Source organism: Glycine max, chromosome 4 (assembly GCF_000004515.6).
Source record: "Glycine max cultivar Williams 82 chromosome 4, Glycine_max_v4.0, whole genome shotgun sequence".
NCBI classification, from domain to species: Eukaryota; Viridiplantae; Streptophyta; class Magnoliopsida; order Fabales; family Fabaceae; genus Glycine; species Glycine max.
In genome coordinates this window covers 43,423,624-43,495,712 of record NC_016091.4, presented here as the reverse complement: position 1 = coordinate 43,495,712, position 72,089 = coordinate 43,423,624, and the positions used below count along the sequence as shown (strand labels likewise).

Here is a 72,089-nt window from a genome sequence, read left to right as displayed (position 1 = left end):
TTTCTCTTTTTCACCTTAAGATAAAGAAATATATTAGATAAGATAAACGTTTAAAGATAAAAATAAAAAATTTAAATTAAAAGATGATAAAGATAAAAAAGATAAGATAAAATAAATAAAAGATTAAGATAAAAAAGGATGAGTGATAACATGCTAAAAATCTTTTTTTTTTTTATATTTTCTCGATCTTTTTCTCTTTTAATCTATCATTTTCATATCTGCAAGTCATAAATAATAAAAATATCAATTCTTATCATTTAAGCCAAAAATAATTGTTAAATAAATATTTTTAAAGTTTTCAATATATTTTTATTATAAAAAATAGCTTATATTAGAGATGGAGAAGGCTCAAGCTACTTCAAATATGGAATCATTTGTTGTTGGAGATGTTTAAATTTCATATTTTAAATTTATTGTTTGAATTTTCTTTTGTTAAGACATTATTTATTTTATTGATGTAATTGATTAATTATTAAGATTTTATTTACATTTGTATTGAACTTAATTTCATTGTATTGTATTTTTATTAAAATTGAAATTCTTTTAAAATTAGGCCCGCGAACCGGCCCGTTTGACTCGTGGGGTCCGCGGGGCGGGGACGGACCAATTTATTTGGTCCGTATAAGAAGCGGGGCGAACTAACCCGGTCCGCTGCCAATGCGGGCTTATGTGAGTGGACCTTACGTGGGACGGACCGACCCGCTTAACCACCTCTATAAACTACCGGGTCCTAAGATTATCCTTAAAAATAATATTTTTTGTAAAGATTAAAGTGAGAAATTATAATTATAAATTAAAAAAATAGTAATCTAAAGTTAAACAACTTCTTAATTAATCATATAATCCCAGTCCTTAAATTATCGAGCAATGGTTTTTATTTCTGATTTTATTCTTTAAGGTAGTAAATCTCTAGCTTTAAAAGACCCTGTTAAATAAAATGTGTTTCAACCGGTCATATAAACATACAACAATTAATAACCATTGATACAAAAATCAATTAAAAAGTGACACATAATTAACATAAAATGTCCGTCCGTACAAAAACATTTATGTACTAATTTAATGTGCCTAATGCATGGAGCAGCACACATCATTGTATTAAAAAAAAATCATAGCAGCACACATTATATAATATTCCTCAAAGATTTTTTCTGTACTTAGATTAGAATATATTGAAAAACCATCCATTTTGATAGATTTTATTTTTATTTAATATAAATAAATCAGGATAAATAATTATTAATGAAAAGTAAAAATTTTAAAAATAATAATTTTTAATAAATTCTAAATAATCGTAAAAAATCTTAAAAAGAAAATGTAAGATGAAGTGCTGCTGTGCTGCTATCATCTCAATATTTATTCAAGAATTTCTCCCAATGAACAATTACAATTAATAGCTGCCACATGAAAATGCATTGAAAAATGGATGGAGTACAAGGGCAGTTTGGGCTGCAAAAGTCTCGAGGATCATAGTGCCAGCGTAAGACCACCTAGATTTTGCAATATCCAACTGTGATGGTTTCTCTCTCCATATTAAGAATTATAAATTATAAAAATGTGTAAACTATGTTTGCTTCTCTTTTCTGACTTTCTTTCTAATCCGTGCCTCCGACAGCATCCTTTGTTGAACGAAAACACCTTTTCATTTTCTAGTTTGACATAAACCTCGGATACAAAATTACAGCATATTTGTTTTTCTTCATTTTTTTTCACCTTAATAATAATAATAATAATAATAATAATAATAATAATAATAATAATAGCTCCTATTGTTATTATAATTAATTATTTTTCTTTTTGGATTAGTTTAGATTTTAGAACCCATGAAGTGATAAAAACTCCTACAAAATCGCACCAGTTTCGAACCTAACACACTTATGACTTATCCCGTATTTCGTATTTATCTTGAAACAATCTTTCTTATTTTCTTTTTGCTAACAATTCTTTTCATTCATTGCAAGTTCTTTTCAACAATTCGAGTTCACACCTGTATATTCTTGCTTTTGTTGTTTCAGTAGTACATATCATCGAAAAGGTCTTGTTGGTTGTTGAGATAGTGAAGAAGGTAAACTGACTTATTTCATTGACTTGTTCTGTTTTTTGGTTTGAATTATCTTCTCCTAGATTAGAACTTTTTGTTTTGTTCTTTTCATTTTAATTGTTTCCTCAGGGATTATAGGAGCCTTAATTAGTTCTTTTGAATCTTTCTTCTCTCTCTCTCTCTCTCTCTCTCTGTTTTTTTTGTGTACAACTTCTGGGTGTTAATCCTGTGTTGTTTGGAAAAGGTAAATGCATGTTCTTCTCTGTGTTTCTTGATTTTGTTGTTGTTTGCATTTGAAGCTGTTTGCTTGGGGCGAAAGTATTTTGCCCCGAGACAAATGAAAAAAATGTAAAACCAGAATTGTTACATGCATGTGAATGTAAAAATGCTACTACATATTGCTTAGAATTTTATAAGGATACAAAAAAGTTTGAAATGCAATATGTAAAAATAAAATCTTTTATACCGTCAGTGATTATTGACGAATAAAGCCTGCTAAATAATTTAATTTTTGTGTAGATGTGGTCCTTTGGTGTTCTGATTAACTTCACACATTTTTATTCCCATTTATAGGAATTGGGTGAATTTATTTGGTTTCCTAATTGAGAAAAGCTTATAAAGGGTTTTGCTGAATTTGAGTGTTATATATTTGAATTGAAGTGAAGGAGTTGTTGTCTGCTTAGAAGTATTATTCCTAGCCGTCCAAACGATTCTAGTTTTCACAGGCTTCATACGACAGGCAAAGTTCAATCGCTTGAAAGCCTAGTGATTGAAAAGTGATGCTCATGTGTGAAAGTCTAATCTAGATATACTTGTGGAGGTTTCTTATATGCTTGTTGATTGCGAGTAGCTTCTTGTTTTTAAGATTTTGATTCTGTGTTTCTGATTAAATCTAAATGTGCTTCTGTAGAATTGGGCTATCAAAGATCATATAAGAACAGACATTCATGTGATTAACTGCATGAGTCTGAGATAAATCCAGGTAAACCTGTTGTTTTTCTTATATGCAATTTAATCTTTCATACCTTTAGTTTTGGTGTGATGAATACGGATTTTTGGTTGAATCTGCTGGCAATCAGTGTTGGACCCACTAAACCCATTTTTTTGTTATCTATGATTTTCTTTTTCTTTTTTTCAGAAAAAGAGAATCCAATTTATTTTATTTTGAAGATTGGGAGGTTTAACAGAAAAAATTGTAATTGAAAAGGTCATAATAATGAATTTTCTCTTTATATCAGAGGAAGGGGCATTCCTGATTATAGACTTTGGTTACGGGTGCTAATGCCTAATGCTCATGGGGCAGTGGCATAGTGTGGCCAGTGAATAACCCTAAAAAATGGTGAATCCTGTGGTATAGGAATGGAGAGGGATATGATCTCCTTTTTACCCTCCTCTAGAAGATATAGTGGTCTTTTGGTAGGGGGCTAAGATAACTAGTTGTTTCATTTGGACCTCCTAACCAGTATGTCCTGAAGCCGAAATCCTAGTATAGGACACAAAGCATGTATTTGGTTTTGCATTGAAACCAAATAACGCGCATGAAAGATGTGTAATATTTAACTTTTTTGGTGGGGCTGAGATGGAAAATGTGTATTTGGAATTTATAGTGGTCTTTTGGTGGGGCTGAGTTGCAGAGATAACCAGTTGTTTCATTTGGACTTCCTAACCAGTATGTCCTGAAGCTGAAATCTAAGTATAGGACACAAAGTGTGTATTTGGTTTTGCATTGAAACCAGAGAATGCGCGTGAAAAATGTGTAATAGTTAACTTTTTTGGTGAGGCTAAGATGAAAAAGTGTATTTGGATCTCCTCTAGAAGATATAGTGGTCGTTTGGTGGGGCTGAGTCGCTGAGATAACCTATTGTTTCATTTGGACTTCCTAACCAGTATGTCCTGAAGCTGAAATCTAAGTATAGGACACAAAGTGTGTATTTGGTTTTGCATTGAAACCAGAGAATGTGCATGAAAATGTGTAATAGTTAACGTTTTTTGGTGTGGCTGAGATGAAAAACGTGTATTTGGATCTCCTCTAGAAGATATAGTAGTCTTTTGGTGGGGTTGAGATAACCAGTTGTTTCATTTGAACCTCCTAACCAGTATGTCCTGAAGCCGAAATCTTAGTATAAGACATGAAGCATGTATTTGGTTTTGCATTGAAACACGCATGAAAAATGTGTAGAAGTTAACGTTCCAGGATGTTGCCTCATTATCAACGTGAAAAAGCGAATTGATTTTTGTGAAAGTAACGCAGAACTAAACATACTGAAAATCTGGTGATGATAGTTATCTGAGCCTTGTTTTCTTATTCTTCTAAACTCTTGATGGTGACATACAACAACATCTTGATTCTTCTAATTAGTAACTGAGAATTAAGTTGATGTTTTCTATTTCTTGTGTAATGCACAAAAATGATTACTGATTTCTTACACTAAATTAAGCGGTTGCTAATTACTGAAAAATGATTGAAGAATTTGAAACTGTATGGCTATGTGTCGGACATGCTGCTTCATATATTTGTAAGATTCAATGGTTTTGTCACTTGTTGGACTTCTAATTTCAACAATAGTAATTTCAGGTGCTTATCTCATATCTAAATAACATTTATTTGTTCTGCACTTTCAAAATCAATCCATGGTGTGAACACATCTACTGAAATCAGTGACTATCTGACAATATTAAAATCATTGAACATATGAACTTGTGGAGTATGGCTAAGTTATGTATTTATGAACTATACTGCTGCATTGTATAGGGATAATAACTATTTCTCTTCTATCTTCGCAGGTACCTGCATTTCTTTGGGTTAATTATACAAGATCTTTTTAGTTCTGGGTACCTGTTCCTACATAATACTATACTTATAAATATCTTCAAAAACTGGGAATTGAAGTAAAGATGGTGGCCAGGTCATGCTTGAATTTGTTGGATCTGGTATCAGGGGATACACTAAATTTCCCTCGGACTCCCAGATCCCTTCCGCGAGTTATGACTGATCCAGTAATCATGTCTGATGGAGATGTTAAAGAAAGTAATGATGATGATTTGAGCTTTTTCTCGTCAGAACACCATCGGAAGATAATTATAGTATCAAATTCTCTCCCTCTCAATGCAAAAAGGGATAAAATATCTGGCAAATGGTGCTTCAGTTATGACGAGGATTCAATCTTTTGGCAGTTAAAGGATGGTCTCTCTCCTGATGCTGATGTTGTTTATGTGGGATCTCTCAAGGTTGATGTTGATGCAAATGAGCAAGAGAAAGTTTCCCTTCAGTTGCTGGAGGAATTCAATTGCGTGCCTACTTTTATTCCTTCAGACCTCTACAAACAATTCCATGATGGTTTCTGCAAGCAACAATTGTGGCCTCTATTCCATTACATGATGCCCGTGTATCCAGGCAATCGCCACTTTGATAGGTCACAGTGGCAGGCTTATGTTTCTGCTAACAAGATATTTGCAGATAAAGTCATGGAGGTCCTTAATCCAGAAGATGATTATGTATGGGTTCATGATTATCATCTTATGGTCCTTCCAACATTTCTGCGAAAGCGGTGTAGTCGAGTCAGGCTTGGTTTTTTCCTCCACAGTCCATTTCCTTCATCAGAAGTTTATAAAACTCTGCCTGTCAGAGGTGAAATTTTGAAAGCATTGCTTAATGCAGATTTAGTTGGTTTCCACACCTTTGATTATGCTCGCCATTTTCTCTCCTGCTGCAGGCGAATGCTAGGCTTGGAACATGAATCCAAAAGGGGTTACATTGGGCTTGAATACTTTGGCCGTACAATATTCATTAAAATATTGCCTGCGGGGATTCACATGGGTCGACTTCAATCAACCTTAGATCACCCTTCCTCTTCCAACAAAGTCAGAGAAATCCACCAACAATTTAAAGGGAAAAAGCTTATAGTTGGTGTTGATGATATGGACTTATTCAAAGGTATCAGTTTAAAATTCTTGGCCATAGAGCAACTCCTGCAGCAATATCCAGAATGGCAAGGTGAATTAATATTGATCCAAATTTTAAATCCCCCAAGTAGTTCTGACAAAGATGTTGAGGATGCAAAGGAGGATGCCTACATTACAGCCAAAAGGATAAATGAAAGGTTTGGTTTGGAAGGTTATGAACCTATCATCATCATTGATTGCCATGTTCCTTTCTATGAGAAGGCAGCCTATTATGCTTTGGCAGAATGTTGCATTGTGAATGCAGTGCGTGATGGTTTGAATTTGGTTCCATACAGGTACACTGTGTGTAGGCAGGGAAGTTCTAAACTAGACGAAGCTTTAGAAATTGCTTCTGACTTCCCGCGTGTAAGTGCACTTGTCGTTTCTGAGTTTATAGGTTGCTCACCATCTCTTAGTGGGGCAATAAGGGTAAACCCATGGGATATTGATGCAGTAGCTGAAGCACTTAATTTGGCAATCACAATGCCTGATGGAGAGAAGCAGCTTCGACATGAAAAGCACTATCGATATGTTAGTTCTCATGATGTGGCATACTGGGCTCGAAGCTTTGAGCAAGATCTAGTGTTCTCGTGCAAGGATCACTATAGTAACCGATGCTGGGGCATTGGCTTTGGCCTGAATTTCAGAATTTTGTCCCTCTCTCCTAGTTTCAGGAGGCTATCCATAGACCACATTGTCCCTGCATATGAGAGGTGCAGTTGCAGGGCAATATTTTTGGATTATGATGGTACAGTTGTACCTGAAGCTTCCATTGTTAAAGCACCCAGTCCCGAAGTCATATCTGTGCTAAATAATCTCTGCAGTGATGTTAACAACACTGTGTTTATTGTTAGTGGCAGGGGAAAAACCTCACTGAGTGAATGGTTTGATCAGTGTGAGAATCTTGGTATAGCAGCTGAGCATGGTTATTTCATAAGGTTAGTGTTTTATAGTCGGTTATCTGCAATTCAATTGTTAATTAGAGATGCACCCCTTAAATAATTTCAATCATACCTGAATATATCCCTTACAAGAAAATCAAAGAAAAAATATAAATGAATAGATACTGGTTTGTATTCAGGGCTTACAGCATTGGCTTGTTATGTTCTTTAATGTGAAATTTTGAACTTTCTTTTTAATACATGTTTATGTTGGAGTTTTTACTTTTGTTTGATCTTTTCTGTACTGTGAAAATTTGATTTTACCTTATAGTACATGTTTATATGGGTGTTTCTTCTTCTTATGGTACTGCGGTTGTCGGTTGTCGTGTCACTGTCAAGTTCTTTAAGCTGATGGTATTTTTATTTGATCTTTACCATAGGTGGGGTAAACATACTAGTTGGCAAATGAGTCATGCAGATACAGATTTTGCATGGCAAAAGATTGCTGAACCTGTGATGAGATCTTATATGGAGGCCACAGACGGTTCCTCTGTAGAGACCAAAGAGAGTGCCTTGGTGTGGCATTACCGTGATGCTGATCCTGATTTTGGATCTTGGCAAGCCATGGAGCTGCTGGATCACCTTGAAAATGTACTTGCAAATGAGCCTGTTGTTGTAAAAAAAGGGCAACATATTATTGAAGTCAAGCCTCAGGTATATACTTATCTCTTCACATCACAACCTATAATCGTTCTCAGAAGCTAATATTAACTAATCAACCGTACAGGGCATTACTAAAGGGTCAGTTGCACAGGAAGTTCTTTCTTCCCTAACCAAGAAGGGTAAATCGCCAGATTTTGTACTGTGCATTGGTGATGATAGATCTGATGAGGACATGTTTGAGAGCATACTAGCCGAACCTTATAGTGCTAACTCCTTCTCAGCACCACAAATCTTTGCATGCACTGTTGGACAAAAACCGAGCAAAGCCAGGTACTACCTAGATGACACTGTGGATGTGATGACATTACTTGAGGGTCTTGGTGCGGCTTCAGGGCCTAAATCAAGATGCTCTACAGAAACCCCTTTTGAGAAAAGAGAAGTATGTTTTGAGAATGATGTTTAAAAAGTACACTATAGGCACCAGCATGGGATAAAGGCACAATTTTGATGGTTGTTTTTGAAAAGATGCATAAAAGAAGGATTTAAGGAAATAGCTTTAAGTCTGACTTTTGATTGTAAAGAATATTGGTAGCAGCTTTAGGTCTCAGAAACGGAGCACAGGGGATTAGAGTGATTGGTTTTTATTGGTTGGTGGGGGAAATTGGATGCATCTGTTGGCTTTAGCTGTAGCTTTTAAAGGATACTCAATATGTTAATAGAATACAGAATCTAGGCATTCTTCCCGGGTGAGAATTCATTGGTTGGTTGTATATTTGGACTCGTTGGGTTTTTATACATGAATGTCATTCAGAATCTCATATCATCTTTTGTAAACTATTTTTTGGTTGGGGGAGATGGGGGTAAATACCACACAGCTTTTTTTTTTTTTTTCTTTTTCTTTTTCTTTTTTTTACCTTTGGAATCCGGATACTTCAAAAATAGGGACGCATAGGTGATGTATCCGTTTTGGATACTGATATTCCGCAGATACTTGTGTCCAAAAAGTATACAATCTTTTTTATTTAATTTTTTTCTAAGATACTTCTCATATATTTTTCAGATATTTTCTGGATATGTATTGGAAGGTATCTAAGATTTTTTATTTGATTTTTTGTTATTCTTTTTAAGATATGGTTTGGATGCTTTCGGATATAAGGAAGTTTGCCTTAAAGATTCTTGTATAGTCATGTTCTTCCTCATGTTGTGAGAAATAAATCCATAAATCCAAAACGGGATGAATATTTGGTTTACGTGTATTCTAACCTTCGAGTTTTGTCGAGAAAAGATGAAGGGTATAATTGTATAAAAAAGAGCATGATCCACTTAATGATGGTGTTCAAACTCGAGTTGACAAAGTTGTCTAATGATGAATCAAATTTAGAAGCTATGCTTTGTTTGGATGATGGTAACAAAGGTGAGGAGTGAGAGTTCTGCCTGTATATCAAAATCAGACTTAGCTAAAAAAAAAGCATCTTGGATAAACTCAAAAACAAGTATTGACTCTGCAATATTTGTTTTTTTTCTCCTCCTTTCCTCCTTTTGTGTTTAGAGTGAAAACAGCGTCGAGGGCTGGTGGTGACCTACCACGTCGATGCCATCACGGTTGTTTTATTTCTTAAATAATAATAAATATAGCGACCATTAAAAAACCGTCATTATTAGTAAATAAAAATTGTTAAATTTGTAATCTTGAGGGCATTAGTTTAATCTGATGAAAATGACTAACATTTTTAAAAAATTTAAGAAACAAATTAAATCTTTTAAAAATTTAAAAATCAAACTGAATATTTTAAAATAGTTTGAGACTAAATTAAAAATTAAATTGTATTATATAAATAACATAATAACTCTGACAAAAAGGCATAGCCACAAACTGGATATGTATGACTATGTGACTGAATCAACGATCCAGCTCAGCATGCTGTTAACACAATTCACAAAAAGTCTTAAACTTCAACGGCTCCTAGACTCTTTGCTGACCCAATTACCAAAATGCCCTCATCAAAGAACAACATAAACAATCAGGTCACGTCACAGTAAAATCACACGAATTTGACTCCTCAGTAGAACGATGTCGTTTTGATAAAAATACAACTTTCAGAACAACGTGGAACAATACCAAAAAGGACAGCAGAACCAAACCCTAAAACTACAGTTTTATTGTATTGTGGGCGCGGATAAGAATTAATGATTGGGGTAGGCAACTAGGGCTCCAAACCCATTCCATATATATATTACGCACTGTGACTGAAACTCTGAAGCAGAAAAACAGAAAAAGAAAACAATTATCAGCAATAATAAAATTATAGGCACGATTCTGGCATGTCCAATTCTCAACAGAATGAGCTTCATTATTCAACCGCCAACGGGGACGAGAGGTCAAACCCTTGTTTAGCCAACACGCGCTGCAGCTTCTGCTTTCCCTGTTGCTTCGGTTCCCGTCGCGACTCGGCCACCCTCGGGTTCGGGTGGTGGGAGCGCGTGCGAGCCACGTCGTCATGGTCCGAGTCGCGCTCCGAGGCGCAACCGGTGACCGGGAGTCCCGGTGGGCGGTGGTGGTCTGGCGGCGTGAGGGCCTTTATGAAGGTGCGCGAGTGGTCGGAGCTCGCGGCGGGGCCTCGGTGGAAGACTTTCATCCGGCGGTTCAGCCGGAGCCGGAGTGGCGGGTCGCGGCACGCGGCGGGGAAGTACCAGTACGACCCCTTGAGTTACGCTTTGAACTTCGACGAGGGGCATAACGGGGATTTCGGCGATGACGGCTACGACGGGTTACGGAATTTCTCCACGCGTTACGCCGCGCCTCCTCCGATTAAGTCCGTTTCCTCGGATTCGAATCAAGACGTCGCCGTTTTGGGATAAGACTAAGGAAAAAAAAAAAAAAAAAAGAGGAATTGCGCTGATTACATATGCCAGGTCATGTGGTGTCGATTTTGGGAATTTTGCTTCTGCTAGCTTACAAGTGTGCAGTTACTGTGTATTAATTTTATTATATTACTATCAATCAATAGTTATAGGATTTTAATTTCTTACTATTGTATATTCCTTCCTTGGCATTACAGTATTTTTTTTAGTTAATATATTGGTTATATATTATTTTTTTTCTTGAAGAAGGTTATATACTTTTCTCAGAGCATAATTCTTGGTATATTCTCTCTCTTTTTTTTCCTTCTATTTTGGCGGATATTTTGATGTGTATATTAAAAGTCATTGTTATCCTTAATGGATCTATCAATATCATATATATACTTGGTTTTAATGGTTGGTGACGTGTATTCGACGGCGTAGTGCGTTTAGTGCTCATGGATTATCAAAGGATGAATCCAGATAATTACTATTTCCTTCTACATAGTTAATTAATTTATGTTTATTAAAAAATTTATTTATTTATTTATTAAGGTTAAATTTGATTATAATTATAATATTTTTTAAATTTATTTTTAATTTTATTAAAATTTTATTCATCTTTTTTCAATCTGCATAGGAAAGAGAGAAACAATTCGGAGTAAATAAATAATAAAATAATTAATGCACGAGAGAAATAAAATGAAAATGAAATCTTATGATAAGAGACAAAAAAAATTTGTTGATTATCTCTTATAAATAAAGATCAAGATAATATTTTATTACTCTATTTATTTTGGATTATTAGGTTGTCAAATGTATCTTTCTTTTATTTTTTGTCCTAATCCTTTGGTTTATCAGGAAAAAAAATGAATACTAACTACTATGAAATTTGATCAAGAAATAAATAAAATTGCTCTAACAATTATACTATCAAGAATTGAACATATCTGAATAATTTAATTTTAACTTTATCGTATTAATCATTTATTTCGGTCAAATGTACCTTAAAAAGAAGGTTGTAGCCTAAAAATGGTTGTGAGATGTAATAAACATAAATAAGTGGATGTAAAAAGTTTTAATTTTAAATGGTTAAGTACATAGGAAACTTGGAGAAAAAATTTGAGTAAATATATCAAAATTATATAACATTGTTATATTAGTCCTTTAAAATTAGGAAAATTCATTTAAGTTTTTGAAAGTGCAATATGTTAATCACATTTGTTTAAAATTCAAAAGAATGTGTGACCTAAGTAAAATTAGTAATAATATTAAGGTTAAAATATGTTTGGGATCCTTGTAAAATTTGAAAAGTATAAATTTTTCTCATAAATTTTTTTATATCAATTTGGTCCTTGTATAAATAAAATATATTTTTGTTGATTTTATGTTGTAACTTCGTTAAGTGATAATCTGAATGGCTAGCAGACTTACAAGTATAGTTTGATCGCAAATGGATTAAATAATTTTTTTCCAAACGAATTAAAAGAAATCATGGTAGCTAAAAATAAAAAAATTATAATTTTTCATAATTTTCTTGCACTTTCTAATGAGATTAGAAAGAAAGATAAAACAACATCGAATTTTGATATATTCTGAGTGTGCTTTGAAAAGGTAAAGAGAAAACAAAAATTAAAATTGTCATGTCAAGGAACCATGGATTTATCAATGAGGAAATATATTTTATTTTTCAAAGGATCAAATTAATACAAAAATAATTATGAAAAAAATTAATATTTTAAAATTTTTCAGGGATCCTACACATATTTTATCCTAATATTAATATATGTTTAAGGAAAAAAATTAATAAGTGATTGAATTTTTAGAAATTTAAATAAAACTGAAAATTCCAAACACTTGTTTGAAGTTTTATTAGTTTCAAAGATTAATAATAGTGTCATAGACGGTTATGACTAAAATGGTGGTTTACTAAAAAAATGAATGAGTTAAAAATGTTAATATTATAATAATTTTGAAGGGGCTTGTTAACATATATTTACTTATTTTTTTAGATTGAATATATTAGTAAATTATAATTATCTTAAAATACACTAAGTAGGGAAGAATTTGGAGGGAACAGTTTTCTATCTTCGCAACAATTTTATAAAGAAGAAATTACTATTAAAAAAAAAACCTAAAAGGCATCTTGTGTTGGGATAATGAAGGCACTACAAAGGGTAGGGAAGAAGAAAAAGTTATAAAAATATAGAACACCCTCATTATACATATGTAGAGAGATTTTTTTCTTTGTGCTTTTAATAATCAACATATATATCCTTATACATTTTGAAGTGTAAATGATTTTAATAGTGTGATGAAAGAGTTAAATGCAGTATTGCGTACATAGTTTTTAAAAAATAACCTCATTCTAGGTGGGAATATTTCTCTCTCTCTCTCTATATATATATATAAAACCCGTACATACGCATGAGTCTTTTGCAATTTATTTAGCATGCATGCTTAATTGTTTTGTAAGACAGAAGCAAAATGAGAGGCAGTGTGGAACTTAGAATAGATCTAATATTGATAATAAGTTTAATATTCAAAGTCATCAACTATGCATATGGACGGATAAGAGAATTGAATATTTATAATAATATTGTGCTTAAACTTCGTTAGCTATGCATACCCACGGATTTTTTTTTATTTAGCAATTTTAGAATATTTTTATTGAATGGTAGGAAAAAAAGAAATATAGGAATGAAGATAGCTATTATAACAATATAATTACCGGAAGTTAGGACTATAGCTTGTTTCCAATATTCAGCGGCTTGATATCATTGAGAAATAGGAATTTGGGTTATCAAAAGATTTTTTGCGATTCTTTCTAATATGGAATGAGTCAATCATCCACTTTGGTATCCATTCACTATGGTAGCTAATAATTTTTTCTACTCATTTTTTTTTAATTTTTTTTCTATCTTTTCTTACTGTTTCATTTTCCATTTTTTAGTTAGTCTGATATTCAGACGCATCAACTTGTTATGAAATCACATTGATAGTCTCGACTCGTGTCCTAGCTCGTTTAAGAGCTAGATTTGCCTCAATTGTTCTAATTCATGGTCTAATTCGAAAACATTTTACTTCAAACATAGAAATTGCAAAGAGTAAAATTCGAGAAAAAGAATCGATTGTATGAGAAATAATTAAGAAAACAAAAAAAAGAGCACATCAATGAAAATGTTGATTGGTAATTATTGAGAACTTGAGTAAAGAGCAAACATTTTTCTTTTAGATTAAAGTTTTTTTTATAGATATAGAATTTGTATTAACATGAGAAGAGCATAACAAACTTTGTTTGTAAATTAAAGGAACAATAACCAAATTTAAAGCAAGGGTGTTTTTTTGTTTTAATTTTTTTGCTGTTAAATTTTTCAAAAATAACATGAACACACAAAAGGTAGAATAAATAAATGGATAAAATTTGAAAATAATAGAAAACTAAATAAATATGGGAGAGAAATTTGAGAAAAACATAGATTAAAATGAAATATATATTGGAGAGTTTATGATGTTGAATCTTTATGTATCTTCTCTAAATAATTAAATCTCCTAAAATTGAAGAAACATACCTTACTTTAGTTACCGTGTATAAAGTTACAACAGAAAAAAAAAGCAACTTAAGCTCATAAATTTGGATGTTATTTACATCAGTCATAATGCATCATTATATTTACCTTGTCAGGTTTTTGAATTTGCATAACAGTGACATGTAGGAATTGATTTAAAAACAACATCTCCTGAAAAGAAAAGCATTTTCCTTCATCAAGAATAATCTAAGATTCATGCGACATGTATCATTATTTTTTCATAAATATCTGTCAAGCCACGTACCACCGTGTATATTTGGGTAGTACAGTGTATTTTTGTTAAGTTCCTCTTAGGATTGAAATATTTAGTGGATTATACTTATAGACGACAAAATGATTATATACGGTAAAATTCTTTCTCTAAATATTTAATATGATTATATATTTAAGATTTAAATTTAAAGACATGTAGTTAAATTAAAATTACTTTATCTAACTTAATCAACATGATTGATAATATGAGGAAAGCATGTATTACCACCTACATACACCAGGAACCTCAAAGAAAAATATCTCAATGTTCACTCCTGTCACTACAGTATAAAAAAGGACCTTTAGCTAGAGCCTAAATAATAATAATAATAATAATACTAATAATAAAAATAATATCATTACAGGAAGAGACAAAATTAAATAGGCACAAAATACATCTACAAAAAGAAGAAAACAGACTAATTTAAAATTATAAATTTATTTACAACATTATCCCAAATTAAGTGTTTGACATTGTGAATTAATCATAATGATGAGTTGTGTTTCTATTAGAAAATATCTAGTGGGTTTGTCCTTCTTAGTGAATGAAGTAGTTATCAATGATCTTGTCAACAAACATGCATGAAAGCAAACAAAAATTAAGAGATATGAAGCGTTAACTCCTATAATCACAACATAAAAACGGGTCTTTAGCTAGAGCCTACATAATAGTAATAGTAATAGTAATAATAATAATAATAAAGCAAACATGCATGACAAAAAAAAAATTAAGAGATAGGAAATATTAGCGTTAACTATTGTCATCCCAGCATAAAAAAAGGGCCTTGAGCTAGAGCCTACATAATAATAATAATAATAAAAACAACAATAAAATTAAATAGAATTCTAAAGTAATACTTAGGACAACCTTGAAGAAAGAATGCCAAAGAAAATAAAAAATGAAATGCCCTAGCGACACACGTGCTACAATGGACGATGGACGGGACAAAGGATCATGATCCCATGAGGGTAAGCTAACTCCAAAAATCCGACCTCAGTTCAAATCAATAATAATAATAATAATAATAATAATAATAATAATAATAATAAAAACAATAAAATATAATTGATTGTTCAAGCAACCAGGCCTTTGTCAGTTTTTATTATATATATAAATATATAAACTTATGAGGATTTAAAGAGTTTGACTGTTTAGCCTTGAGTTAGCCACCGTGACATTATAATTTCATATATGGGAATTCATTTGATGATTTAGAGTTGCTTGTGGCACATAAAATTAAATAAAAAAGAAACTAATACATTCAAGTCTTAGTATCGTTTCTAAAAAAATAGTAACTAATATGGTAGCATATATATATATATATATATATATATATATATATATATATATATATATATATATATATATATATATATATATATATATATAAGTTAATCATCAGCTTGAGTCCTGCATGTGTTAGTTATTGTAATTGGGTAAAGTACCGTGAATTTAATAATAGAAAATAAGTTAACTTATGTCATATGAAAAACTAATCAAAAGTGAAAAACTTTGTGCCTCTTTGATGCGGGCGAATACACAATGGCAAATGAGATATGCGCGAAGAATGGTATGTTTAGTAAACATACATGAGCTTACTTGTACCTTTATTTTTTATTTTTCCACATATTGGCAAATGAGTTGATCGTGTGCTTGTTTCTACTTGTATCAAATATGGTTTCAACTTTCAAACACACAACTCTTTATGCATTGCTTTCATTCCTTACGAAAAAAACTTTCTGAAATAACATTTTCGCACTTTACTTTCATTTATTACATTTTTCTATATTATTTTTGGTTTCAAATGTGCAATCACAGAATGACCATTGTACTTACCTAAAAAGAAAAATATTAAATCACAACTGGTTCTAGTTTATGCAGTGGAGGATATGTAAAATACCACAACATATTGTTCAATCGAAGATATATTGGTATCTTTTACCAAAATAAAATTTATGACAACAATCCATTTATCCCACCTTCGGAACTTAAAAAAATAATATACAACCTCAATCATATACTTTCAAATCCTAAGCTACCTTAGAGCTCAAATGGTTCTATGTAGGGTAATTCCTTCTTTCTTTACACTATCATTGTTCGCCACTCCCCCACGTAGTAGCATGACACTAAGAAGAAATTGTGAGGGACTCAAACAGCGAGTGGTAGCAGTGTGCTACCACATTGCTCACCTTTCAATTGTGCAACGAACCTCTTTGGGTTTTACATGCTGATACTCTCATAAGCAACTGTAGAGTGAGGAGAGCGCTCGCTGTTGCTGAAGATGATGGTCAACATATTTGAGCCGCGAACCTTCCATTTTCCCTCCAAAGCAATCTTCTTCTCAATTCAAACATCAAATGATAAAACCACTATCTCCATCTGCTGTTGGTATTGTATGTACTGTGACACCCTCTACCCCTCACATATATATTAGTAAATGAATAAAAATTCAAATATTAATTAAAAGTATTTTTAAAACATTTTTAAATACAAGCCTTTCAAATGGGTAAAAGGCTCACATTCACTTTCTTCTACATCATATTCAAACTTGTCCAAATAAATAATAAAGTCATCTCGGCTCAAACAAGGCCATCTAAGTTTCATACAATTAATATAGAACCTATATCCTAATGTCACATCCTATCAGAGCGTGGTATTCCTGTGTCCTCTAGCATGAGGTTCTTGATAGTCATCCACCTATTCATCTGCTCCCCCGAACACAAAGTTCAAGATCATCACAGGATCCAAACATAAACAGTAAACCGGGAGTGAGTTATCACATTCCTAACTACTAGAGAGAAACAAGACAACATATAGTAGCCAAATACAATTTACTTAGCATATCTCACATTATTTCATCACTTTGTCATTCATCAATCACACTTTTCATCCATGAATCACACCTTTCAATCATCAATCACAATACACAGGAATCACACACTCCGATCAAGACATAATAACACATCAATTTCATAATAAACAATTAGCAAGCGTATGCAACAGTTATGCTAAGACTCAAGCCTATATGCAATGTGGTACCATGTCAGTGAAAAACCTCGTTGGGCGCCTAGGAGTACATGACAAGACAAACCACACACTAGTAAGTCAAGTCACTCTCACTAGGTAATATCATAGGGAGACCAGTCAGGGTCACAGTGTTTTGTGAGAATGCTCCAACCATATGGGATCAACATAGGCTTAAAGAAGCACTCAAACCGTGTGACCCCCAAGGCCTACACTCCGAAGAGTCCGTCAGGGCCTCTCCCTCCTGATTCAGGTCCAACCCAGAAAATATTTTAGCACACAGACTCTATCTATGAACTGTACAAAACACACGACTCCTCAATTGTTCTCAAAATAATTTTAACTCGTCGCCCTTTAAGGGTCTTATCATTAACTCGTCGCCTTTAAAGGGACTTAACATTAACTCGTCGCCTTTAAAGGGACTTAACATTAACTCGTCGCCCAAAAAGGGACTTAGCATCAACTCGTCGCCCTAAAAGAGACTTAGCATTAACTCGTCGCCCTTAAAGGGACTTATGGTCGTGTGATTGTACAATTCATAGTTCACAACTCAATGCACACAACACCTCAATGCACATATATATCTCAATCATATACATACTCAATTTATCACATACACTTAATTCCAATCACCATGGTATAATCTTAATTTAACATGTTATCACACCTCATGAATCATATACACTTTACTTATGAACTATGCAATACACACATTTACTCAATTGTTTTCAAAATCATTTTAACTCGTCAGGTTCCCACAGTGGATCCCATCACAATACTCGTCGCCCTTGAAGGGTCTTACAATTGTGTGATTGCACAGTTCATAGTCACAACTCAATACATACATCTCATCTCAATACACATGTATTTCATCATCCGTCACATGTTCAATTTATCACATACACACAGTTTGAATCATCATTTCATAACCTAAACATAATAATTTATACCAAAGATTTTATCACAACATGGGATGTAAAACCTCTGAAATAGTTTCTCACAATTGTATCAAAATCAATTAATCAAAATCACGGGTTAAACACGAAGACATCAAGAGCACTCAAGTTTATCAATCAATTCTCATCAGGACATCAATTGGTACATAGAACACAATAATATTGTATTTATAATCATAAAGGAAAAATTATAATTCAATAAACATCCCAAAATAAACCCAAATTTAGTTCTCTAAGGATCCCTACACATGTTCATTCTAACCCCCAATTGCGATAAACTCATCCCTTACCTCTGAGCGGACTCATGTGTCTTCAGCCAACAATAGTAACATCTCTAGAGGTTCCCTGAGATTCCTTCAGTTATTCCTCCGACTGCTCCGATAGAGTTCCCAAACGTCAGAGAGATGGAGAAGAGATTGAAACCTTTATTTGTACTGTCTTCATGAGATTCCTGCGGTGGACGTGTGCGCAATTTAATTTCAAACAACATATCCAAATTTTACAACAATCCAACGGTTAACGAAACCGAGATCGTAGTTTTACCGAGACAGCTTTGGGTTTCTGCGAGAAAGGAAAGACTACAATGCGAGGGGTATTTCTCTTAGCTCAGACGTGATATTAAAATTCCCAACGGTGAGAATGCTCGGAATTGGATTGAGAACGTGGTACTAAAGTTTCACAACGATCCAACGGTGAATGAGTCCAGGATCGTCATTTTTCTGATAGAAGTTTGGTGGGCTGCGGGAAAAAGAAAGGGTTTTGAGGGGAGAAGGAGAAAAATGAAAATGAGGGAAAGAAGAGGCACCGTCAGTGTGAAAACTGACCTAACGCTATTTATAGCTAGGTTTACTCTATTTATTTATTTATTATTTTATAAAAGCAAACTTTATTTTATTCTCTATCAAACAAATAAATAAAATATCCTTTTTATTTTCTCTCAAATCATTATTTTAATTAATAATTATATCTCCTTATTTATTTATTTACAAAATCTCATCATTTTTTTTAAAACTCTATTTATTTATAAATAAAAATCCTTTTTAATCTAGTTTACGAAAATTGGGATGTTACATGTACCTTTGCTCCACCTTCAAGAAAGAAAAATAAAATCACATCAATAAACTTTCGATTAATTCAACTATCACAAATATTTTATTAAGTGCAATCAACCACAACCATGCAATTTAAGACCATTAGCCATTCATAATCTTTCTAAATTTATATTCATTAATCATTATATAAGATAAAGTTATATAATATGTGCTGCAACACAAGTAGTAGCAAGCCAAAAACAATACTACTATAATAATAGTATGTTTGAAAACTCGAGGAGAAGTAAGAAATTACTTCCAAAATGTGAAAGTTATAACTATTAGCTTCCGAGTAGAAAACATATAAGAAGTGGAACCACACACACTACAATCAATGTGAACAACACATACCTCATCAAGCATACCAATTAGTTTGGCTTTCTTCATCTGAATTTCTTGTCTTTCTGCAGTTGATAGCTCTGAAAACCCGTTCTCAACTTGGATTTTATCATAAACCATGCTAAGTTCTATCATATTTCTTGGAGCAGAACCTTTATTTTTTCCTTGGAGGGATTTTGATTTCAGCAAGATGAACCATCTGAAAGTTTTTCTTTCCCTCTATTATTCTGGATGCTAGCTTTGTGTGTTAGATACCTTCAAGGCTTCAACATATAACTATTTCAATTGGTCATCAATCTATTTCCTTACAAAATGTAGGATGAGAAAAGTCATTAGTAGCTTTTAAAATGAGTTATCTAAATATGTTTTCTGATTTTTCTGTAAACCATTTACTAAAAACAATAGTTAAAATTAGATAAAAGCTCCATGCCAGTACCAAATATGCTATCGAACATCAACTTATCAGACCAAAAACAAATTAAAAGGACAAATTCTGATTGAAAATTTGTCATTAACATTGAAGAACTCAACTATAAAGCAAAGAATAAAATAGTTCAAAACTATAAAGATGAGTGTGTGACTTTAATCGAAGAATCTGCATGAAATTAAACAAATGAGTTAAAGAGTTGATTTAAGGTGAACCTTCAACTTCACCCTCAAGGAAATGTGTGTGTGTGTGTGTGTGTGTGTGTGTGTGTGTGTGTGTGTGTGTGATGCACACCAGAATTCAAAGATATTCCATCTCCAATTGAAAGACCACTCCGTGATCTAGTAAATGCATTCTGGCTCTGCATCCAGTCCAAATAGAAAATAAATATAATATAATAATCAAGAAAAAGAAGAAAAATATCTCATAATAGAAAATTCAAGTTGAGTTAAATGGACAAAGTATTTATCCGCCAACGAATCATTTGTCTCATGGCAAATAGTAAATATCAATCAACAATCACAATTTCTCCATTAAATGACCCATACGGTGTTTTTGTTTTGTTTCATTTTTAAAGGGAAAATACACAATTGATTATACCAAAAAAATAGAGTTTCTTAATAATGAATGCACTGAGCAATCAAGCCTGAAAAACATAATTATACCAATATATATATATATATATATATATATAATCAATAATCCCAAGCAAATTGTAAGAACATCAGGGAAGGAGAGGGGACATAATTAGAAAGTGGCAGGAAAACTTACAAAGAAAAAGCAATGTATGTTTGGTTTTTGATTCCTAATATGCCTATGCTTGACATTGTTCTCGGACTTGATGTTTGGTAGAGCTTGATTCCAATTCATAGTGCATTCACCAGCAAATATGCTACATCGGGCAGTGATGATGGGAAGAATAAGTCGATCATGCCTTGATATACAGATGCAATAGGATGAGAGAAACTGTGTGCCATGTCAACATGCCAATTCTATCCCAACAACTGAGCAAGAAAAGTAGATAAAGATGAAAAAGTAAAGTGTAGTAATCATTACCTTTATTATTGAAATGTCATGTATGTCTGTCATTTGTAATATATAAGAGAAAGAAAAATATGATAAAAATGACAGAAAATGAAAGAAAAAAGAGTTATCTTTTGCTGATATTACACCTCCAGTTGCACACCCACTCAACAAAGCAACAATTTATTTTCTGCATTTGTTTTAAAAAATTGAAATTTAGGGATAAACACTTGTTTTAAAACAAACTAAGAAACTATAGAAGAACAGAACCTACATAATAATAATAATAATAATAATAATAATAATAATAATAATAATAATAATAATAATAATAATAATAATAATAATAATAATAATAATATATCATCCAAGAAAAAGAAAAGAGAATGGATGTTTCAGGCTTTTATCTACTGACCATTCCAAACAAAACCACCAGTAAAGCGTTAAATTCCACACACAAGTTACCCTTTGAAATGTATTTTACTTTTTCTATTATGCCACATTTATTTTTTTCCCATTATCCTATACTTATTAGTTACTCTGAAAAGAATTAGTAATTTGAATGGTGATTTAGAATCAAAGCTTCAAATTTACATACCAGTTGGAAATGGTGCTAATGATTTAGCACAACTTGCTTTTATAAGCTCCATATTTTCATAAATAACTATGGAACTATAAGCTACAACACCCCAGTAGAGCCCAATCTGGCCATTAGAACCCTGCTCAAACAAACAAATTAATAACCAGTTCCAGAAAGATTAATAACAACATTTACACATTGCAAAACCACACATTGCCATGCATAGATCGAGAAATTAGAGACTTACAAATGCTACAAAAATTGTTCCATCCTTGTTGTCATAGATCACAAATCCCAAACTGCCTTCAAGTTCCTTGAGGACCTGATCAGCAGGGTATGGACCCCTGTCACGAAGAGTTTGATACGCTTCGGTGATAAACATGGCCTTATTTGTTCCCTTTGATAGACCATATTGCTTATTGACCATGCTAAGGCTGTGCAAGCCACCCAGGAAGACACAATATATGTTATCCAAACCACTAAACAACCTGTGACACATTTTTTCTTTTGTATTAGCAATACAACTTAATCATTCATAAATCCGTTTCACAAACAATGGATTTATTAACCTATCAACCATGAAATTTGAAAAGGGAATGTACTGAATATAACAATAGATTCATTCATATCTCAAAGGCAATTAAATTAAGTATACCTATGATGAATGGAAGGCTTGTTTGAAGGGGAATAGGCTAGCAAAGCATCATTCCCAAAGCACATGGAGAAAGCATTGGAGGAATTGCAGGGCATGAAATCCTTCAGGATTTCATGACTTGGCTTAGGCTTAGTGCATGAATTCAAAGAAGCTGGATTGTTCAGCTCTTTGGGTGCTTTAACCAACTTCTCCTTGAAAATTCCCAACATTTTTGCCTTTGTCAATGAATTAGTAACCTTTTTAAAGAAATGCACCAATATCAATATGGTATTAATTGTAGAATGGACATGAAAAAATTATCAACTTCTGGAAAATAATAAATGATAATTCATATCAACAATTGGGAAGGGAAAAAATAAACTCTAAAAAGTGGAGAATGTACCGAAAATCAGCAATCCAAATAGTTGTAGGTGAAGAATGAGATTTAGAAAACGAGCAGTGATGATAGGAAGAATGAGGTGATCATGCTTTGATATATAGATGCAATAGGATGGGAGAAAATGTGTGCCACATGAACATGCCAATTCTATCCCAACAACTGAGCAAGAAAAGTAAATAAAGATGAAAAAGTAAAGTGTAGTAATCATTACCTTTATTAATAATAAACCTGAGACAAACAATATGTCAGCCAAGAAAAAGAAAAGAGAGATATTATTGAAAAAGTAAAGTATGCATAGTTCCATTCTTAAATACGATATCAGGAAGCCAAGATCAATGTCACAACGGGAAAAAATAACTATTAGTTAAGAAGAAAACATGCATAACAACAAACAAAATTAAAACCTTGCAAATAGAGACAAATAGTTACGAAACAAACATGCATAACAGCAAAAGGGACAAAAACTTGCCTGCTGGATGCTTATTCGTAGATAGCCTGGTAAGCGAGAAAATAAAGAAGGAACAAAAAGCAAAGTGAAAAAATCAGTAAGAAAAAATAACTATTAGTTAAGAAGAAAACATGCATAACAACAAACAAATGAAAACCTTGCAAATAGAGACAAATAATAACGAAACAAACATGCACAACAACAAAAGGGAAAAAAACTTGCCTGCTGGATGCTTCTTAATTGATAGCTTGGTAAGCGGGAAGATAAAAAAGGAACAAAAAACAAAGTGAAAAAATCATTAAGAAAGTAGAAACACGAAACAAAGAACTATAAATTACCAAGAAAACATGCATAATAGAAAAGAAAAGTAAAACCTTGATCCTGAAAAAAAAAGGCACAACAACAAAAAGTAAAACCTTTATTCATGTGGCAAACACAAAATGGAAAACCTCATCAGCTGAAAAACTCAACAGAAAACAAAAGCAAAAACTGGAAGTGAAGATGGAAGAGACGGACCACAAAAATGAAGAAGAAAGAAAGCAAACGGAGGAGGAAGCTCAAGTTGGTGAGGACATGACGGAAGAAGGTTGGAGAAGAAGGCACGTGGAGCAACCAATAGAAAACAAAGGCAAGCCAGCAAGCCAGGTGGCAAAAAACTAAGACAAAAATTGGAGGGATAAAATGACCAAAAAACCAATAAAAGTGCCACGTGTCACAGCCTTAGGTAAGGGTATTATCAATTTTTCTAGGGGCTTCTCTTTTAATCTATAGTATATATATATGTGTGTGTGTGTGTGTGTATACTCCTATATTTTGTATTTTTTGATATATTATTGTCATTCATTATTTTCATAAGCTTTTCCCATTCTTAATCCATTACAAATAAAATTAGGCCCAAGAAACAATCAGCTATTAATTCTCTCACCAACAACAATGAACCTAGGACGTGTTTGGATGAGGCAATTTAAAATTCTAAAGAATTTTAAATTCTGAGAATTTCAAATGCTTCAATTTAAATTCCTTCATTTTTAAAATTCTGTGTTTGGATAAAAAATTAAATTTCTTCATTTTTAAAATTTTGTGTTTGGATAAAGAAATTGAATTTCTTCATTTTCAAAGTTTTGTGTTTGGATAAAGAAATTGAATTTCTTCATTTTTAAATTTCTTATTTTGATAAAATAATCAAATGCATTCTTTTTTAAAATGTTATATTTGAATAAAACAATTTTTTAATAAAATAATTATTTTTTTCATTAATAAATTCTATGTACTATTTGTCGAGTGTGGTATTCCAATAAATATGTACTATTTTAATCTATTTCAATTAAAAATATATAACTTAACTATTTAAATCATTATTTCATTTACGGCCCACTACAAAACTCACAACATAAAAACATTTAGTACCATTTTACCTTGAAATGTTATTTAGAAGTCTAATTACACTAGAAGAAACTTGGACTGAAGCAAAATCTAGTCACAAAATAAGTCTAACTTCCAAAATAATTCTAAATTTTCTAATTGCATCTGCTTTAGCACATGAATTCATTCACATCTTTTCTTCAAAAGAAAACATAATGTTAAGTGCTACTGAACAAATCTTATTTGTTAAAACATATAGTTTGCTATCTAAAATGAGAGATATAAATGTAAAAAATAATTATACAACATCAAAATACTTGTCATGATATCAAATGTACCTCTAATTTGACATAAAGGCATAAAAGACAAGATGTAATCATCCTTCTCATCCATTGGAAGAGCTTTTATGATCTTAAACTTAATGGGATTTTATGTCAATCAATTGATTGCTCTATGTCGAAGTGCACCATTAAAATTAGGTATATTATCTAACTCACTCACCACTTCATGTACCACTTCTTGAGCTTCTTTTATCTTCGTCTTTTTTTGTTCTCCATCTTCTTCTTAGTCACTTCAACAAATTTTTTCAATGACTCGGCTACTTCTTTCATTTAGGAAATCATCCCTTCTTTCTCTCCACTTTTACTTGAGCGAATGTTTTTTCTTGTGGCAGAACTTGATCCCTCCAAGTCAAAACTCACACTATGAATTGCTTCCTCTTCATTTGTTTCTTTGCTCATGATATCATTTGCATCTAATGCATTTTTTGCTCTGAGTCCAGTGGCTCTATCCTTTGAACATAGGTCAACAATATCATCCCAATTAGGAATGACTTTGAATTGAAATCGTTTGACCTCTTCATGTGACTTGAAAAAAAATAGAAACATGTTACTAACAACACAAATAATAACTACAATTGAATAAAATTAAAAGATGATTGACTACCTTAACATATTCATTCCATGCAATTTCATTTTCAACGGTAATCATGTACTTTGTGCTATCCCAGTCAAATCCACTTTGAATAAGAATGTCACTCGCAATTTCATACCATGTTCTCCAAAGCTTAAAATGGTTCTTAACATTATCTCGCATGAGATGAACTCCAAAATGCTTGGAAAAAATTTGAGCTGCAGTACTGTATGTTACTGCTCTCCAATTTCCATCACCTTTATTGTCCAAATTTCTTTGATCTCTAAGCACATTAGTTAGCACACGCTCCATTTCCAAGTTCCATGCAAAGTAACTTCTTGTGTCCTCACTAGACATCTTTCTTTTTCCACTTGACTTGTTCTTCACATTGGTTGATTCCATTTCTCTAGACAAAAAAAAAAAAATAATCTCACATATATAATTACATATATATAAAGGCCGAGACATGTCAAATTAGCATTCTACGAAAGTATAAAATTAATTACACATAAAAAGAAAACAAAATCCAAAGTATTATGAAATACAAAAATCCAAAGTATCACACATACATGAGTATAGAGTCAATTACACATAAGAAACAAAATCCAAATCCACTAAAAACATCTCCCTAATCAAAGTTTCTTCTTATTTAATAGGTGGCAAACATATTCATTGCTAAAGTATCACAAAATCTTGTATATTCCTCAGTTACTTGGAAAGTTGTGACTTCATCTCCAATATTATTTGTGACTCTTTCCATTTGTTGATTGATTAACTCATTATGAACAATAGATAAAAGTTCCAAGTCTTGGGCTTCCAAAATTGGATCACTTTGTTGTTCATCTCTTATGAAATTATGTAGCATGAAACAAACATTAATACTTCTTATTTGTGTTTTGATATAAAAAAAAGAAAGAGTTCTTAATATACCCCATCTTTTCTTCAATAGCCCAAATGACCTTTCAATAATATTCCTTGCACTTGCATGACGAAGATTAAATAAATCCTTGTAGTTTTGAGGGGTGTTTCCGATTCACTCATTAAGATGATATCTAGTCCCTCGATAATGAGCTAAAAATCCAGGACCATTTGTATACCCCGCATCCACAAGAAAATATTTACCTACAATGGTTTAAAAAAATATTATATATAAAAAATATGTATATTTCTTTTATATGTTAAATAAGGTTTCATCATTTCATGATATTACCATTTGGAATATGGAGACAATTTTGATGACACAAAGCATCTCACAATACTCGAGAACCTCCTGCTAACCCTTCCCACCCAGGCAACACATATATAAACCTTAAATATAGACCACAAACTCCTAAAACATTTGTAGAGATATTACCTTTTCTATTATGATATCTAGGCCTATCTTCTACAACAACTGTTACTGGAATATGTATCCCATCAAGTCCTCCAATCGAATTCTAGAAACATTTCAAAATAAAAAATAAGTTATAATCACTTATAGTACCTTATATTTACTAACAAAGGACAAACTTACCTTAAACCATCTCCATTTGTTTTCCACCGAGCTCTTTAGATTATAGTCATGGAACTTCAAATATTCTTTGCTTACTTTCATTATAGCTCGTAGGACATTCTTGAATTGCCTACTTATTGTTTTCATGGATCTACAATAACTAAAGTGCACAACTCTATACTTTAGGTGTTGAGCAAGGATATGCCAAAACATTGTCACAGCTTCAGCTATAGGAACATTTCTTGTTTTTACCAATTGCCCTTTCTCTTGTAAAATTCTACAAAGCTTAAAAAATGCCTTTTTATTGACCCTTAACTGTTCAATGCAATCAATTTCTGTTCCCTTGTATAGATGATTAAGGAAACTATGTCTTTCTAATTCCAAATTTTGGGCAGGTTCCTTAACAAGGTACTTGTCATGATACCAAGTCAGTGCACCCAAAAACATAGTGGCAACACTAACAATAATGAAAAATACTTATTCAAGTTCTTCTTCCTCCTCTTCATCTCTTCTACGTTTTCTTGAAGCAGCCGAAGCATCAATTATACTACTTTCCATTTCTTGACTATCCACACTATATAACTAAAAGAAAAGTAATATAATAACAAAGGATGTTATTAACTTTAATAAATTGTTCACAAAAGCTCTTTGACAAAGAAAGAAAGAAAAAAAAATAACAAATAGTATATATAATGCATAGAATTATGGGTAAAGTTTTCTTTCCCTTAACTGTGAGGCACAACAGAATTATTTACAATTATATATAGATTAGATATATAGTTCTATTTCTCACAATAATTAAAAATTCTCACTTATAAATGTTTAAATTTGTATTGAAATCCTAGTGCAGCAACAAGTTTGTTATACATTTAAAAATGAGTAAATAGGTATTTTGGTCTCTAACTTTTGGCACCTTTTGCAAATTAGTCCCTATCTTTTTGAAATGTAAAAAATAGTCCATATTTTTACATCCGTTATGCAAATAAGTCCCTATCGTTAAAATCCAATTTTCACTGTTAGTCATATGTCTATGTGGCTAGTCTTTGTCCATGTAAGCAAATCCATGTGGCAAGTCTTTGGACTGAATTGAAAAATTATAATAAGTTAGGATAAAAACCATTCAAAAATTAAGTAAACCCATTTTTTCCAAAACGGTTTGACTGCCTTAGACTATGATTGCATTGGGTTTTTTCACTGTAGTCCAAGAACATCTCTTTCTATTCCCTCCATTTTTCAATCGTGGTCTCCCTTGTTCTCATCATCAACCCCTTCCTCCGCCAGTAGCGATCGTTTCTCAGCATTCATTGGTCATTGCCACTCTTCACGCTTCTCTCTTCACTCAGGTTCACGTCATGTACGTTATCATTTGAAATTTTTGTGTGTTTGTTTTCATTGTTGCTCCAGGTTCGCATAATGTACGTTATTAGTTTCATTTGCAGTCGTTTACGTTGTCATTTTTGTTTTCGTGTTCATTGCCCTATTGTGCGAAGGGTTTTGTTTTGTGGTTGTTTTGCGTTTTTGCATTTTTATTTTTCGTTTTGGTCTCTGTTTTGGTGAACCAATTCGTCGTTTTGCTCTTTATTCATATAAGTCATTGTGATGTGTTGATTAAGGTTTGATGAAGAACAATTTATATTCTCTTGTATTTTTGGGCTTTTATATGTTGAAGGGTTTTGATATAGCATGGATTCATTGTTACTCTGTTTTATGGTCCTTTATTATTTTGATTTATGATGCTCTCTTTTTATACATGACATTGCTCTAGTTTATGATGCTCTGCACCTCTTCTATGGTGCCATTGGCGAATGGTTCTACCAGAAAATGTAGAAGAACTGTCACTTGCAGACATAAAGAAATCAAAGCCCACTAGGAAGAAGATTGAGTGAGGGGAGGAAAAAGATGAAGCGAGGGGAACAAATAAGATCAGGGAGAAACACATACACTCAAGACTCCATCATGTTGGAATTGAGATGAGAGAAGCTTTAGAAACCCTAATTTGAGGAAGAAGAAGCAAGTGAAGAAGAAAATATTTGACAACTTTTTAAATTTTGCATCAAAGTCCAATCTACGTGTCACAATCTGAGACAATTTGCCACATTGGATAGTCTATATGGTACTAAAGTTGCCAACAATGCACCTTACTAACGACGTTACTTTTAAATTTAACGGCAAAGACTATTTTGTAAAATGTATGCAAAGATAGGAACTATTTTTTACATTTAAAAATAATATGGACTAATTTGCAAAAGAAGTTAAAAGTCAGGAACCAAAATACTTATTTACTGTTTAAAAATCACAAATGCATCTTAGAGAAAGGCTAGTAGGTAGTAGCCGCATCACAAATTAGTTTATAAATTTTCAGCTTATTAGCTATAAGCTAATTTTACTCACAACATTGGTTAAAGTTTATTAATAGTTATAAAATGATAAGTGTCAATCTTATGTGGTCGCAATGTTATTTCAGAGACTTGAAAGGCGTTGATGTTACTGCTCAATTGCTATTCCTTTTTAAAACCATTGCTTGTTGTTGCGGAAATTTGATTGCATACAGAGGCTTTTCATTTTAAAAGGTACTAGAATAGAGAAGGGTAAAGTGGAAAAATGTTAATTTAGTTGTTTTGCGTGCAACTACTACCATGGTCTATTTGGGGAAATTTCTCTATTACCGCCGGAACTACTTAATATTTAACCATTTCGCATAATCAGTTCTGTTGAGTATTGTTGTCTTATCTATAATAGAAAAAGTTTTGCTGCAATGATTCACACAATTGATATGGTTCAGAATCTCAAATTGCCATCTACAATCATAATTCGGACCCCAACAGTTGACTCTTCACAATTGTTAGCAAAATCACTATTGTCAATGGCGAAATTAGACAATTTTTAGAGTACTGAGAGTTAAGAAATAAAGAAAAAATAAATCTTTCTTTTATAATTTTTTATTTTTGAAATAAATTGAGGGGGTTTCATATAATTAAACTTTTGTTTGCAAGTTTTTATAATTTAGGTGTTGTAAATGCAATTTTAAACCTTGATTACAAATGAAACAACACTAGAAATATGTTGTGAGTACCATGGAGTTTTTATCTTCTTAACAATTGCTTTTGTATATGTTATTTATGATATGTTCAATAATTTAATTTTCTGGACATAACTTTAGTTAATTTTTAATCCTAGATATTAAGCAGGAAACCCCATCTGGATGATGAGATCTACAACGAGCTTGTTCAGAGAGCTAAGGATGTAGGATATGATGTGAGCAAACTCCACAAGACCCCACAGAGTGATCCTCCACCAGAGGAAGAAGGCCCCCAAGACACAAGGCATTTGGTGGCTCAAATCCATTTTTGGGAAATAGGCCTCCATGATGATATATAATTTATTATAATGAAAATGTATTTCAATTTCATTACATGCAATGAATAGACAGATAATGAATTTTTAGTTGGGCAATTTCAAGTTAGAATGCCTCTAAGGCATGTATGCATTGATTTGCTATGTTATCTGTATATGAACTTTTGCGTGGTGTCACTGTTATGGCTGTTGCTTGGTTCACTAATGTCTCCATACTTTTGCTCTTAAAAATTAAAGGTTGTCTAATTCTCACTTATAAACGGTAAGTTTTTTGTTGAAAAAACAAAAATAACTTCTACCAACATACCTTGTCTCTTCTCTTTCTCTTGCAGTAAGATGTGAAGCCTTCAATTATAAACTGAGAAAAGTGATTTCTCTCTCGCTCCTAAAATGTAAAACCATAAATACTTAATCCTAGTCAGAAAGTGATGCTGATGATAATTTACACATGAAGATTTCAGGATAAGAAAAGGAAATCAAGCTTTATAACTAATTTGCAAGCAAGTCTGCTAGTATCAATGTAAACCTCAGCTTACATAGAAAGCTAAATATATCGAGCCAAAATAGTTTCAACTTAGGAAGCTTATGAGTTCATGGAAAAGTATCTTGCTTAGTTATAATTATCAAAAGAGAGCAACAGCATGTGGTTTGGGTTGAGGATGTACTGATGTAGTATAGTATACCAAAGTCACACACTACCCTTTTAAAACCTACATGGCATAACAACAACCAAGCCTTTCCCACTAGGTTGGATCAGCTACATTGATCAAACAATGACATGTTTTAATAATTTTGACAAACCATTGACCGCTAAATTCTTTTGAATGATTTTGCATATAACTTTTCTTAGTCTATCTCTATCTCTAGTGACAAGGATACCCTCCATCTTATTTACTCTCTTTATAGGGGCATCTACTGGTGTTCTCCATGTGACACCCTCTACCCCTCACATATATATTAATAAAGGAATAAAAATTCAAATATTAATTAAAAGTATTTTTAAAACATTTTTAAATACAAGCTTTTCAAATGGGTAAAAGGCTCACATTCACTTTCTTCTACATCATATTCAAACTTGTCCAAATAAATAATAAAGTCATCTCGATTCAAAGAAAGTCATATAAGTCTCATACAATTAATATAGAACCTATATCCTAATGTCACATCATATCAGAGCGTGGTGTTCCCGTGTCCTCTAGCATGAGGTTCTTCATAGTCATCCACCTATTCATCTGCTCCCCCAAACACAAAGTTCAAGATCATCACAGGATCCAAACACAAACAGCAAACCGGGAGTGAGTTATCACATTGCTAACTACTAGAGAGAAACAACACAACATATAGTAGCCAAATACAATTTACTTAGCATATCTCACATTATTTCATCACTTTGTCATTCATCAATCACACCTTTCAATCATCAATCATTATACACAGGAATCACACACTCCGATCAAGACATAATAACACATCAATTTCATAATAAATAATTAGCAAGCGTATGCGACAGTTATGCTAAGACTCAAGCCTATATGCAATGTGGTACCATGTCAGTGAAAAACCACCCTGAGGCGCTTAGGAGTACATAACAAGACAAACCACACAATGGGTTTGTCAGGTCACTCTCACTAAGTAAGATCATAGGGAGACCAGTCAGGGTCACGATGTTTTGCGAGAATGCTCCAACCATATGGGATCAACATAGGCTTAAATGAGCACTCAAACCCGGTGACCCCCAAGGCCTACACTCCGAAGAGTCCGTCAGGGCCTCTCCCTCCTGATTCAGGTCCAACCCCTAAAATTATTTTAGCACACAGACTTTATCTATGAACTGTACAAAACACACGACTCCTAAATTGTTCTCAAAATAATTTTAACTCGTCGCCCTTTAAGGGTCTTATCATTAACTCGTCGCCCTTAAAGGGACTTAACATTAACTCATCGCCCAAAAAGGGACTTAGCATCAACTCGTCGCCCTAAAAGGGACTTAACATCAACTCGTCGCCCTAAAAGGGACTTAGCATTAACTCGTCGCCCTTGAAGGGACTTATGATCGTGTGATTGTACAATTCATAGTTCACAACTCGATGCACATATATATCTCAATCATATACATACTCAATTTATCACATACACTTAATCCCAATCACAATGGTATAATCTCAATTTAACATGTTATCACACCTCATGAATCATGTACACTTTACCTATGAACTATGCAATACAAACATCTACTGAATTGTTTTCAAAATCATTTTAACTCGTCGGATTCACACAGTGGATCCCATCACAATACTCGTCGCCCTTAAAGGGTCTTACAATTGTGTGATTGCACAGTTCATAGTTCACAACTCAATACACACATCTCATCTCAATACACATGTATTTCATCATCCGTCACATGTTCAATTTATCACATACTCACAGTTTGAATCATCATTTCATAACCTCAACATAACAATTTATACAAAGGATTTCATCATAACATGGGGTGTAAAATCCCTGGAATAGTTTCTCACAATTATATTACAATCAATTAATCAAATTCATGGATTAAACACAAAGACATCAAGAGCACTCAAGTTTATCAATCAATTCTCATCAGGACATCAATTGGTACATAGAACACAATAATATTATATTTATAATCATAAAGAGAAAAATTATAATTCAATAAACATCCCAAAATAAACCCAAATTTAGTTCACTAAGGATCCCTACACATGTTCATTCTAATCCCCAATTGCGATAAACTCATCCCTTACCTCTAAGCGGGCTCACGTGTCTTCAGCCAGCGATAGCAACATCTCTAGCGGTTCCCGGAAATTCTTTCAATTATTCATCCGACTGCTCCGATAGAATTCTCAAACGTCAGAGAGACGGAGAAGAGATTGAAACCTCCACTTGTACTGTCTTCATATGATTCCTTTTTCTCCCTCCACGAATATTATCTTGCAAATCCCAACGGTGGAAGCGTGCGGAATTGAATTTCGAACAACATATCCAAATTTCACAATAATCCAACGGTTAACGAAACCGGGATCATAGTTTTACCAAGACAACTCTGGATTTCTGCGGGAAAGAAAAAGGCTACAATGCGAAGGGTGTTTCTCTCAGTTTAGACATGATATAGAAATTCCTAACGGTAAGAATGCTCGGAATTGTGTTGCGAACATGATACTCAAATTTCACGACGATCCAACGGTGAACGGGTTCAAGATCGTCGTTTTTCTGAGACTGGTTTGGTGGGCTGCGGGAAAAAGAAAGGGTTTTGAGAGGAGAAGGAGAAAAACGAAAATGAGGCCAAAAGGAGGCAGCTGATTTAACATAACTATTTATACCTAGGGTACTCAGCCTATTATTTGCTCTATATTTATTTATTTATTTATTTTTTATTAAAAAGCTTTTTAAATTTATTTACGAAAAATTGGGATGTTACATTCCGCACATACACAAATCACCGAAGACAATGTTCTACCATTTTCTATAGTACATGCTACCCCAACTTTCTCTCCAATGCATTCATTCATAATCCTACATGGTATAATAAGTATGCCTATTCTAGATACAAGTTGAACCTACTATACTCATAATTGCAAATTTGTCTTTGCAGTTACAACTCAGTTAAACAATTTAGTATGTTTATAGCCAAAATTAGAAAAATGTCAAAATCTTCTAGCAGTAAATAACACTAAATGAGTCTGAATACATCAAATATTATAAATCTCCCAATCTGTCTTCCCGTTCAAATAAGAAAATATATTTTATCACTCATAAATAAAATAATAATAGAATCCTGGCGGGAAGGGAGAAAAAAAAAATAGCATCTTGCCTTTTCTCATTTTGTTTTCTAAATAGCAGTCTACGAGAATGTTTATATTAAATTTTCACCATTCTAGAAACACATATGTGCCATATAATGTGAATTGGGACTTGGGAACCATGCTAATGTGTCTGACAACTTTTAGCAAAATCATGTTGGATCTACATAATTTTCACTGTTTGTTGGAAACATGACCTCATTATTGTCAATATTCATGGCAGTTTAATCAAAGTATTTAATGGAACATGGTGGCCAACCCCAAAATTCTTAGGTCTCTGAGACACAACAGTGACACACTCCACCAAAAGTATTCAGGAGCAGTAAAGAATCATTCAGCTCTCTGCTCTGCCACTGTAGTGACCATTACAGCAGGAATTAACAACCCAATAAAAATCTCTACATTTAATATTATATTATCAATTTTACTATTTTGTATAATCAAAAAGTGATTCAGCTTCAAAGCCTCTTGTTCTCTGGCTCAATGGAGGTCCGCAGATGGAAGTATGCCTTAAGGTCACTACAACATGCAAAGAACAACATAAGATCTTATAGCCAAGTTAGGAAATTGTACTCTGCATCCTCTGTTGCGGTTTCCAACAGAATACTCAAGAAAAGAAAGGAGATATGATAACAAATTGTCCTTTCTTTTTACTTATTTATTGAAGGATTTTGGATTGTATAATGTATCTGTTACTTAGATGCAACATCAGATCTTATAATCAGACAAACTCAAATCCAAATCCAACATAGTTTGGTAGAGTAGAAATGCAACCTACAAATCCTAGATTATAGACATGAAATGCAAATTAATGAAATCAAATAGTAAAAACACGATTGAAACAAAGATGAACAAGAAAAAAACCCTATAATACTTAGATGAGAGAGCGAGAGAGACTAATTAGAGACAGAGAAGCTGTGTTTCAGAGAAGAACATGTTGAAATTGAGTGTTGTTGCAAGAGAGAGATTAAGCGCAGAGGGAGATTCAAGAGTGAAATGAGGGAGAAAACACGTTGAGAGAGAAAGAGAAGGGTGAGAAGCTGTTGGAGGAAGGAAAACGTGTCATTCACAAAAGAATTTCAAATTCTTTAATTTTTGAAAGAATTTGAAATCCTAATATTTAAGCTTATTAAAATACCTGACCAAAATATTGAAATTTTAATTTATTTTCAATTTTTTTTTATCTAAACACCTTATTTAACTGAAAAGTAATTAAAATCTTTTAAAAAATTGAATTACCCTATTAAATTTCTCTATTGAAACATACTCTAAGTGATTAGTGAAACTCAATGAAATTTACAAACACTAAGAAATGAAATAAATCGCTGACTAAGAAATAGAAATTTTTGCTTAGGGTTGGGAAAAGACAAAGGGAGTGAGAGCATGAAAGTTGAAAAACTAAATTCTATGAATGCCAATGTTGACTAAGAAAAGAGATAGTGTGAAATTCAGAGTGAGGAAATGGGTAAAAGATAACATTGAAGAGAAAGGATGTGAAAAATAAACAAGTTTTAAAGATATGAATTAAATATTAAAAACATTGTTGTGCATCTAATATCCGGAGTCGGATATTAAAATATTTTTGGTGCTAGGAATAAGCTATCACTAATCACTAACTTTTTTTTAGTGAATGCTCTCACCAATAAAATTATATCATATGAAAAATAAAAAAAATACAATAATTTAATGTGATTTGATCCCTCTTGCTTAGGTCCACAAAACTGTTTCAAAAACATTTTCCTGTCGCAGAAATGATTATAAGATTGTAACTCATCCTAAATAGTGGACCACTCTACAAACTCGTACTCCACCTAATTAACACTCTCACACAAAGATACTTTTCTCTTAACAAAGTGATTTTTTTCACAATCTCTCTTCTCACACACTCTCTTTTCATGTGTTGTTTCTTCATTAACTCTCTTCTCTATTTATAGTGAATATTGTCACCAACTATAATAAATAAGTTTTCTTGGAAGTTGAAACAAAAATAACTTTCAATGCATCCATTTAAATAAGTTTTATCTAGTAAAATGTAATCTTTCACTTTGCATTTAAATCACCTAAACCTTATTGATAAAAAATTCAATTCTCACTATACATGCATCTTATCTTTTGGCTTGAAACTCTATAATTCTCCCCTCAAGCCAAAAGAGAAATATTCTTCAATCAATTTGAAATTGAACAACCTTCTCCTCCAATGGAAGTATCTCCTAACACTTTTACAACATTAGAAAACTTTATTTTCTTCTTCACTTTGTTATCATGGTTCCTCATCAAGGCTTGTCCGTCCAAATAGCAAAGGTTAACTTTATTTTTCTGTCCTTGCAACACCAAGTGTCTCCTCTTGTACACCTTGCGTCCCCATTTTGAACTAACTTACTTGTACCCTTATGATGTCATCTCCCCCGTAGAAATCATATTTACAACAGTAGAAGGTACAAATCTTACATTTGAGAAAGTTCAAATAGTGTTATCATGGAACTTCATCCTCACACTCCTTATGCTTTCAACCTTCATTTTTCCATCATTCCCTAATTTGAAATGGTCGAATTTTTCATCGGTTTTCAAAGTATCAAACATCTTTCGATCTCTATAAATGTGTTTTGAGGCAGCATAATCCATTACTCATTTTGTTTTAGCAACCTCATCGTTTATTTCCAAAAATACATCATCTTCATCTTCAACACCTTTTAATACATTAGCTTTAGAGTTGATGTCATCTTTGTTCATATCTCTTAATTTCTTCAAGTCCTCCTTCATTTCTTTGCACCTTACTTGAATATGACCATTCTCACCGCAATAGTAACATTGTACGTTACTCATATCTCATTGTGCACATGATTGCGATTTTGATCTTCCTCTTGACCCATCATGTCTCCTTGAATGATTTCTCCCTCAGTCAAACTCCACCACAGCTATTGCATGGTGTTCATTATCAAAATTTTCAATTCTCATCATTCTTTCATTTTCTCTAAGAGCGGCAATCTTCTCATCCAAATTCAAAGTTGATCTTCCCATAAGCAACGTTTGAACCAAAGCTTTGAAGGACTTTGATAGTGAGGTCAACAACAACAGCGCTTGCTCCTCATCAAAGAGTTTATCATCTGCATTCAATAATTAACTTACTAGTTGATTAAACTTGTTGATGTGGTCATGGAGGTCTCATCCCATCTCCATTTTGAGTTGATACAACTCCATCTTCAAACAAAGGTGATTGGCTAGCGACTTAGATGCATAGATATTCTTAAGCTTCTCCCACAAGGCCTTCGGTGTTGTCTCCTTTAACACGTGTTTTATCTCGAAAGTAAAAACTAACTGAATCGTGCTCACAGCCTTCCTTTGGATCTTAGTCTACTTGGTTTCATTTATAGAAGTCGATCTTTCATCTTCTAACGCCTGATCAAGATCTTATTGCACCAAAAGGTCTTGAATAGTACTCTACTAAATCATAAAATTTATTTTTCCATCAAATAATAGTATCTCAAACCTTTGTGTGCTCCCGACCATAACTCTGATACCATTATCGGGTAATCGACGCTCTCACAAATAAAATTATTCACACCCACAAAAGATTGTAAAAACACAATAAAGATTATACCATAGAAAAAATAATAACAAATACAAGAATTTAACGTGGTTCGACACCTCTTGCTTATATCCACAAAATTGTCTCAAAAGTATTTATTTATCACCAAAATGATTTTAAGATTGTAACTCACCCTAAATAGTGTATTACTTTACAAAACCGAGTGTCACACTCATTGATTACAAGAAATGATAATATTATCACACAAATACACTTTTTTTCTCAACAAAATAACTTTGCGTTAGCTATGGAGTTTCGTTGCCTTTCATTGCTTTTCTTTCTCAATGTGAGCTAAACACCTTTACATAATTCATCTGTCTTTTTTATTTTTTTAAATTGTAAATTAAGAAACATGTCTTCGTTATCTTTTTTTTAACAAGTATTCATATTCATGTTTCCGAAACTGAAGTGATGGATTTTTGTATGAATATGTAGGTGATATTGGTGATCACTGCTCATGCTGCCATACCTCCAGAAGTGTACCGGGAAAGGATGCTTCCAAATACCCCAATGCCCAAAGCAATCATAGAATTTCTAAACCTTGGTTAGTAAGAAATTTAAGGGCACTTGTTTTCTGAATTTAATACCGAATACATGCTATCGAATTGTAGTATAGAACATTTTAACTAGTACGATCCATGTAAGGAATTTCATTATATGTGCCCAGTTAGGGATTATGCTGAAAGTATAATAAAAATAAAAGGTCTTCTCTAGAGTAAAAATTAGGTAAAATTGTATTTTTGGTCTTCTTAATTGTCTCCAATTTTGATTTTAGTCTTCTTTTAAATTTATTTACGAATTTATTCGTTCAATTATGTCCAATCCCGTAAATGTGGTTTCAAAGTTTAAATTTAGACGTTAACTGTTACGAATGAATGTTGACTATCACGTGTCACGTTGTGATTGAACGTTGATTGTCACATGTCATGTTTTAATTGGACGTTGACAACAACAATACATTTTCATTATCCAATCAAAATGTGACTGTTAAAGTTACAACCAACGTCAAAATCAAGGGTTTGGAGAGGATCACATTTATGTGATTTGACATAATTAGAAGACTAAATCCATAAATAAATTTAAAGGGATACTGAAATCGAAACTAAAAACAACTAGAAGGAGAAAAATGTAATTTTACCAAAAGATTAAACCATGAGTAACATCAATAATTAGAATTGGGATATAATTAAGTAGTCTACGGCTATGCATTGCTGACATCAGTGACAAGGAACCAAGATCTTAATGTTCCCAACTTCGGGGATGGATTAAAAACCTATTAATGGGAGGCTAATTTTTTTCTTCCTTCACCATTGTTTAAATGACTAACTTCTAATAAATAATAATTTTTAAAAAATATTTAAAAATTTTACAAATAAAATTCAAGCTAATTTTTATTTTTCATTTAAAAAAGTTAATATTTTATTTAAAATGGCATTAACCTTAACTGTTATCATAGTGATACTGAATGCACAATTAATTTTATGAACAATTTTACACTAATTATAAAAGGCAAGGAACTCCCCTCTGCATCCGTCACTGCCGACTTTATAAAAGAAAAAGAATAATCAAATATGTCTTTATATTTACCTTTTAAGTGATTTTAGTTGACTAATATATAATTTTTTAGGAGAATATTAGTTTTTTCTTCTTCATAATATGCCTTCATAACATATATATATATATATATATATATATATATATATATATATATATATATATATATATATATATATATATATATATATGTTGATATCGTGTTTTTTATGTTGTCAAAGGAGCTGACGAGATTGTCGATGGTGCTTGGAAAATTGAATCAGAAGATCATCTAATCTTCTGGTTTTCTTTGAAGAGCGATTGAGGCCGGGCTCGAAATTGGATGCACACTTCAATAAAGGAGAAAATGTAATCCCTTTATTGCCTCGCGAAATAGCACAGCATATACTATTCTCATCAACAAAGATAAAAGAAATAGTGGAGATGCTTTTTGTTAAACCAGAGCTAGAGAATGTTGAGATGGTAGAGGGAAGCTATTCATATGTGAGAAGGGCCTACAATAACTGGAGAAGAAAAGCTTTGTGCCACTTCATTAGAGACCATGCTAGATTTTGTCATTTCTATACTTGGGAAGAATGCCCAAAAATACTTAGTGAAAGATGGAGTGAAGATGTTAGCAGAAGATAATTAAGGTCATTGCTTGTCATCCTATGCATTACCCATATGTTGTATTATTTTTTTGTCATAAGGTATCAAATACTACTGCACATTTTATGCCTTTGGAGGGAGAAAATGGGACTAGAGTTAAAGCTGCAGCTGTATGCCACAAAGACACATCAGAATGGGATCCATATACCATTTTTCTTTTTACAAATGCTTAAAATCAAGCCTGGAACTGCTCCATTGTGTCATATCTTCCCTGAGGGCAACCTTATTTGGTTTGCCAAATAAGTTACTTAAGTCTTCCCTGATAGTGTGTTCTTAAATAAGTGTGCCACATATATCAACATTTCCAGCTAGGGCAGAGTTATTGGCTTTAAAGGATGAGATTAGTCATGCTTTGGGTTACTGGGTTATTAATACGTTTAATAGAACTTCGAATTATGATATGCATGCAGACATGCGCATGCAATCATGCAAGGATCTCCAATTCTTCAGTGTCCTTGGGAAGTATCAATTTTTCATATTCATTCTAGTGCTAATGCTGTGGCAGATGGACTCACAAGCTTGGGAATCCAAGTCATATGCAATCTGAGGAATATATCATTCCTCCATCTTTTGTTTTAGATTTTTTTTCTTACGGGATCTTGCTAGTGTGGGCTAGGTTTATATATATATATATATATACTCATTGTTCCCACATTTATATTATAAATAGTATATTTTTAAGCATAGTAGAACTAATAAAATTAAATTAAACACTTATTTTAACAATTTTAATATTATAATAATTGTGTAAAATACTTAAATGTATATAAAATACAACCCATAAATTTAATCAATATAAATAACTCATTTAAATAACTATATATTATAGATGTTCTTGTTAATTTTGTTAAATATATCACAACTTCTCAAACGGGTTGGTACTGTAAAAAAAAAAAAAAAAACTCCAAGGGATTGGTGACTAAAATTTCAACTGATCAAAAAAATCACACAACCTTCCATGCACTAATTCATTATTAATCCTGAGCGAATAATGTCAATGATGCTTTACTTTATTAAATTTGAAATATACATTCAAAATTTATTGATTTAGAAATTTCATTAAAAAAAGTTAACGTTATTTTATGCATGGAAAAGTAAATTCACTGTCTCACTTTCAATTTTAAAAGTTTTTTCCCACCATCGGATTAGCATTAGTGTGAATATGTATCAACTTTTTTGCTGACTAAGTTTTATTTAGGAATCTGATTAGTTATATTTAGTGTAGGGATCTTTTATTTTAATTATATATTTTTTTATTATCAAAGACTTGATCCTTAATACTACTCAAATCAAAATGATGTATTAATATTTTAAAAGTATATAAAAACAATTTATTAGAAGTAATGGTCTAAATTAAAAAAAAAACAAAATAATTTTCTAATTCACCCAAAAACATACTGAGAACATGAAATAATCAAATAACATAAGTAAATAAATTTAGAAATATAACTTCAGATTGACAAGTGACTCACTCAAGGAAGAAAGAAATGGCTAAAAACGGCACATATTTAATAAGATAGGAGATAATCATATTATTATTAAATCAATTTTGAAAAATCCTCCATGTTCTAGACGGGGTTTCTTTTTTAATGTATGGCGAGTTATTGATCATAACTTGCTTTTCACTATGAATATACAATAATAATAAAATAATATCAATAAAGCAAAGTAAAATAGGGATAATCATATATTATTATTTAATGTAAGGCGAGTTATCAATCATACATTGCTTTTGAATATGAATATACAATAATAATAAAATAATATCAACAAAACAAAGTAAAATTGGATAATCATATATTATTATTATGATTATTATTAAATCACTTTTAAAAAATCCTTCACGTTCTAGACATGGTTATTTTCTTAATGTTAGTGAATCATCAACCGTACCTGCTTTTGACTATGAATATACAATAATAATAAAATAATATCAATAAAATAACGTAAAATAAATCTATATTCAATTAAAAATAGAATAATGAATGAAATATTATTAATTTAGTTTATACTCCACGTGTAGGATCAAATATATTATAACTGACTCTCAAAATTATTAAACTGGAGATATACCCAAAAAAATATATTATCATGAACATACTAGTGACATATGACGAAAATGTCTTAATATCCATATCTTAATTCAATATGGATCGGAAATGTCTTAATATCCATATTTAATTGACACTATATAAAATTAAGATTTGAATATTTTTCGTAGTAAGTCATAATAAAGTGTATCCAATCCAAAAAAATAATCAAATAATAGAATAAGATTTTTTTTTTCTATTTTATTATATTTTGTTTAATTTTATTTCGTTTATCATTAACTATATGTCTTCTCGTTTTTTTTAAGGAATCATTAATTATATATCTAAAATTACTAAAACTTGTTTAGGTATAGTATATAATTAATAGTAGAATTATAATATAAAAAATATAATAACTGAAACTAAAAATAAAATAAAAATAATTTATTTATAAATAAAAATTATAAGAGTTTAAAATTAATTAAGAAAATCTAAAATTACAACATCCAAAATATATTTTTATCAATAAAATAAAATTGAAATATTTCAACTGATAAATTTATTAAACATTTATAATTTAAAAAGATATTTTAAAAACTTTTAATACAATATAATGATACAATAATTTCAATATAACGAGTAGTTGACCGATACCCACGTACAGGTACTTGATATCTTAAACAACTCTTATTGTAAATGGTCTTAATGATCTTAATTGATTGGGATGGCTTTGCATCAATCTTTCGTAAAGATCCAAATTAAATCAAAGGTGAATATGACAAGTCAACAACCCCGGTAGATATCAAATAATTTAATAAAAGTTATAATAGAACAAGAATGGTCGAAAAATATTATACAAAATGGCTTTTGCTTTTAGTGACAATTTTTTTTGTTTGATTTAGTTCTTGCAGTACCAATTTTTTTTTTAGTTCCTATTAGATACTTTCCTTTAAATACATAGGATTATATTTCTTTAACATATTAATGTCTGAGACTAAAGTATATATATATATATATATATATATATATATATATATATATATATATATATATATATATATATATATATATATATATATATGTATATATGGGTAATTAATGCTCTCACAATCAAAATTATTTATACCTACAAAAGATTATGAGAATATACACAAAAATTACATCGTAGAAAAAAAATAACAAATACAAAAATTTAACATGATTCGACACTTCTTGGTTACGTTCATGGAAACGTCTCAAAAATATTTTCACAATCACAAGAATGATTACAATATTATAACTCACCTCAAATAGTGTATCATTGTACAAACCCGAGTATCTCAATCAATGATTACAAGAAATGATATCACTGTCACACAAAATCACTTTTCTTTCAACAAAGTGACTTTGATTCACGATCTCTCTTCTCACACACTCTCTAATTCTATCCTCTACATTTACAGTGAAGATTGTCACCAACTATAATAAATAGCTTGAAAGTTGAAATAAAAATAATTTTCAATACATCCATTCAACTAAGGTTCATTTAGTAAAATATAATATTTCACTTTTCATTTAAATTACTTAAACCTTAATGATAAAAATCTAATTCTTAATATGCATGCATCTTATATTTTAGCTTGAATATATATATATATATTGCATGGTCTCATTTAATCTTCTTGGTCCCAACTATGGTAAAAGAACCTGTTTTACTTGCTAATAAAGTACATGGTTAAACAAGTCAAGAAACTCGACCAACTTTTCTATTTGAGGAGACAAGCTTGTTTACAACAAAATGTTCTTAAGGTTATTTGTTCGCAAAGAAGTGGATATGTCAACTATGTTTATTGCTAGAATTTGTATGAGTATAAGGGGCGCACAATTTGTAAATTCTTGCGATCGAGTCAGAAACATCATATTAAATAAGAAAAGGAATAATTAAAAATAATATTTAATTATAGATGAAAATAAATTTTAAAATAGGATATTAAATTAATTTCTTTTAGTATTGGATCCTATTTCTATTTTTATATATAAAATTAATAATAAATATTCTTATAAAATTTATTACTTATTAAATAATTATTTATTAGAAACTAAATATTTAAATTACTGTGAAGAAAAATTGACTTTTTTTCATTCCTAGATCGGTCCTTGGCCTCAATGATCATGACGCCCTGAATAAAATCCACCATCAATTTGTAGCCAATAGCCATGCCACTCCCCAAGCCTCCTCAATGATTTTAAGTAATTAATCATATTATTCAAATATTAAATATTTTTAATAATTGTGTTTTATGTTAAGAATTTTTTTTTCTACTATACTAATAACACTTCAAGTTTTCTTAACAGTTTTTATACCTTTATTTGCAACTGAATAAAAAAATAGAAAATTTATATGTAATTTTGTGAAAATAATTTGTACTAAAAATCAATTTTCTTACAAAACAAAATTTGTATAAGAATACATAAAGTAATTAATTTTTTTATGATTTTTTTAATAAATTTAAACAAATAATCATTTTCTTTCCAAATTTATAACAAAATTTGTATGAAGTTTTTGTAGAGAAAATTCAAAAGACAATCTCAAAATTCATGGAAAAAGTTACATTGAAGAAGGTCCACAAAGAAAATTCACAAATTTAAGTCATATTGTGTTTTTAATAGCAACAAGAATATAAAGACATAAAACTAAGGAATTTAAAAATACAAAAAAATATATTATAAAAAGTTAATTAATGAATGAAATAGTTAACCTATAACAAGTGTTATTAAATCAACCATAATAACTGATGTTATAAAAACCAAGAGCTTAAAATGAAATATTAACATAAAATTGTCTATAAAATTAATAATAAAAAAGAAAATATTAAAATTATCCTTTTTTTTTCTCTTCCGATGGCTAAAATGTTTCAAATTAAAATAATTTATATCTTTTCAATAACTTAAAACCGTTAATAATTAAAGAAAAATAACTTTAAATAATATATAAAAATATTACAAAAATCTTATTTATTAGTGATCTCTTTTTATATATAAATAAGAAAAATTTAGGGGGGCATGACTCCCCTCAAGATTAACTAAGCTTCACCACTAATCACAGAGTATATACTACATTCAACTCAAGTATTTATCTATCAGAAATAAAATAAAATAATAATGGTATTGGTTGTTCTGTTGGCACAATTTTTTAGAGAGGCTAATCAAGTTAAAAATACATTAGATATTAGTTTGGAATTTTCAAACTATTCTTTTTCTACTTTTTTTTATCAGAAAAAATAAATAGTTTGAAAACTCCAAACTATTTTATTTATGTATTCTGTTTTTTATTTCTCATGCTTTATGAGCACATCTTGCTTCCATGTATTAGTTTTTCTTGAGGTTTCTCAGCTTTAAATAAATTTTATTTCTAAGCTTTAATAATATTTGAATTAACGAATAAAAATTATTATTTGAATAAAAATTATTATACCTAATAATATATAAAGTCAAATTGTTATAAATTGATACGTCTAAATAATAAATGTATAGTTTCTTACAAAATTCGTGTTTCATATCCACCTAAACCATAAGTCCTATTGGCTCAAATGCAACATATGCCTCATAATGCCATCTCACCCTTCCTCCAAAAGGTCTATATATATCTTTGGTTTCTCTGTGTCTCAATATCACATTCTCATCTCTAACCACTTTGCTTCAGCTATGGAGTTTCGTTGCCTTCCATTGGTTTTCTCTCTCAATGTGAGCTTTAACTTTTACATGCATTTCATCTCTTTTTTATTTTGTGAACTTTAAAGCAGCATTTCTCCATATTATGCAACTGAAGTGGTGTACAGTAGAAATTCTTTAAATTAATAAACTCTTTAAAATAATAAATTTATCTGGTTCCAATTTGGGCCAATATAAAAAATTGAAAAACTTGATAAAATAATAAGATAATAATTTTTCGTGAGATCCCTTTATAATTTTCGGTCCCAAGAAAATCATAAATTAATAATTCATAAAAACTGAAAAAAAATATATTACATTCATGTAATTTATGTATGTCAAACTTGCTTAAGAATACATTGAACATATTTGTTCATCTTGTTTACATTTAAAGTACTTCTTCAAAAGTCATTATTGATTTCCAATACATATGAACACAGTAATTACTAATTTACGTTAAATCCCAAAGTTCACTGCAACATCATTCTAAAAGACATAGACTAATTTACCTTTTTGTTTGGTATCTACAATATAATTACTTAAAAACTCTTTAAATTAATAACTGTATATTTTTTATGAATATGTAGCTGATCCTGATGACAGCTCATGCTGCCATACCTCCAGAAGTTTACTGGGAAAGGATGCTTCCAAATACCCCAATGCCCAAAGCAATCATAGACTTTCTAAACCTTGGTAAGTAAGAAATTTAAGGGCACTTGTTTTGTGAATTTAATATGCATATTATTGAATTGTATGCAAAACATTTTAACTAGCTCGACCCAGGTAAGGAATTTCATTCTGTCGGCCCAATTAATGATTATGCTGAAATTAAAGTATTATAGAAATGAAAGGTTATTTTTTTTAGAGTCTTATAAGAATAAAAGTTAAGTAATGAGGAAAATCAATAATAAGAGTTGGAACATAACTTGTCTTTGGCTGTGAATTACTCACTGACTTCGGTGACGTGGAAACAATAATCTGAATGCTCCTGACTTTATAAAAGGAAAAGAGTAATTAAAGGTATACTTAATTTTTATACACCAATTTACGCACGAGAGAGAAAGAGGAAATAGATCGAAAGAAACGTGTAATAAATAGATAGAATGATAAAGAAAAGAGGGGAGACAAATAGTGTAAAAAATATCATTAAAAAGTTAGAATAATTTAACTTGAAGATAATCTGACCTATGGGATATGCATTAAATTATACTTGTGTTGTGATGAAGATTCATTAAATATTAGTTCAAGGAAGTATTTGCTAAGTTTTTCATATAGAAGAATTATAAATCTTAAGAATTATGGTTTTCAAATATAATTAAAATCTGTTTGGTTAATTATAAATATTTCTAAAAATATTTATGATTTAAATATTTAAAATTTAAATATATTTTTAGTTTTTGTATTATTATACTTTTTTGGTTCATTTCTCGTAAATATATTTATTAAACTCTTGATTAACTAAACTCTTATAATTTTAGTAGATTTTTTTTTGGATAAATTCGTGTGAAATTGCATAAATTCTCAAGTTAGATAACGAGTCAACAAATTTCAAACTAACCATAACTCTGACCCCATAAATCCCACAATGACAATGTTTTACCATGATTTAAGAAATTAACTCATTTTAAAAATGTTTTCACTTTAATAACTTATGTTTTTAGGAATTTATATATAATTTGGTATTATTTAGTATTAATGTATTGTTACATTTTTATTATTGTGATTTGTTGTTTGACTTTATTATACATTTCAAATGTTAAATTATTGTTGTGGTAAAAGTATTTTGTTAAGTTTCTTTTAAGCAAGCAAATATAGTACTTTGTTATGAAAAAGCAATTAATTCAACAGATATTTTAAATTTATTCTTATAAATAGGATCAAGTCAATTTTTTAATTTGATTCTTATAAATAAGAAAAGAGGAAGTTATGACTAAACTTAAATGTAGTTTCTTAAGTCTTCTTCAATCAAAATTGTACTTTTACTTCAATAATCCGTGTAATAAAATTTTATATTAAAGATGCATATAAATTATTAAAGTAAAATTTTAATTTAGATTAAAAATAATACTAAAAATACTTAAGGAATGAATATAACTTTTATATCCTTTATACAAACAGTTGGACACTTTAATTACGCGATAAGTGTACATAAAGTCAAAATTTGACTCTTTATTCAAGGGAAATTAAGGAGTCAAACATTTTATTTACATCAATCAGCATTGTGTCTATTTCACATATGTCGATTTGTTCAACGGACGAGTGGCGGGAAATTTCCCTTAGAATGCCACCATCTCCACCACCAATAAGCAGCACCTAAACATATATGAGAAGTGAGGGTAGATAATCTTAGAGATTAATTAATTTCCACAGATTATGGTTAGTCATATATAGTTATAGACTAATATGCAATATTGAAAATTGAAATGTACGTAAGACTATGTATTTGTCTCATACGAAACCTTTTTTGGGTTAAGGATAGAGCAAAGAGGAAGGTGAGTCATCATTTCTTGGTAAGCACATTCGTCCTTCTCTGTGAGTTGGAGTGCTCCATCAAGGACAAAAACCTTACCATATGTTGATGACTGCAATGGAATTAACATTTAAGAAGCGTCAATAATTAACAGAAACAATTTATATAACTATAAATTAATATCGATCAAGAGCCAATTAATCAAGATATTGTGTTTCGCTATTAATTATTATCACTCACCTGAAAAACTAGCATAGTCTGGTATTCAGATTTCCCTTGGAAACAAATCTTTTCTACCTTCAAGAAGTGTGCTCGGCCTGCAATACACGTAATTTGGTTAGCTTTATTGAAAGATGCATCGGTGAATATTATATATAGAAACATAGATCATCTCCAATTATCGGTGAATAAGACAGCCTAAAAACAAAGGAAAATAACTAGTAGAGAGGAAGAACATAGATTATGAAAAACAAAAACAAAATCAAATGTGAGGTTGATCCTTTTGTTAGAAAGTATTTTTTTAATAGGCTTGTTAGAAAGTGTCTCAGCTGTGGGAGTAACACGTTTGATCTTTTTGGTTAATTATTAATTAATAGGTTTTTAAATTATTTTTTATTATATAAATCTTACGAGTCTACTAGTCAACTTTACGAGTCGAGTTTACACAAATTTTATAAATTTACATGAACTTTTGAGTTTACTAACCTTGCTCATGAATATAGTTTTATTTCTTATAATGTAATCAATTCTTTATTATAAGATTCCTTTTTTTTTCTTTTAGTCATTGTTATTTTATTTTAGTTCTTCTAATCCATTCATTTTTTCGTCTTTGTCCTTGTAACATGTAAACCATTTTCTTTTACTCCCTATAAAATATTTTTAAAATAAAATATTTCAAAATAAAAGGAATATTTTAAAAAAATAATAATTTTATAAGGACAAAAAAAAGTACATTACAAGGACCAAAACCAATATTTATATAAGTTTCATGAAATAAGAGAGTAATTGATATTTTTATGAAAACTTTAATTGACAGATCAACTTCCTCTTTGGTATGGTGCTAAGGAAACCCAATCTACAGATCAAATATTCCTGTATGATGCTAAGAAAACCCAATCAACAGATCAAGTTCCTCCTATCTTTTATGGTGATAAGAAAACCCAATCAACAGATGAAGTTCCTCCTATCTTTTATGGTGCTAAGAAAACTCAATCAATAGATGGAGTTCCTCCTATCTTTTATGGTGCTAAGAAAACCCAATCAACAGATGAAGTTCCTCCATACTTTTATGGTGCTAAGAAAATCCAATCAACAGATGAAGTTCCTCCTATCTTTTATGGTGCTAAGAAAACCCAATCAACAGATCAAATTCCTCCTTTTTTTTCTTATGGTGCTAAGAAAACCCAATCAACAGATCAAATTCCTCCTTTTTTTTCTTATGGTGCTAAGAAAACCCAATCAACAGATCAAGTTCCTCCTTTTTTTTATGGTGCTAAGAAAACCCAATCAACAGATCAAGTTCCTATCTTTTATGGTGCTAAGAAAACTCAATCAACAGATCAAGTTCCTATCTTTTATGGTGCTAAGAAAATCCAATCAACAGATCAAACTCCTCTTTTTTTATATGGTGCTAAGAAAACCCAATCCGAAGATCAAGTTCCTATTTTTTGGTACGGTATTAAGAAAACTCAATCCGAAGATCAACCTCCTCTTTGGTACGGTGTTAAGAAAACCTATGTTGCAAAAAGAAGTCTTTCACAAGAAGATGAAACGATCCTTGTTGCTAATGGTCATCAACATGACATCCCAAAAGCAGACCAAGTTTTCTTTGAAGAAGGATTAAGGCCTGGCACAAAATTGGATGCTCACTTCAAGAAAAGAGAAAATGTAACCCCATTGTTGCCTCGCCAAATTGCACAACATATACCGTTGTCATCAGCAAAGATAAAAGAAATAGTTGAGATGCTTTTTGTGAACCCAGAGCCAGAGAATGTTAAGATTCTAGAGGAAACCATTAGTATGTGTGAAGTGCCTGCAATAACTGGAGAAGAAAGATATTGTGCAACTTCATTAGAGTCCATGGTAGATTTTGTCACTTCTAAGCTTGGGAAGAATGCTCGAGTTATTTCTACAGAAGCAGAAAAGGAAAGTAAGTCCCAAAAATTCTCGGTGAAAGATGGAGTGAAGTTGTTAGCAGAAGATAAGGTCATTGTTTGTCATCCTATGGATTACCCATATGTTGTGTTTATGTGTCATGAGATATCAAATACTACTGCGCATTTTATGCCTTTGGAGGGAGAAGATGGAACCAGAGTTAAAGCTGCAGCTGTATGCCACAAAGACACATCAGAATGGGATCCAAACCATGTGTTTTTACAAATGCTTAAAACCAAGCCTGGAGCTGCTCCAGTGTGTCACATCTTCCCTGAGGGCCACCTTCTCTGGTTTGCCAAATAGGTTACTTAAGTCTTTATTTGTTAGTGTGTCCTTAAATAAGTAGGCATTTCCATATTGCATCTGATGTACTATATCAGCCTACAATGTATTTCTCTATGTTTGAAATTGTGATCTACCTTAATGGCATCATAATGTAGTGATTATGTTGTTGTGATGTATTACATATGTATTAATGTAACCATGTTATGCGACTTTTCTTTTCAAAACTACCTTTACTGAACCTACATTTTAGTAATAGGTGTGTGTTAGTTGCAAAGAGAGACCCCTGATAAACAAATACTTACATGGAAAATCAAAATATAAAAAAGGGAAATATTAATATAGTAAGAAATAATAGTATCATAAAGCTAACAGGTCATGAGTAAATAACTAGAATGACATAAATATACGGTAACAACAATATATATTGTCGTTATTCGTTAGTTCTAAACATGCCTTTAGTTAAACTGGTGATCGATGCTTGGATTGTTGATTCACACTTATTTCCATAATATTTTAACTAGATTTGGTTTACTTTGTATGAATCAATTCATGGTCTTGTTTTTCTAACGGGAAATAATCTAATATTATTATATAAAATAAGTATTGCAATGTGTTTAATGACATATGTATTGTGATCTTAATCACTTTTATCAAAAGTTAAATTGATATATTTTAATTTTTTATTTACGTATTTAAAGAAATCAAAGTATTAAAACACATGTTTAATAGAATTATTTAAATGTTACCAGTTGTCATCTTATAAAAATGAAAACAACCTATCTTTTAGATAAAGTTAATTAGTTTAATTAGGATGTTCTGTTTTTCACTTTTATGCTTGATATGATATTGGATTATTTGTTTATATTTTGTAAGGGAATTATTGAAAGACTCAATTGAAAAAGAGTTGAAAAGCATTGTCATCAATGTAGAAGAAAAAAAAGATTATGGGATTTCCTAACAAAAATTTTTAAGCCCACCACCTTAAGCCTACACCGGAAGAAAAAAAATGAAGAGTTTTGTTAGGTGCATCCAACACAATTTCTTGTGTATCCAATATTTTAAGTGAAGTGACGAAATTCTCTTTCACTTAAAATTTTAATAAGGTCACCCTTTCCTCTCCCTGTTTGTACGCGTTGAAAAAAAAAAATCCAAGCACACAGGGTGAGGATTGTCCTCACCTTATATACTTTATCTTGACACTATCTCTAGTCAATGTGGGACTTGGGTTTTTTTCTCAATACACCCCCTCACGCCCAACACTTTTTGGGCTTGGTGTGTGGTCCTTTCAATAGATCTAGGATAGGCTCTGATGCTAAGTAGAAAACTGGAGCCTAATTCAACCCTAAAAGCTAGCTCACAGGGTGAGGATTGCCCTCACCTTATATACTCTATCTTGACACTATCTCTAGTCAATGTGGGACTTGGGTTTTTTTTCTCAATATGTTGTTCCTACCGTTGCCATTCGTGCCTCCATTCATGCCTTGTCGCCAGTCCCCACCACCGTTGTCGCGTTCGCCTTTGTCGTAAGTTCCTCTTTTCCACTCTTCATTGAAAATGGGATTGTGTAGTCATTATAAGGATTAACAATCCGTACAATGCATACGGATTAGAAATTCTTATGGATTATAAGGTTTAACAATCCATATAATCCATACAGATTACCACTATTGCATTCTACTAATATATGGTGTAAGCCATTACTTTGCTGATGAAGATTATCATGAGAGAAAACTATGTGCATGCCGTTGGAAGTCTGGGAAGGCATTAACAATGTCGATGTATCATAAGCGGTTGGATAGATTGACATCCGATGCTATGTGCTAGATTCCTTATGGTGACCACCGTGCATTCAGAGAATTTTGAGTTGATCTCATTATTTTGTGGACAAATCAGATGGGTTCATCTATTGTCATACACCAACCATAGAGGATTGTGCGATAGTTTGGTTATGTGCAAACCATTCCTCCAACCTCTGCTGCCCCATATTTATTTATAAAGGAGATTGACGATAGATGGATGCACTTTTTTGAATACCTTGCACTAGTGGGTCAAATTTGTGTTGCTCCAGGATAGTGTGCAGTAGACTACATGGAGTGGTTTTACATGATATCTCATTCCTTCATGAGTCCGACACAGCCTAGGGATCCTCCTAGACATCCACCTATGGTTCACGATGATACATTTATTGAACCAGATCCTCCTCAGCAACCGGTCGCCACAACATCTATGCCAAAACCACTTGCAGCTACACTTGTTGATGTAGACATGCCTCGACATGCATTGGTATAAAATATTTTGAATTCTCACTGTTGTAGTCATTTTATGTGTCATGCATTAAATTTTTACTGTTTAGCTTGTTGTCAATGTCATAGGAGGCTTGTCATGCAATAACATAAAGGTTGGAATGCTTGATCAACATAAGGATAGTCACTGAAGGAACTGAAGCATACACTGTGATCGAGGAGGGCCTAAGGATCGCCAGGGGTGTGACTGCGTAAGGCAATGTATATGTTTGATCGAGATGAAGGCGGCGTACACTAGACACATGAAGATTGTTAGGATTTTTTAGGTTTCATAGGATTTATGTATGCAATATGACTGAACAATGTTTGTTATTTAGTGTTATTTGTTAAGCTTTTTATTTATTTTCGTTTATGTAGTATGTGAATATTAAATTATTGACCTAAGTAGATTATTATGTTAAACCTTAAACCAAATTATTTAATCCCGCATCCCAAAATACATAATTCGTCAAAACTAAAACCCTAAATCCTAAATCCTAATTCAATTTAATTTCTAATAACCCTAAATAAAAATCCTAAAACATAAATAATTATATACCGTTTGATGTTTTTTTTTCTAATATGATTATTTGCATTGTCGATAATTAAGTAAAATAAATAATTATATGAATGTCCAATGAAACACGCGTTAATTATCATATTACATGATAACCCCGTAAGTATGTCACAACTATGTACATTACAAATATTGTCTTAACAATAACTAAATGTTCAATCTTCCCCTAAATCAACAAAGTGTGTTGTCAACCTCATCAACAAAGTGTGTTCAATCCTTCACTACTGCATTCTACTTACACGCTCAAACTCTGCAACAATCTGATTTAAAGCATACATTGATACCATGCCAAGTAGTTTCTTATGTAAGGTAACTTTAAGAACATGTCCAACCACATGTGTACATGTCTCAGAATATGCCTTAATTTCTATGTGTTGCAGTGTGATCATGTTGTTCATGGCTTCTCAAACACTACATAGGTCTCCAAGGCTATTCTACAGTTGTCTCTTTAAGGCCCAATGAGAAGACTCAAACTTGCATTTGAAATACACAAACAAGTAAACAAAAACAATTATTTTTATCTGTTAGATCCTAAACCCTAACAACAATAAATATTTACAACTTTCATACTTGTTAGTTGTTGTGTTTCCTAAATGCATCACCTAGCTTATTCGTCCGAGCTTTAACAAATCTTTCTTTATGAGAAATCAACCATGTTTGCTTGACATAGTCAACAAACATTGACCATGGTGAGCAAGCAATTTCAAACTTCAAAAGGCACTCATCGAACTCTTGCTCAGAAGTACAATCCACCAAACTCCTCCAGGCTTCCATGACATAATCCCATGCATGTTTTGGACCAACCAAAGTTTTACAATTTGCCTTCACATTCTTATCAATGTGAAATCGACACAACAAATTTGTAGTATCAGGAAAAATAGTTTACACTGCATTCATCAATGCTAAATCATCCTTGTTGGGGTTACACCAACAATGTCAAGTAACAACAACCTGTACCTGTTTGTTTTGTAGGTACTATCTATGAGAAATACCAAATTACAAACATTGGATAATTTGACTATATCAGGATGACTCCAAAATATATCACGTACAACATCTTCATCATTCAATCTATGTCAATGAATATGCTGATTTCATTCAAGAAGCTTCATTAGTTGTTGTATTTTAGTATTGTGACACCCTCTACCCTTACAATTATAACTAACTAATTAAATAAATCATACAAAATTTAATTAAAAGATTATAAACACATAATAATAAAAGAAGGAAAAAAAAACATGCAAAATTAATTAATAATTTTTCTTTTTAAACGCATTTAATTTAATCAATTCAAAAGGATAAAGGTTCACATCCACTTAGTGAAAACATAATAGAATATTACTTTTTTTAATAAAAGATAAGATTATCCCGGCTCAAAACAAGGCCGTCCACTCTAAATAAATAAAAAATCTAAAGTAGAAAAGTATAACGCAATTATATCATTCAGTAAATCATAATCCCTATCACAGACTAAGTCTCTCCATCTCTAGCATGTGACTCATCATATGAAGGCTCACCTAAAACAAAGTGGCAATCAGCCCAAACACAAACACACACCGGGAGTGAGTTATCACATTCGTATATAATAAAACATTAGAGCATGTGAAACATATAATACTTAAAGCTGAATTTATATAAATAGCATTACTGCACAAAATCGCACACATTATTCACACCCATTCAAGTTTACACACTCCATAAAATAACATCAACCACAATTGTTAACTCAATGAAATTCAAACACAAGCGTTATGCAACAATTATACTAAGACTCAAGCCTATATGCAATGTGGTACCATGTCAGTGAAAAACAACACTGGGGCGCTTAGGAGTACATGATAAAGCACACCACACAATGGGTATACTCGGTCACTCTCACTAAGTAACATCATAAGGTGACCAGTCATGGTTACTCTGTTTTGCGAGAATGCCCCAACCACATGGGATCAACATGGGCTTAAAGGAGCACTCAAACCGAGTATCTTTACCCCCAAGGCCTAGACTCCGAAGAATCCGTTTGGGCCTCACCTTCCTGATTCAGGTCCAACCCCTAAAATATTTTTTTTATTTGCACGCAGACACTGTTTATGAGTTATATCATACCCACGACCTTACTCTTATATTTCAAACATATTTAACAAATTGTGCCATAGTTTAACCCTTCAGGATCCTAACTAGGAATCCTACAATTTTCTTTAACATTGCGCATAAAAGTTCTCTCAAGGTACACACTGGGCGGGTTACTGTATAACTCATAACTCACATGACAAGTAATATCACTACAAATATCAATCACACACTCATTCACAACCATGTTTCATGTCTACAGTTTAACATTTCACACTCTAACTAATTACAAAATATACTCAACAATTAGATAACAATGTATCATAATAATAATAACATACAATATTTAACTTCAAGGCTTATAAACAAGTAACTATAAAATACACGTAAAATATATATATAAGTATATTATATTCAAAATGTATAACAAAATATATATTAACGTAAACGTAAATGTACATATTATATATAACATATAAAAAGTATTAATTATATATTAATATAAAGTAATCACAATAATATCAAATATATTATTAAGTAAATACAAATTATATATAACAATAAAATATATACTCATATTGATTTCTATGAACAACATGTATACCTATATTTTAAATATATTTCAACTAAGTTACTAACATCAAGAAAATGCCTAATTACAATGTGAATACAACTTTAGTTAATTTCTTTAAATGATTTTAGCCAATTCAATTATCCAACAATCCCTACACCTATGAATTTCATGACAAGAAATCACCCACGTGAAATAAAATATACAGTTTGTAAAAAAAAAACAGTATCAATATATATGTACACGTATACACTGCGGTGTAAAAATAATTATTTGGACACAATATACATTAGCACAGGAACAAGATTGAAAGGCCAACATATCTGGTATAAACAAAATCACCACCACACAATTTTTATGCTAATTATAAAGAATTATAATTCCTAAGGTACACACCTAACACAGAAACACATCAATCCTACAACAAACTCGCATCAGAACACATCAATTCTACAACAAACTCGCAACAGAACACCAATTGGTTCATCAAACACACTCAATCCGCGATTAAACATGAAAACATAATTAAATTCATAAACACCCCAAAATAACCCAAAAATTGATCCTCTAGGAATCCCTACACATGTTCATTCTAATCCCCAAGCGTGAGTAACTCATCCCTTACCTCGAGGTAGTCGCTTAAATGTTCTCTGTTAGCAATGGTGGCGTCTCTGGTGCTCTCTAGAGCTCCTCCTCTGATTGCTCTGTTAGGGTTCTTGTGCGTCAGAAAAGAAGAAAGGAACAGAATGTGTTTTCCAAAAAGCTGCTCTAGGTTAACATTTGGCTTATATAGTGGGAATTTATGACCTAATAATTTTTATTTTATTTTTTCTTATTTATTTATGTATTAATTTATTATTTTCTTATTTACTTATTAAAGTTACGGCTGTTACAAGTATTATTGTCTCTTATGAAAGAATGGTATGCATATCTTGCATTGCAAACCAATTACAAAAGGGCAATATGGGAATTATATATGTTATGTTGGGTGTACCAGCAAAATGAATGGTGTGCGTAGCAATTCCCTTAAACTAATTCAAGTTTATGCCCCCTAAGTGGTGAGCCTTAAGCTCACTTTACTAAGAAGAAAGTCCACTTTAAGAAAAAGCCCAATTGTTATAAGATGCTATTTTTAAACATGTAATGAAAAGAGAAAGTTCTTGGGTTTTTTTTTCGTCAACAAGAAAGTTCTTAGTGGTGTCTATGTCTTGCAACTCTTCCTCATTTTTTCTTTATCAAAATTTCTTTCTCCATGGTTGTGATTAGCTAATTTCATTCTTGTTGGGGTTTAATGTAATTAGACTACTACATTCATGTAATTATATTTTATTCTTATACGATAAAGATTGTTATTCTTCTTCTATGCTTAATGTTTGTTTTTGGTCTAGGCAAACTAATTGTGTGATCATATTATTTCAATTGTAATTCATAAATTCTTTTTAATTGCAAATTGAATAAGGCAAACCATCCTTTTTATGCCTCTGAACACGGGTATAGAGAATTGGTCATTGATAAACCATTTTTCTTAATGCAAGTACATTGGTTACACTCATCCAAGAGATTGATAGTTGAATCAAGAGATTTAGCTTCTTTCTCTTAAGGGATTAATGCTTGAATAATTTTGTGGGTTGATGATAACATATCTTGATTGAATATGAATAGTTAGTAATTACATGTTGGGAGCATCTAATGAAGTTAGACCCCGATGATTTCTCTTTTTGATTTCATCCCAAATTTATTGTGCTTGCTAGGGGCTCCATAAAATTCCAAAACCAAAAAGTATCTTTCTTTCCTCCTTTATTTTATGCCATTGTTGTTTAATTTTGGTTACTTAATTTCTTAATATTAGTAGTATATTAAATTTACTATTCATTACCCTCTATTATCACACATGCAAATCTATGTGGTTTATACTGAGCAATATGATATTCTTTCAAAAATTTCAACACACTGCCTCATGCTTCTTAAGACTTAATATACATAAAAAGGATGTGTTTAAATAAATGAAAAGAGAATACATTCCACCAATCAAAAGGGTGCGTTTAAAATCGAATTTCCCATAAGCCATGTACATCTCCATTTGAATTGATACCAACTGCTGAGTCTTGGACGATAATTACTAAGGAAGTCTCTCCAATATAAGTAACTTCATTGAAAACATTTGACTTACATGTTTGAGAATTTCCACCAATATTATACTTGTACATCTATGGATGTAAGAAGGCATCGTTGGAACGCGAATCAGAGCTATTTTCTTCAGCTTCCCCTGATCTTGTATTAAGCATAAGTTAATGTGAATAGCCCACCCATCAATAAATTAATAAACATGTTTGAAGAACACCCATTAACCAAGATTACATGAAGTGGATCCTTTAATCTGACTCTCACATTTCTAGCGTTAGTTAGTAAACTGCCAAATAAATAAGATACAAGAGTCAACAAGTTGAGATCCTTTTATCTAAGTCATTGTTTCTTTCTATACCAAAATAGCCCCCCAAAAAAAAAACAGAAGGATGAGGGAAGCACAACTATGACTAACTACAAGTGTTATTGCTAGCCTTTTGGACTTGTGTTTTAAATAAAAATGTTGTATGAAGAAAACACGAGGAACTAGGGAGTTGGAGATAGAAGGATGTACCTTCTCATGATCTAGAGCACATGAATGCTAGCAATATACTCTTCAACATATTTATTCCTACAATTTTTTATTGGTTAAAATATATTGAAAATTATAAAATTAAAAGAGAGAGCCATTAAATAAGATTCTGAATCCACTTAATTTTGTGGTTTTCGATAAATTTTAACCAATGAAAAATTGTATTTGAAAGAATGTGTTAGAGAATGTGATCCCTAACATTTCTCTGTAGCAAACAGAAGTAAAACTGAATCAAGACAAAAAAAGCACAATTGAAACTTTGAAATAATATAACACTAGTTAGAAATATACAATTGGTAAGTTGTTTCAATTTTCAAGACACTCACAGGTAATAGAAACTATTCAATTGACAGGCAAGAATCACTCAAGAAAATCAGTTATGGGAAAGGTCTAAAGTCTGAAACTTGAGAAGGGCTCCATGATACGGTAGTGTATTGCCTGAGATATTGTTGTTCTGCTGCATCCTGCATTAATTCAACCACCAAACCGCTATGAGAACACTCCACAGTCCACAACACATAAAACATAACAAAATACTTCCAGAGAGAAATTGGCTAGGCACTCCTCTGCACAGACAAAAAGTAAAACAAAAACAAGTGAGGAAGCTGTGAGAAAGGAAAAGCAGGAAAAGAGAGAGAGGAACTAATAGGCCTATGCCAAGGTAATCAGAAGAGCAAGTGATCATTGCCCAATTCAAAGTGTCGACAGAGGACTCATCCCAGCTGTTCAAGATTCCATGTGAATCATTCAGAGCTCAATTTATGTTTATCAAAGCCTCCACTGCAATTCATCATAGCCTAACCACATATGTATTGCACGTGAAAATTAGTATTCTGAACCAGTTGCAACATCTCCCCTTCTGCTTTGTTTTCTTTAGTTATGCGTAAATGATGAGTTGATGACTCATTCTATAGAAGGGCTGACTCGGGGGGAGAAAAGTTTATCTCGGGGGGAGAAAAGTCACAAATATTATTTAACTGTAATTCTAGATTAGAAATCAAATTAACTCATTTCGTTTACAATTTTCAAGTCAATAAAGATTTAAGAATCAAATATACATTTATATCTCTTTATGACTTTTTTCAGTTGTTAGATACTTCGAAACCTACCTCATATTTTACAATAGGCTTAAATGGTTTTTATCATTTAAATTTAGGTCATTGTTGTATTTTGCCTCCTAAATTTAAATTTATTTAGTCTCTCAAATTTAAAGAATGTTTTTTTTAGTCTATCTTGATTAATTTTTTTATTGTTTAAATGTACAATTTGTGATGATTTTTATGGTAAGAGATCTTAGAATATCAATTTTTAAAAATTAAGAAGAAGAAAAAAAAAATAAATTTAAATATCGGAGATTAAAAATATATTTAAGTTTTTATATAAAGGACCCTTATCTATTATTAAACCTTGAGCCCAAACAATGTCAAGACTCCCGAATTACTCAACTAAGACCGGTCCCAGTTTCACTAAAATGTGAAAATTGTAAAGAGCTGCTTCCAATTTGACATGAATAACCGCGTTACACAATTCAAACCAAACATGCATTATCTCCCCCAACATGCAAATGATTCCTAACGGGTGTTTTCTTTCTTGCATTCAATATTTGCAAGCCACTTTGCATTCAATAGTTTAGAGCTTGCTTGAGTTCTAAATTTTGCTTGTTTTTTTTACCTCTGTAATTGTAGTCGCTGGTTTTGCCCATAAATAAAGTAACTTTGTAAGATCATGTTGTTAGCATAATAAATGTTGAAGTAACATGCAGCTTGGCTCGGTATGTGAGACATGGAATTATGTTAAAAAAAAATCACAAATTTCATTGCAGAGATGCGGTTATGCAGAACAGTAATGATAGATAAGGTCTAGAAATGTAAAAGCTGCCTATACTCTAGAAGAAAAGATACTCTTGCTAATTGAAATTACAAGTTACAACCAATCTCCAGATAATTTACCATTTTCATGTGTTCTGATCGTGATTTGCACGAAACTAAACTAAAATTAGAGTAGTTTGGATTAATACATGCTTCCTGAAAGAAGTTGTTTTATTTTATTTTTTAATCTGATGCGTAGAAGTATATAACTAAACTTTGGGTCATGTGTCAAAGGATATGGATTTTTCTTCCTCCTCTATCAAAGAATTTGTCATCTCTGCAACTTGGCTCATACTTGGCCTATCATTGGGAGAAGGATTAACGCATTTTAGTGCTACCTGCAACAAACTCATCATTCTCTCTTCAGAAGCACCTCGTGAGATTAGGGACTTGTCGAAAACTTCAAAAGTCCATTCCTCTCTGACCACTGAATTCACCCATTTGACTAGATCAAATCCATCATTTTTAATTACTTTCCCTGTCAGCAGCTCGAGAAGTATCGAACCAAAGGCATGTACATCAGCTTTGAAGATGGATGCAATTAGATCTTTGCTTTTGAGACCTTTGTTGTGAGAATGGACAAACAGAATGTTACTTGACTTTAAGTTACCATGTGCTATTCCATTCTCAAGAAACTCCTCATGCACATATGCCAAAGCCTCAGCTATCTTAGCAGCAACATTTAGTCTGCTTCCCCAGTCAAAAGAGTGGCCACTTTGAGATCCTAAAACCATTAAAAGTGAAGACAAACATATGGTTAGATTTATTCTTTCTAGGCTACATTTCATTGCAGACCCTAGTTCCACTGAAAACTGCTCTTGGGCCTTAAAAAATTCAAATTGAAGACCTAGAGATATCCCATAAAAGGAAAGGAAAAACTTATATACAAGTCCTAAAGAGTTTCATCTCTATAATATATGTTGACTTTTAATACAAACTTTTACTACGGTGATTATAGAGATGAAAATTTTAATTTTGATTGGAAAACAACACCAGAAGTATCTAAAGAACTACATCGAAGTTTTGGCCAAAAGAAAATAAGTGTCATATTAGGAAAACTAATTATTAGTAATGTATTAGAAAATATCATTTAGATGGTAAGCAAATTTGTGTTCTCATTATCATAGGTAGTAAGACACCTTTTTCCTAGTTTAATAGTTCTTCCGTTTAGCAGTGACTACTTATGTGATATGCATTAGTATGTCAAACAAAGTACCATAGCTTATTAACTACTTTCCATATCAAATGAATGTAATGACACCTTACTTTGCTTACAACTTACCATAGAGCAACATGAAGAGACTACCATTCTGCAGATATTTATATGCTAGGAGCTTCTCTTGCTGAGAGCAATAGTATGCAACGGGTGGCAATACGCGTGGATGCTTCACTTGGGCTATCAAATTCATCCTTCTCTCAAAATCTTGCTTGGAAATCCCCCAATCCTTGATCCTCTTCACTGCCAACAGCACCCCATTATCGAGCATAACCTTGTAGAGGCTTCCATGCTTTCCCCTCCTAATCAATTCAGCAGGGGCACCAAGCAAGTCCTCAAATTGCAATCCTCGAAGCGTTTGACTTGAAAGAAGAACAAGAGCTGATGACAGGATGCATCATCAGCAGGGATGTAACCTTTTATGAGAGCAAAATGGTAATGCTGAGTAAGGAGAAGAAGGATAACAGCTCAAGTAGTGAGAATACCAATTTTGAGATGGAGCATTCTGAGATTTCAGATCATGATAGTGGAAATGTTATTGATCACACTAATCAAGGAGAAGCTAGAGATAATGAAGAGTTGGTTACTCAGCATGACTTGTCCAATTATCAATTGACTAGAGATAGAGAAAAAAGGGTGATAAAGCCTCCAAGGAGGTATGGTCATGCTGATATTATTTGCTATGCCTTCAGTGTTGTTGAGGAGATTCAAAATTCAGAACCTAAGACCTAGAGGGAAGCAATTGAAAGTGAAGACAGCCAGCTGTGGCTTCAGGCAATGAGTGAAGAAATGGAATCTTTGAGAAAGAACAATACCTGGATACTTGTGGATCAACCCAAGAAGCAGAAGGCTGTTGGATGTAAGTGGATCTTCAAGAAGAAAGAAGGCATTCCAGGAGTAGAAAGGCCTAGATTCAAGGCAAGATTGGTAGCAAAAGGCTTTACACAGGTTGAAGGAATTGATTACAATGAGATTTTTTCACCAGTTGTGAAGCATTGCTCAATTAGAATCATACTTGGTCTGGTAAATTAGTATGATTTGGAACTTGAACAGCTAGATGTTAAAACAGCTTTTCTCCATGGAAATCTAAAGGAAACCATTTACATGAACCAGCCGGAAGGTTTTGAAGAAGGGGAGAACAAGGTGTGCTTGCTGAAAAAATATTTGTATGGACTGAAGCAAAGCCCTCGAATGTGGTATCTCAAATTTGATGAGTTCTTGATCAGATATGACTTCATTAGAAACAGATATGACAGTTGTGTATATATCCTGAAAAAGGGGAAAGTGTGTGTTCTTTATCTTCTCTTGTATGTGGATGACATCCTCATTGCAACTGCGGATAAGGAAGAGATTAGGATACTCAAAGAAAGCTTGAACACAAAATTTGAGATGAAAGATACTCGGAATTGATATTCATAGGGACAGGGCAAAGGGTCAGCTAGAAGGATACTCGGAATTGATATTCATAGGGACAGGGCAAAGGGTGAACTATTCTTGTCCCAAAGCAACTACCTCAAGAAAGTGGTGGAAAGGTTTAGGATGCATCAAAGCAAACCTGTTAGCACACCACTTGGTCATCATACAAAGCTATATGTTATTCAAGCACCAGAAACAGCTTAAGAAAGTTCTAAAATGGATCAAACACCCTATGCTAGTGGTGTTGGAAGCATAATGTATGGAATGGTTTGCAGCAGACCTGACTTAGCTCATGCTGTAAGTATTATAAGCAGATTCATGGGAGATCCTGGCAGCGCACATTGGGAAGCTGTGAAGTGGACACTAAGGTATCTAAATGGATCTTTGAAAACTGGTTTAAGGTACAAGAAGACAGCACACGAGGCAGTAGTCACAGGCTATGTAGATGCAGATTTTGCAGGAAATGTAGACACAAGGAAGTCCTTAATAGGATATGTGTTTACTTTGTTTGGGACAACAATCAGTTGGAAATCAAATCAACAATCAGTTGTTGCTCTTTCAACAACTGAAGCAGAATACATGGCCCTAGTTGAAGGAGTGAAGGAAGCAATCTAGCTTAAAGGTATGATTAATGAACTTGGAATAGCACAAACTTGTGTCACAATTCATTGTGACAGTCAAAGTGCCATTCACTTAGCAAATCACCAAATGTACCATGAGAGGACAAAACACATAGATGTGAAACTACACTTCATCAGAGATGTGATTGAATCTAAGAAGGTGAAGGTGGAGAAGGTTTCAATAGAAGAAAACCCGGCTGATATGTTCACAAAGTCCCTCTCTAGTGTCAAGTTCAAGCACTTCTTGGATTTGATAAATTTTGAAGATGCCTAAAGCAGATTGGTAGAAGTGCAGCCCTGAATCACAAGGTAGACACTTGTTGATTTAGAGTCAAGGTGGAGATTTGTGGTGTGTGACTCAAAATCACAAATGGCACAAGTGAAAAGACTTTAAATTGGTGTTGTCATAACTTTTTTCAGTTATTATAACTGAATTGGTTTTGGCACCAAAGCATAGCTAGAGTGTACATATATATTCTTGATCATGTAATGCAGTGTGTGGTTTTTTTTATGAGAGTGGCTGAAAAATAGAGAAGCTGAAAAACTGCAGAAATCAGAGAGTTCAAAAAGGGAGGTAGTGAGCTAGGTGATTGAGAGAGGTTTTGTTGAAAGAGAAACCAAGAGAGATCAAAGCTAGCTGCTGCTTGTATTGAACTTGTAATTTCATGATCTATGTGATGATGATGAGCTGCGTTTTCCCGTGGATGTAGGCACATTATCGAACCACGTAAATCTTTGGGTTCTTGCTCTGTTGTGTATTGCTTTGCTGTGTTTTCTGTGTTTTTCTTGTTTTTTGATCTTGTGCAGATTAAGAGTAGCAAAATTTATAACTAGAACCAACAAAACCTTTAGGGAACGTCAAATCAAAGTTTCTGTCACAAAGAAACTCATTCTTCAATGCAAAACTAGATGGAATTCCACTTATCACATGCTTGTTGTTGCATTGGCTTACAAAGGTGTTTTAATTGTTTGAAAACAAGATAATAGTTATATACATGCTTGCCTACATTAGATGAGTGAGAAATTGCAAGAGAGATATGTAGTAGGTTGGAAGTTTTTAATCGTGTAACTGAAATGTTTTCTGGGACACTATATCAAACAACCAAGGCATCCTTCCCTTTGACAAAACAAATTTAGCTCTCTTTGTAGCAGTGGCAAATTTGTCCAATTGTAGCTATTAAAAATATGGCTTCAAAAGTGGTTGCCAAATTTGAGAAATATTGGTATGTTATTCATGGAATTATAGGAATTGTTATTATTTTAAATCCAAGATACAAATTTAAGTTATTGGAGTACTTTTTCTCTAAGCTTTATGGAAGTTCATCTTCAATTGAAATGAACAATATCAGGAAGTTGTGTTACTCATTATTTGAAGAGTACCATATTAAGACAAAGGGAATAATGGAAAATTCAACTTCACATGAAAATGATATTGAGTCAAACTTGGATAATCTAGAAGTTAGCAATTTCCTTAGTGACTATGACTCATTTGAGAATAAAACAATTAAGATACAAACAATGTATGAACTAGATCTCTACTTGGATGAGAAAGGTTTGCTTATGAGTGCTAATTTTGACATTCTTTGATGGTGGAAAACAAATGGGATCAAATATCCAATTATGCAGAAAACTACTAAGGATGTTTTGACAATATAATTTCAATTGTTGCTTTAGAATCTACTTTCAACATGGGAGGTAGGTTATTGAGTCCTCATCGTTCTAGGCTTCATGAGTTTACTTTGGAGGCACTTATGTGTGCACAAAGCTAAATGAAACATAAGCAACAAGGTAATAAAAATTACATTCTTTTGTTTATTCAATTGTTGTTTTGTCTTCTATTGATAGTTTTATTTAACATTTGTGATAGGTCTAATGCATTTGTCTTTTTGTCATGTTCTAGTTTCTATTGGTATTGGGGGATCAAAGCAATATATAGAATTTGGAGATAGGTTCTTACAAAAATATGGAGAAGTTGATTTTTATGATGAGGTCAAATATCCTATTTGTTTGTGTTTTTTTAATTTATAATATATAATTATGAGCTAATTAGTTTTACTATTTTTTTACTAGTCTTGGAGAGTATTATCACCACATGATGTCCAAGTTTAATTAGTGTTTTTGTTAAGCAAATAAAGCATTAACTTTAAGAATCATGTTATGTTGGATTATTATATTTGTAATGTTGTTTATTTATGACTTGAGTTTTGATGAATCAGTGCTATGCTTATTTGTTTTTAATATTGTGTGAACATGTTCTTAATGTTTTATTTTTTAAATTTAAGAATGCATTTTGAATTTTTAGTAATTTTTTTGATTAATTTTTATATTGATTTATTAACTTTATATCATAAGTAAAGTGTGGGTCTCGGGTACAGGTATAGGTATATAGGTACCCAATGGGTATGAGGATTAAAGTTGCTACCTCAGCATGTATAGGGCCGACTATGGGGATTTTTTCAGAACATGAGTATGGGGACGAGTACTATAGGACCCTACCTAAAACCCTACCGATTATCATACCTAGTTTAGACAATTAGACAATGAAGATGTCGACAAAGATACATTATGGACACATTTAGATTCCATCAAACTCCTAAATTCATTCCCAACAATAATGATTGGCGATACGACTTACAAGTCAAATAGATATCATCTTCCATTGTTAGAAATTGTTGATATCACTTCAAAAAAAACATGACTTTTGTTATTGCCTTTGTTTATTTAATTTATGAGAAAGTAGATAATTTTGAATGGGCTTTAAGTAAGGTGAAAGGATTGTGTAAGAAAAATGCTTTGTTGCTTCAGCTTTTTGTCAGTTATAGGGATCTTGCTTTCATTTAATGCATTGGAGACTGTGCTTCCTTCTTCAACCAACTTTTTATGTTTATTTTATTACAAAAAATGTCAGCACAAAATGAAAAATCCATTTGGATAAGGCTAGAGAGTGGCAAAATGAAATGGATGCTTAGGAGCTATTGCTCCAATCTCCAGATGAAAAATCATATAACGAACGCTTGAAAAGCTTTACAAACAAGTGCATATGTTATAAAGTATTTGTAGAGTATGTCCAAAACGCATGGTTTATGCCTTTTAAGGAGAAGTTTGTACAAGCATGGGTTTATTGGGTCATGTATCTTGGCAACACAACAACAAATAGGTAGATAAATTCATTGAAATTAGCCATTTTTAACATTTCATTTTGTTAATTGCATAATTTCTTACATTTCATTTTTGTTGCATATTAGGGTTGAAGGCATACATGCGAGATTGAAGCAGTTGCTTTGAGATAGCATAAGAGATTTGTGTAGTTGTTGGGATGCAATGAATAAGATGTTTGTCTTGCAACGTATGACAATTAAAGCTTTGCTTCAGAAAAACATAAATATGGTTAAGCATAGGTTTGATACCCTAATATATAAGAATTTGTGCATCTATGTATAAAGAGAAGCATAAGACATCATTTTCCATGAGTTGCAACAGGTTGACACTATAGGTATTGACAATTATGCTTGTGGCTACACACTTAAAGTTACTCAGGTCTACCATGTGCTTGTGAACTTGTTGAATTTATCAGTATATATGGCTTTATTCCCTTGAAGTGCATCCATGTACATTGGAAGATGTTATCCATTCATAGTTTATAAAATAAGGGTGACTCTTAGGGGGACTTAACCCTGACACATAAGGTCGATGCTTTGTTTAAGATATTTTCACAACTATACGTGTGTGGTAAAATGACCTTAAAGATTAAATTCTGTGAATTTACATTTTCAAATACCACTTCAATGTGTCCCCCTCAAGAGAAAGTAAAAAAAAAAGGTGCATCGAAGTTTGTGATCTCTATCAAACGTGAACCTTCAATGTGGGAGCACGTTGATGAAATAAACACGATGATTGGTAGTTCAGGAACTCTAAAAAAGGTGCATCGAAGTTTGTGAAATATATCAAACGTGAACCTTCAATGTGGGAGCACGTTGATGAAATGAACACGATGATTGGTAGTTCGAGAACTCTAAGTGTGGCTCACAAGTTGGCCATGAAAACAAGAAGACAAAAATGGATCATTATGTGAATGGATTTTCTAATGAGTTGCAACAATACATTCTAAACATTGTTGATGTCACACCGAATGGAAATTGTAATTACAAGATAATTGCAGCTTTGTTAAGCCAAGGTAGGGACTCTTGGTCTCTCGTTGCCAAGATTTGATTTGAGAACTTCAAATATGACACCTTCTCTATGTTGAATTACTTGGCTCAGAAGAAAGACTATTGAAATTAATAACCTCTTGTATGTTGAAAGTGGTTCAATACCCACTGCGAAGTGGATGACCATTCCTGACATGGGTTATGTCATTATTAGCGGTATAATGTTGCATTGGCCCACTTATCTAGGCTGCAAAGTTGAACCTTCTTTCCACTTAATTAGGAATCCCACACCATCTGCTCCTTGTCTCGTTACAATTGGATTTGTCAATGGAAATTACTTTGTGCATGTATGTATTATTCACTAAAGATATCATTTACTTTTGTAAGCTAATATTGATTTATTCGCTCAGTTCATCTTTTCTATGATAATATAACTTTTTTTTAAAAGATAATTGTTCATTTCCTCTTGTTTTACCACAGTAAAAAAGATACTTCACACCCAAAACCCATTTGTGACAAAAGCCTTACATGAAACGCATGCAAGCTTTCAACTCAATACAATTTCATTCAAGTAAAGGATCTCAATATGTAGTACACATTTCTATGGATTAAAATAATTTTAAATGTTGAATGTATATCCAATTAATTTTATGGATGCGTATCTCAATATGTAAAAGAAACTTCTATGAAATTTGATTTAATACATAAGTTATTTTCATCTGTGATACCTATTTGTCAAAACATTAAAAAACCAAAATAAAAAATATACAATAGAATTGTGATTCTGTTATATATTTTTTCAAGAAAACAAAAGGCCCAACAAAAGTATGATTCTATTATACGCTGTGCAACGGAATCATACTTCCTTTGTTCATGCTTTATTGACCCCCACTTGCACAATGGATCGTGATTATGTTGTGCATATTTTCCACCCAACAGAATTTTGTTGCACTTTGGGGGTGCAAAAAAAATGTATAACAAAATCACAATTTTGTTGAACGATGTACAATGGAATCGCGATTCCATTTTGCAATGCAAGAAAGGGTTTTGTTAAAAAAATTGAATGGTGGTAGGAGCCAATAGCAAATCTATAGGGGCTATAGCAACCTAACATTTGTTTTCTGCACTCCTACTATTGTATCTTGTACTTCACATTGCATTTTGAAAAGCCCATTCAAAATGGTAATTTCTATTCTAAAATGAGATTTTTGGAATGCAATGGGAGGTGCAAGATGCAATAGCCTAGCTAGCAAACCCAAATAAAAACAAGAAGGCCCAAAACAATCTAGAAAGTGCACAATTTAAAAAAAGAATAATAAGTTGTGGGGTTGTTGCACTCCCTTATTTCTATTTAAACCCCCGCCATGTTAGTATTATTTTTTCTTACGAAAGTAATTTGTTTTGTGAGTAAGTGCACACAACATAAATATGTTTTCATTGTGTATCTAGATGAAATACACAACAAAAACAATTTTCTATTAAGTATAAGAGTTTCTTTTCACAACAGAAATTTCTCCTAGTTACACAAATCCTTTCAATTTGATCATGTTGTACATTGAAATCACAATAACTACACAAGTTTCTTATGCTATCTCTCAATTGTACATTGAAATCACAATAAATACTTTGAAATTATTTCTTAAGGTCAAATTAATATGCAAACAAAAATAAATCTATTTGTTGTTGTATTTCCAAGGTGCATCACTTGATATATCCATGTCATAACAAATTCTCCTAATGTGGTATAATCATGTATTCTTCAAATAATCAATGAATAAAGGAAAATGTGAGCAAATATCTTCAAATTCGTCCAATGGTTGGTCATACGCAAACTCATTAGAAGAAGATATAAACTCATAACCAAGCATCCAAGATGTTGCCCCATTCCTCCATGAGACTCACATAAATCCCGTATTGCTCTAACATTTTTAGCAATATGGAATTGACATAACTCGCCATGACCGAAGAGAAAGGGGTGCCACTACGAGGAGAAACACAAGTAGAGGATCAAGGATGATCATTGATTTTAGGAGAACAGGTGCATGAAGATGAAGAAGAATACAAAGGAGAGGTGCTTGATAACTGGTTTAGTACAAAAGAGGAAATGATATTTTGGACTTTTCAATTAAAGGGCGTGATCTAAACAATAAGTTGGGGTGTGCATAATAATTCCCTAAGTTATGTCACGGCATGTGGAGTATTGCAGTCTATTCTAAGAGCTCCAAAGTTTGCCCATTTGTTTCACTTCGGACAATTATTAAAAAAAAAAGTTTTAAAGGTTAAACTTAGGAAATATATTGTACACGCCTTCTACTAGACACTTAGATATAAAAAATAAAGTTCTACAAAAAATAATTATTGGAAATCACAATGTTATTTAAAAAAAGAAAAAAGAAGAAAAAATATAAGTACAATAAATGATATGATGTGATAAAAAAATATCAATAAAGTGTTCAATATATGTGTGTGTAAATTTATTACAAAACAATTTTTATATAATTCAAATAATTTTTCAAGAAATACATTTAGGGGGGTGTATTGGAGCATATACAGCACCCTTTTCTTTTGATTTGCGTAATATACATATAGTATGAACAATATTGACTATCGATTGCCATTAAAAAAATAGGTAAAATTGATTGAAAAGTTGTAAGAGAATGAACCTGGTAGTGGTTTGTGTCTTGTTCGGCAGGAGAAGAAAAAGTCTTTGGAAGATTATGAAAAGTCTCAAGGGTTTGGGTGAGATTGTTGGAGGAGTATTTTATGTGTATTTCTAACTAAAAAGTCTCTCAAAATCCATTCCACAAAAGAATCCATCAAAATCTATTTACTTTTGAATACCAAAAGACATTTTAAAAGTGGTAAGAAATCTCAATTGAATACCAACAGATTTTGTTGCCCTGAAAAAAAAATCTTTATTGTCTTAATTGAATACCACAAGATTTGTTTATATTTTATAAAAGTCTTGATTGAATACCACAAGACTTTTTAATCATAAAAAAGTCTTTTAAAATCCTTTGAAATCTTAATCCAATACACCCCCCTAAATTAATTTTTCAGTATCAATTATAAAAAACCTAAAGGATTGGCACAGTAATGTAAGGTTTCACTGGGTTCATATGAGTAGGAACAATTTATTTAGTGGAAAAACTCATATTCAATATTCATGGTATGTAAAATTCTCTTGAACCAACGACAATCATGCATCGTAAGCAGAATTAGTACCTAATCTAGTGAGTTGGTGGACATTCGTGGTCTATGACCTAGGCAAATCAATTATAGAAAATTATTTTTACATCATACTTTTATTTAAAATATATTTTTAATTAACCCTACTAAATTTTTATACAGAATAAAGATATTTAATTGATTAGAAAAATATTTTTCCTAAAAAGATGTGATTGCCAATGTAAAAACCTCTTGTTAATTTTTTTCATATGTACCTATCATATTTGTTTTAAAAGAATAGGCCCGTAATAATTTATGCAAGATTCAAACACAAAAACGCAACCAAGCATGTCAAATTAATTAATTAAAAAGCATTAATTCATAAGTAAATGACATATGATAAGATTATTATTTTTGTAATAATAATTAATTTAAAACTTAATATTTATAGTGATTTCTAATTAATAATTAAATACAGAATAAAATTAAATAAAATAATAATAAATTGATAGTTCATAGTTATAATAATAGTAATAATAAATGCAAGGACGTATGTTACCTCCAATCCAACGCTGTTGAGGACTTGAAGCGGGTTGGACCACCAAACACTCTTATCATGGGCCCATGCCGCGTATGAATAATAAATGCACCAACTTCACACCGAATACTAATTCTAAAAGAAGATAATAAAAATATAGTATAATTTTTATTTTTTACTATTTTTTATTTTAAAACAATAATTATTTCGTCACTAGTTATTTGATACAAAATACCTTTTTTCTGCTACAAACTTACTATGATAACATAAAATCCTTCGCAAAACAATTTAATTAAATAAGTTGAATAAAATTTCAAGAACAACATTAAAGGTAATTGATAAATTTTATCGAAGACAACTTACATCCTTTATAAGAAATAATTATATTAAAATAGAAAAAAAAAATATCTACAACATATTTGAGTTAATTCTTGCAGCAAGAATTTTTCTCTATATATACAATAGTTGAAC

General features: G+C 31.8%; 7 protein-coding genes and 1 pseudogene across 9 annotated transcripts; 4 read left to right on the top strand and 4 right to left on the bottom strand.

Annotated features, from left to right (window-relative positions):
* Positions 1-1,576: 1,576 nt before the first annotated feature.
* On the top strand, positions 1,577-8,777 carry LOC100787744 (probable alpha,alpha-trehalose-phosphate synthase [UDP-forming] 8). Of its 3 annotated transcripts, none has more exons than XM_003523023.4 (5): positions 1,577-2,065; positions 2,952-3,023; positions 4,948-6,921; positions 7,305-7,578; positions 7,652-8,777. In XM_003523023.4, the coding sequence occupies exons 3-5, from the start codon at positions 5,027-5,029 to the stop codon at positions 7,988-7,990; spliced, it is 2,508 nt and encodes an 835-aa protein (XP_003523071.2). In that variant the 5' UTR covers positions 1,577-2,065; positions 2,952-3,023; positions 4,948-5,026; the 3' UTR covers positions 7,991-8,777. The 3 variants fall into 3 exon arrangements, with proteins under 3 accessions (XP_003523071.2, XP_006578621.1, XP_014630264.1); XM_006578558.3 differs by having other exon boundaries at positions 4,826-6,921; XM_014774778.3 differs by lacking the exon at positions 1,577-2,065 and adding an exon at positions 2,100-2,285 and having other exon boundaries at positions 4,826-6,921.
* An 832-nt stretch (positions 8,778-9,609) lies between these two features.
* On the top strand, positions 9,610-10,602 carry LOC100787218 (uncharacterized). The gene has a single exon (XM_003523022.5). It carries the CDS (start codon positions 9,850-9,852, stop codon positions 10,384-10,386), a length of 537 nt encoding a protein of 178 aa, XP_003523070.1. The 5' UTR covers positions 9,610-9,849; the 3' UTR covers positions 10,387-10,602.
* Positions 10,603-21,661: 11,059 nt separating this feature from the next.
* On the bottom strand, positions 21,662-22,515 carry LOC100782600 (stem-specific protein TSJT1). The gene is made up of 3 exons (XM_003522321.5): positions 22,307-22,515; positions 21,899-22,139; positions 21,662-21,790 (listed from the first exon to the last, which is right to left on the bottom strand). Exons 1-3 carry the CDS (start codon positions 22,513-22,515, stop codon positions 21,662-21,664), a joined length of 579 nt encoding a protein of 192 aa, XP_003522369.1.
* Positions 22,516-25,106: 2,591 nt separating this feature from the next.
* LOC121174739 (uncharacterized) lies at positions 25,107-25,809 on the bottom strand. The gene is made up of 2 exons (XM_041014674.1): positions 25,441-25,809; positions 25,107-25,361 (listed from the first exon to the last, which is right to left on the bottom strand). Exons 1-2 carry the CDS (start codon positions 25,807-25,809, stop codon positions 25,107-25,109), a joined length of 624 nt encoding a protein of 207 aa, XP_040870608.1.
* Positions 25,810-28,071: 2,262 nt separating this feature from the next.
* Positions 28,072-40,368, top strand: LOC100782065 (BURP domain protein RD22-like; annotated as a pseudogene).
* A 5,048-nt stretch (positions 40,369-45,416) lies between these two features.
* On the top strand, positions 45,417-50,700 carry LOC100786660 (BURP domain-containing protein 9). The gene is made up of 3 exons (XM_006578557.3): positions 45,417-45,615; positions 46,170-46,275; positions 49,089-50,700. The coding sequence occupies exons 1-3, from the start codon at positions 45,481-45,483 to the stop codon at positions 50,507-50,509; spliced, it is 1,662 nt and encodes a 553-aa protein (XP_006578620.1). The 5' UTR covers positions 45,417-45,480; the 3' UTR covers positions 50,510-50,700.
* On the bottom strand, positions 47,660-48,502 carry LOC121174789 (spermidine synthase 1). Its single transcript, XM_041014915.1, has 3 exons — positions 48,293-48,502; positions 48,042-48,164; positions 47,660-47,895 (listed from the first exon to the last, which is right to left on the bottom strand). The coding sequence occupies exons 1-3, from the start codon at positions 48,434-48,436 to the stop codon at positions 47,752-47,754; spliced, it is 411 nt and encodes a 136-aa protein (XP_040870849.1). The 5' UTR covers positions 48,437-48,502; the 3' UTR covers positions 47,660-47,751.
* A 10,033-nt stretch (positions 50,701-60,733) lies between the features above and the next one.
* Positions 60,734-62,109, bottom strand: LOC100781516 (probable inactive receptor kinase At2g26730). The gene is made up of 2 exons (XM_006579234.1): positions 61,795-62,109; positions 60,734-61,236 (listed from the first exon to the last, which is right to left on the bottom strand). The coding sequence occupies exons 1-2, from the start codon at positions 61,997-61,999 to the stop codon at positions 60,734-60,736; spliced, it is 708 nt and encodes a 235-aa protein (XP_006579297.1). The 5' UTR covers positions 62,000-62,109.
* Between the last annotated feature and the right edge of the window lie 9,980 nt (positions 62,110-72,089).

Bases quoted from the DNA above. Each gene is read 5' to 3' on its own strand.
- LOC100787744 (XM_006578558.3), top strand. From the start codon at position 4,937: ATGGTGGCCAGGTCATGCTTGAATTTGTTGGATCTGGTATCAGGGGAT. The intron at 6,922-7,304 runs GTTAGTGTTTTA...TCTTTACCATAG, and splicing joins GAGCATGGTTATTTCATAAG to GTGGGGTAAACATACTAGTT. The intron at 7,579-7,651 runs GTATATACTTAT...TCAACCGTACAG, and splicing joins TTATTGAAGTCAAGCCTCAG to GGCATTACTAAAGGGTCAGT.
- LOC100787218 (XM_003523022.5), top strand. From the start codon at position 9,850: ATGTCCAATTCTCAACAGAATGAGCTTCATTATTCAACCGCCAACGGG.
- LOC100782600 (XM_003522321.5), bottom strand. From the start codon at position 22,515: ATGTTGGGAATTTTCAAGGAGAAGTTGGTTAAAGCACCCAAAGAGCTG. The intron at 22,140-22,306 runs GTATACTTAATT...AATGTGTCACAG, and splicing joins AAGCCTTCCATTCATCATAG to GTTGTTTAGTGGTTTGGATA. The intron at 21,791-21,898 runs GTAAGTCTCTAA...TTGTTTGAGCAG, and splicing joins GAACAATTTTTGTAGCATTT to GGTTCTAATGGCCAGATTGG.
- LOC121174739 (XM_041014674.1), bottom strand. From the start codon at position 25,809: ATGGAATCAACCAATGTGAAGAACAAGTCAAGTGGAAAAAGAAAGATG. The intron at 25,362-25,440 runs GTAGTCAATCAT...TTTTTTTTCAAG, and splicing joins CATGGAATGAATATGTTAAG to TCACATGAAGAGGTCAAACG.
- LOC100786660 (XM_006578557.3), top strand. From the start codon at position 45,481: ATGCCATCTCACCCTTCCTCCAAAAGGTCTATATATATCTTTGGTTTC. The intron at 45,616-46,169 runs GTGAGCTTTAAC...ATGAATATGTAG, and splicing joins CATTGGTTTTCTCTCTCAAT to CTGATCCTGATGACAGCTCA. The intron at 46,276-49,088 runs GTAAGTAAGAAA...TTTAATTGACAG, and splicing joins CATAGACTTTCTAAACCTTG to ATCAACTTCCTCTTTGGTAT.
- LOC121174789 (XM_041014915.1), bottom strand. From the start codon at position 48,436: ATGTTTCTATATATAATATTCACCGATGCATCTTTCAATAAAGCTAAC. The intron at 48,165-48,292 runs GTGAGTGATAAT...ATTCCATTGCAG, and splicing joins AGACTATGCTAGTTTTTCAG to TCATCAACATATGGTAAGGT. The intron at 47,896-48,041 runs GTTTCGTATGAG...ATATATGTTTAG, and splicing joins CTATCCTTAACCCAAAAAAG to GTGCTGCTTATTGGTGGTGG.
- LOC100781516 (XM_006579234.1), bottom strand. From the start codon at position 61,999: ATGCTCGATAATGGGGTGCTGTTGGCAGTGAAGAGGATCAAGGATTGG. The intron at 61,237-61,794 runs GTAAGTTGTAAG...TAATGGTTTTAG, and splicing joins TCTCTTCATGTTGCTCTATG to GATCTCAAAGTGGCCACTCT.